Source organism: Tetrao urogallus (genome assembly GCF_951394365.1).
Source record: "Tetrao urogallus genome assembly, chromosome: 15".
Classification (NCBI taxonomy): Eukaryota; Metazoa; Chordata; class Aves; order Galliformes; family Phasianidae; genus Tetrao; species Tetrao urogallus.
Genome location: NC_136828.1, coordinates 824,550 through 885,497, shown reverse-complemented (window position 1 = coordinate 885,497; position 60,948 = coordinate 824,550). Strand labels below are relative to the sequence as shown.

The window sequence follows — 60,948 nt, the reverse complement described above, 5'->3', positions numbered from 1 at the left end:
CTGACAACGTGGTTAAATTTGCTTGTGGTTAAACCAAGTGGCAAAAATACTTGATACAAGCCATATGATCTCAAGCTACATTATAATAAGACTAAAAAAAATACTCTCTACAAGCTAATTAAGGAGTGGATTAAAACACAAACCTCTGCAGTTGTGACAAAAGCTGGCTCTTCTGCGTTTACAAATTTCTAACAATAAACTTGTTACTCATAGCTGTGCTTTAGAGCGTATATATAGAAGATGATAAAGGTGAAGGCATGCTTGAATTTAACATCATAAGATGGTTACTTGCAACGCCAGGGGGGCCTGAACAGCCACAGTTCACCTGCCATTCTGAAGGTCAGATTGTTAAGCCGCAGATTTCTGCACTATAGCTTAGAATCATAGAATCAGTACAATTGCAAAAGCCCTCTAAGATCACCAAGTCCAACCACCAGCCCATCACACTGCGCCCATTGACAACACCCCTCAGTGCCACATCTCCACACCTCTTGCACACCTCTGGGGACGGTGACACCACCACCTGGGTGGCAGTGCCATTACCTCACCTCTTACTGAGAAGAAATTTTTCCTAATATCCAACCTGAACCTCCCCTGGCACAACTCAAAGCCATTACCTCTCATCCTATCGCTATTACCTGGGAGCAGAGGCTGACCCCTGCCTCCCCACAGCCTCCTTCCAGGGAGTTGTTGAGAGCAATAAGGTCCCCTGAGTTCCTTTTCTCCAGATGGAACCATCCCATTTCCTCAGCCTCGTGCTCCAGAACCCTCACAGCTCCATGTCCCTCTCTGGACACGCTGCAGGGCCTTGCTGTCTTGTCTTGCAGTGAGGAGCCCAGAGCTGAGCACAGCACTGCGGCCACTCCAGAACTGAGTGCAGTGGGACGATCACCTGCTTGTGACAATTTTCCTTGAATGAACAGGAATAAAACAGCTTTTCCTACAGTGAGACCCAGGAAATTTTTCTAAGAGGGTATCCTTTCCACACATCATTTACCAACAGCTGCTGGGGGAAAAATCTGCACGGTACTTGTGCTAAGATTTGGAAATTGTTTTAGCTAGCCATTAACAAGAAATCACCGCTTATATGCTGCAGTCACTGGAAAGCAGGCCAACACAGCAAATGAAATTAAACCCCTCTTAAATTTTGTACATCACTGAGTAATGCTTCCTTCATTCTGGAGACGCTGAGAACTTCACACGAATTAAATTGGAAGCCCTGAAAGTGATAAACGTTTCCTACAGATTCCACATCTGTCAGTTTATGCATTTCATTTTCAACACTAAGGAAAAAGAATGGGCTGATTAAAGCTGTTAATTGCTAAGAAGAGTGCACCAGCCAGTGCCTCATCAACTCAACTCAACTCAACCCAACCCAACTCAACCCAACCCAACTCAACCCAACTCAACCCAACCCAACTCAACCCAACCCAACCTCTCTCTCTGTCCTCTCTCCAACTACAAACGCTGCTCTCCCTGGCGGGCAGTGACTACAACGCCGCACGCAAAGCAACACCCCGCCGGCCAATGATATTCGAGAGCATGCCCAAGGCCTCCAACGATAGCGCTCTCAATTGGTTACCTTTCAGCCAATCGACAGCCAGATCTTGGGAATCGTCCCGCCCCCAGACGGACGCCGGCTGCCACCTCTTCCTGTGCGTAAAGTTGTCGTCACCCGCCCCGCGCCGCGCTTTCATTGGTCGGAGTCCAGGCTGAGTCCCCGCCCCCCGCCTCGCTCCCGCGTGCCGTCAACCAATGCGACGGTTTGTTTGGGGTCGCGGGAGGGGCGTGCCGCGGCGCGCCTAGCGGGGCTCGCGCGCCGCGCCCCGCCCCCTCGGCCCGGCGCAGGCTGACGAGGAAGCGGAGCCGCGGCGGCCCGGACCCATCGCGGCCCGCGTAAGGGCCGAGCCTGGGCGCCAGGGAGCCGCGGCTCCGGCCGGCGGCGCCGCGGTTGCGGGGGAACCGGGGACGAGAGGTCGGCTGTCCGGTCGGGAAGCGCTGCCGCTCCCGCCGGCAGCGTCGGGAGGGCCGCTGGAGGCCGCGGGGGTCGCGGGGCGCGCCGGCCTCCCCCCGAGCTGGCAGCTGCGAGGTGCGGCCTGGGGGTGCCTGGGGCCGGGGGAGCCGGAGCGGCCGCCGCAGGGAGAGCTGGAGCGCGGAGGCTGCGCGGCGGCGTTGATGCGGCAGGTAACGCTGCGGGCCGGGCGGGCGGGGACCCCGGGTCTCTCCTGTCCCCGGGGCCGAATGCTCGAGCACCGGCGACCGTGCGGGGAGAGCGGCCGGGCTGCGGGGCGGTGCGGTGCGGGGCCCGTGATGGCAGGACGGGAGTGTTCCGGGTGGAGAGAGAAAGGGAAAGTGGCGTTGGGCGAGAAGGGAGGGGATGCAGCGGGGTGAGCCCGGCCGGAGGGCTGGCGGGAGCGGGGAGACGGCCGGGGATGGCTGCTTTGCCTCGAGGACTCGCTAAAGGGAGGGGAACTCTCCTGCCCTGGTGCTGGGGTGCAGCGCCCAGTCTGTGGCCGTGGAGCTGAGGGTGGGGTCAGATCCTGCCCTGCTGAAGAGGACGTCTGAGCACGGGCTGTCAGAGTTGTAAGATTTCTGTTATTCTAACAACTGAAAGCATCGTGGTTTAGTCGTCTGGAGAAGTCTTTGTGTGGGTAATCAGGGCTTCGTCAGGGTTTGGTGTGAAATTTCAGTATGGAAGTTTTAACGTGGGTTTAGATTTGTGGTTCACACCAGCATATGGTACCTACTGTGAAGAATGGAACATTGCCCAGCATCCTTCTGGGCTGCTGGGCGCAGTGCTTCGGCTGGGAGATGTTAGAGGAAAAAGCTTCGCTTCAGTCACAGGAGCACGTGCCACGACCTGCAGGCACACACACTCCCATGTCACAGGCAGGTGATGCACCTGGTGCACTTTAAAGCGCGTTTTTATGATGTTGGCCCAATGCGCAGTAATGCCACTGCTCCATGGGTGACGTTTTGAGTTTCCTTCTCTTGTGAGCATCTCTTTGCCCATGCTTGAAGTTGGCTCTGAAGTTGGCTCTGCTGCTGCCATGGGGAGCCACAATGCGGGCGTTGTTCTCCCGCTGCTGCTGGACGGCCTTCCTTCCAGGTGGACTTCAGGAGGTGCCCACCACGCTCTCTCCAAAACCTTGGGTTTCAGTAGGCAGTGGGTCTGTGAGCGCCTTTGGGCGCCCACATCGGGTGCTGTGCTCCAGGTACAGCTTGCAGTGCAGCGGGCACGTTTTGAGGTGGAGGCTCACCCGGGTGCCCCTCGAAGCCCCATCCCCGGGCAGATAACCGCGCGCAGCTCCCTGAGGCCGCGGTTCCCGAGCGCGGCGTGGAGGCGGCGGGGCTCCGTGGCGGCCCCGGGGCGCATTGATGCGGGGGTCCCTCCGCCGCCGCCGGGCATCGCGGGCAGACGCGGACGAGGCGGACCCGGGCCCGGCCCGGCCGTCGCTGACGGGAGAACCGCGGCCGGGCGATGCTCCCCGCAGAGGCGGTGGGACCGGCCGTGCCCGGAGCCCCCCGGGTGGAGCGCGGCCCCGGGGAGGTGCGGGGTGGGGGCGGAGGGGAGCTGGAAATCTTGGTCGCCGCGGCCAGTCCCAGCCCCAGCCGCACACACACACAGGGAGGAGGAGAAGCCGCCGCCGCCGCATCGAGGAGCATGGAGCCCCCCCCCGCGGCGGGCCGGGCCGGCTCGGCCCCACGGTGAGGAGGGCGAGGAGCCCCCCCGGAGCTCCCGGAGCCGTCGGGGGGGTGGGATGGGGCCGAGCCCCGGGCCGGCCCGACCGCTCTGCCCCGCTCCGCCGGGCCCGGCGCTGCCTCCCTCGCCGCCTGCCGAGCGCTTCCAGCGCCCGAGTTCGCCTCGGCGATTTCTCCTCTGAAGGCGGCCCGGAGCCCTCCGGGGGGTGCCGGGGGGATCGCCGGGGGAGCCCCGCCGCCTTTTGGGCCGGTTTCGGGGGGTTCCCGCGGAACTCTCCCCTCCCGCCCTCGGCACAGGTTGTTGGGTCGGGACAGCAAACGAAAGGGGATTTAGTAACAAACAACGGCGGCCATGTTGAGAGGAATTTCTGCAGCTAAACTTCTCCCCTCTCAGCCCAGGGGTTTCTGCCCCTCTCTGGGGGGCTCCCCGGCCTGACTTTATGTCTCTCTCCTTTCTTTTTCTCCTCCCCAACAGGATGACAGTGAAACTGGGCGAGAGCGGCGGGGAGGAAGGGGTGAAAAAGCTGGGCAAGAGAGCAGGAGGAGATGAGGAATCCCTGGAAGAAGAAGGGGCAGGAGGAGGAGGAGAGGCAGCTCCAGGCAGCAGCGGCACAAAGAAAGAAGAGAAGATCATCAACAGCAACACTACCAGCAGCCCCCCGCCGAACCCCAGCTTAGCCCAGGCCCCGGCTGTCCTCCAGCCCTCCCACAGCCAGGACCAGCATCATTTTCTCAGGTCCAGTGTCAGACCTCAGAGCAAGAGGCTGAAGAAGGATTCCCAGGCATCCTCTTCAGTTGGGAGCAGTGCTGCTGTAAAAGGCAAAGGTACTGTATTTTGGCACCCCCCAGAACCCGCAGGGGGGTGGGGTGTGGATGGGCCACCTGTGTGTATGGGGGTTGTCATTCTCTTCCTGCAGATGCCATCTTTTGTTTGGTTTTGGGGAAGGAGCTGTGGGGCCTGTTTCTCACAGCAGCTGAAATCTTCTTTGTGTCCCAAGGCTTCAACTTCTCTGCTGCCCACTGTCCTGTTCCCAAAAAAGGGGGGTGGGGGAGTGGGGGTGGGCTGGGTTTGTATGTGGAAGAGGAAAATTCCATTATTGGAGCAGTCCTTCCATTCCTTCTTGTGTTTCATCACTTGAGTTTTAGGAAATTTCTGTATTTTTCATTAGGAAATTAGACTCTAACAAGCTGTGTAATCAGATGGCTGCGCCCTGAACTCTGTCACTGAATAATAAGAAATTCAGTGGGTGATAGTTTAATAAATGGGGGGAAAAGTAAACCCTGATATGCTGCTGATTTTCCCCAATGATTTCTGTGACTATTTTAACCATGGAACTATTTCGGAAGCGTCTTTGAGGCACACGTTTTGAACTGTTTGTTTCCAAAGGTTTGTGAGTCGCCCTCGCTGTATTCTCTAGAGCAGCTGGGGGCAGTTCCATACAATTTGAGGGTGGGTTTTTGTTGTTTGGTTTGTTTGTTTGTTGTTGTTGTTTTTCTCTTTTAAGGTTTCATCGCACACATCTGTGTACATGCACATACGTGCCTGCATGCATACGTACACACATATATAGGCTTTCCTGCCTCAGCACTGAGGATGAGAGTGTGACTTTTAGTCAGAGCTGTTTGTTTCTGAAGTAGCTGGGAGGCAGCGAGGCCATGTGAGTCTTTGGTGCTATTGTGTGTGCTCGGCTCTCCCCGGCCAACACCTGGCGCTGTAACTGTGCGGTGCTTGACATTAATCTTGGGTACCTTGTCCGAAAGTACTCAAATATTAATTTCTGATACATTTTGAGAGGAAAATAACACTTGCAGGTTTCTTTAAGACTAGAAATAGCCGAGTTTTATTCTTGTCCGCTGAAACAAAATCAAACTGCAGCTCAAATGCATATTGGGCATTACCTCACTTTTTCAGTCCGCTGCAGTGCTATGTGCATGCTGGGCAATAGGTGAGCATTAAGAATTGCTATAGTTTTGTGTTATGGGCGGAAAGCAGCCCTTTGCACATGGTGGTGTTTTAGTTATTGCCATATAATGAAAAAACCCTGAGCTCAGTTGTCAGGTCAGTCGGTTTATATGATTGGCTGAGGGATTCTTAGTAAGTCTGCTTTAAGACATTGAACTTTTTTAAGTGAAGGTCTTCTTGTGTGTGCTGTTGGAAGATAGAGCAGAAAGGGCTGCGTAATTTTTTCTCCCAGCTGCATTAAACCAAATAAACAAACAGATGGAATACCCAGGAGTGCTTAGCTACAGACAATTATTTCAAGGGTTGTAAGTGATATTAAATGGGAGGAGATGTTTATTTGTGGAGTGTATTGTCCATCATGGACAAGTGCATTGTATGCATTTGAAATTACTTCTTCGCTCTGAAAGTGAATGCACACATGCACAAAGATGACATAATTTGTTCATGTGTATATTTACATTTGTACATAAATACTCAATTTATGATTTTAGAGGAGCAGAGTAATTCTTCCTGGGTTAAAACGCAGCTAAGAATGAACTTGAGTTTATTTTGCAGTTCAAATTCCAAAAGAGCCATCATAAAACTATATACAAAATAGGCCATCTTATTTCAGTAGATGGTCATAGACTGGTAATTGCTGTGCTTGACTACACTGTCAGGTTTGGGGAGACTTTCTTAAATTGTTGGGAGTGACGGTCATTGGTAGAATGACAACTGTAGTTTCCCTTCTTGAATTGTAAAACCAGCCATGTCTTTGCCTGGCTTGGATGTGAATGTCTGAAAGCTGATTTCCGTCACATGGGAAGGATTGTAACTGCCAGCTGTTGGAGAACAGACCTGTGCAGTGGGGTCCTCTCTACGTAGGTTGCTCCAAAAGTAATGCCTCCTAATAATTTCAAATGGAAACTGAAATAGATCCAAAGAACAGAGTGGCACTGTTTGATAGAGCATGTTCTCAGCTAACAAAAAACCAAACACCATTTTTCAGCATCGTTACCTCTGTTGGTGGTGCACTTTTGCCAGTGATGAGCAAGAGCTGCATGTCATGCTCATGCAGATTGCAGCCCCACTGTCCCCACTGCTGAAATGCGCCACCCTCCTCCTCTCTGTGCTCACATCCATTGTTTAGTTTCCATTGGTGTTCAGCAGGTGTTGATGAATGTCAGTGGGTGCCGTTTTTCCACGTGGAGGAATTCAGTGACACACCTTTGCTCCGTGTGCACTTTCGTGTCAGGTGCCCTTTTGTCAAGCTGCCCCTCTGCTGCCATCTGTCACACAGCAACAAAAGGTAATGGGGTATTGGTGGGAAGGTTCAGCCTCTGCTGCCATCCCCCCAAAAGAGGTGGCTGACATTGTGGGCCAATGCAGTGAGGAAGGAGGCATTACTTTCGGAGCAGTCCTCATGCTTTGAGTTCTTCACATGCAGAGCTCCATACTGAGATGCTTTCCAGGTTTGTCTGAGTTCTCTCTAATCCAGTGTTATCAGAATTTATAGGGCTGTGCACTCCTGATGAAGTGTCTCTCTAAGCTGACTTTAGTAGAGAACCAGTTGAACATTGAAAATTTCCAGTAAAGTTGAGACTTAAATCCCTTCACTTGCTATCCTGTCAACTTTCTCTTCCCCTCAAAGTATAAAAAAGGTAAAAAGCTTGAATCTTTTGTATCAGCCCTAGAAATTTGAGTGTTTTATGATTTCCTTGTCACAAGCAGCATGATAAGTGCAAAGGTAACACTGACCTTGGTCAGAAGGGCTGTTCAGACCACGCTTAGATTTGGTCCACTGAAACCAGGATCTTGTTTCTGCTGTGATCTTTTAATAACAGTATGTAATTCTTCAGGTTATATCAAAGTGGTCCTGCTTTCAGAATCTGTGTATTCTGAAGTGAAATCTCTTTTGAGTGCTATTATTGGCAGTGGGGGTCCCATCCCTGGAGGGACACTGGGCAGCCTCATCTGGGGGGGCAGGCTGCCCATGGTAGGGGTGGGACTGGGGGGGATGTGAGGTGCCTTCCAACATAACCGTCCTTTGATTAAGGAGTGTGATTGTTAAAATTAATTTCTTTCAAACGGTCGTTACCCAGCAGGCATTAGTTTGTTCTAGTTGTGTCTTTAAAAGCCGTTTCAAAGTGGCAGTATTTTCAGTTTGTCACATCCCTTTTTTTTTTTTTTTTTTTTTTTTTGCTCTTCTGTTTTTAGAGTACTTTATTGGAGCAAAGAAGTTGCTGTTGAAGTCAGCTTCAGTGTACATAACTCTGGAGGACTTCATGCACTCAGCATCTGCTGGTGTTTTGACTTTACTGTATTCCTATGGTTCTGGGAGGGTTTATAAGAACTCACAAATCCTTCCAAGTAAAACGCATGAAAATACTAATTTCCAGATGACTGCGATAGAACAATTAGCTGCAGATTATTTTATTTGAATTTTTTATTCTGATTTACCCGTTCTGTGTGTACTGTGTTGTAGTTTTATTTCGGGGGGGGGGGGGGGGGAGGGAGAGAAAAAAGCATGAAATTATTGTAATAGAGGGAAAATGTTTGAAAACGTGAGCTTGCATAGGTCACACCATTTTGGTTGCTGAAAGGTTTATTAAATTCACTGCATGAGAATCTAAATATGTGTAATTTGGGGGAAATGATTGTTACTCTATTTTCGAATATTGGCTATCTTAATTATTTCAAGTTCCATGGCTCAGACAGAGCGCTCCTTTTGGAGTACGGATGCTTGGAGGTCAGTCTTGAAGTAACTTGCAGCAAACCAGAGAAGGAACCCAAGGGAATGGTGGAGGCAGTTGATTGAGAGTTTGGAGATACAGAAGTTGATTGAGGAAGAGGAAGAAGAGGAAGCAGCCGTTACAAGGTTGCTGAAGAAGAGGGATTTCTGAGTTTTCTTCTTCAGTGCAAACAATCTGCGCCGTTGTTGAGCATCAGTTTTAGAGTGGGTTTGGGGACTTCTTTCTGTGAAGCAGTAAGTGGTGGAAATACACACGTGAGTGTTGTCACCATGTTACCAAAAGTAATTGTAGAATCTTGCCATTGTGTGCTGTAGCTCTGCTGTGAGCTAACATAGGGTGTTCTCATTTCTGTGGTTATCATCTGTTTTGTGAATGCAGAATGCAGGCAGGAGGAAGCACTAACGAAACGTAGTGGTGATGAGCTGAAGCTTGAAGATATCTGTTGTGCTGCTACTCCAGATTTATTCATAAAATGTATAATAAGCAGTTTTCTTTAAAAAGTAAAAACCACAAACAGCCTCTGCTGAAAACATGAATAGAATTGAAACATTCCATCTTTTTGCACTGTGTAAACCTCACTGGAAAGCATTCCGTAGTTTGCTTCAGCCAACCAAAGTTGCTTGTTCTGTAGTGTGTGAATTAAATTAGTTAGTATGTCCTCCTGTGAAGAGGCTGAATGTACCAGGATAACTGATACATGTACTTAACAACATGATTTTACTGTATCTTCCCAAATGTGTGTGCTACACGTGTTCTAGCCTTTGAGTGAAATACTGTTCCTCTATCATTTCTCTAGGGAATGAATGGCTCTTTAAAAACTATTTGTACAGCCCCTTGTTCTAATGTTCTTAATTCTGTCCATCTCATTTACCACTGATACCCCTCCTTCCATCCCACCCTGACATATCCATTTAAGGTGGCTGAGGACCAGAGCTCCATGGTATCTCATCTCAGACCACAACAGGAGGATTTTGTTTCATGTGCCCTATACTGTAGGTACTGAGCTTTGAAAGGTGCCTGCAAGGTACAGGTGCAGATGGAACCCTGCACCAGGCTCTGTGCCCAGTATACATGCTTACAATGTGTTATTCTATTTAAGGATTTTTTTTTCTAGTGGAACAGCAAGAGAATGATTTACTTGAGGCAGGGCAGTGACGAGATTTACTTATTTAAAGAAAATGTTTTTGTTTTTGTTTTTTTAACAATGATGCTTGGTTAGCTCAGATACTGCTGCAACTGATAGCTTAAATGTGTACTGTCCATACAAAAGCAAGCACTGGTATAATTTTGTGTGTGCTCACATGTTGGTTTACATGCGTTTAGCTAAATCAGAGAATCATAGCATGGCCTGGGTTGAAAAGAACCACAGTGTTCATCCAGTTCCAACCCCCTGCTGTGTGCAGGTCGCCAACCAGCAGCCCAGGCTGCCCAGAGCCACATCCAGCCTGGCCTCGAATGCCTGCAGGGATGGGGCATCCACTTTGACCCTACATCTGGGTTTTGCAAATCTAAATAGTAAGAGATGGAAGAAGCTGTGCTGTTTGATTTCTGTAGGGCATTCATGTGCTGTATTATAAAGCTTTGGATGTTAATTCATAATGAGTGTAACATGGTATGAATGTATGCCATGGCTTTAACTGTCCTAGGCCTTCTTAGAAGTCTCTGCTGTTTACTACAGAGACATGCAGTGTAGAAGCTCACTTTCCAGTTAAAATGTTAGTCCTCAGTTTGAAGCACTGACTTGACAGGAGTATGTCAGTCTCTCCCTCTCTTGCCTGTGTTCTAAGCTGCAGTTCTTGGAGAGAAGAGCAAATTGGATCCAGCTGCAGGTACGTTGTGTCTTTCCACAGAGCAAGTGGCTTCACTTAAATTCCTGTGTTGTACACTACCAATGCAGTCACTTGATGTATGATGTCTTATTTACCTTTGGAAAGACATGTGGCTAAAACTGGGACTTGTATACCTTGTGATCAGGAAGAAAGTTTGGATTTTTGTTTTTTTCCAGTAATTAAAAGTGAGGAGTAAATGCATTTTGAGGTGAGCTCTGTCATGAGAATAGCAGAACGAGTTCGGAAGTGTTCTGCAAAGTTTAAGACTATTTGCATTTTATGCAACTCTGTTGGCTGCAAGTGTTTTGATGCACATTTCTGAGGACTGCCAAGGCTGCAGGTGTGTGAGAATAAAACAGTCAAGCATTTTCTGCGGTGGCTTTCTTAGTAGCACTCCTTACCAAGAAGTGCTTTTGAACTTTGCTGTAGTTCAGCCTCGTTACTGGCTTGTATAGAATCCAAAGCAAGGATAAAATGCTTTGAAAGAATCTTGCTGATGTGTTACAAGTCAGTGTTTGCATCCCATGCCTTGCAGAGGGAGTCAGCGTTTTGCACTCTGGATTTGGTTGCGGCGTGCAAGAGTCATAGAATCACAGAATCACTCAGGTTGGAAAGGACCTGAAAGATCATTGAGTCCAAAATAACATCACCGGGTCTGTGAACTTAGCATCTCCCTCCTGAAGGTATTTCCTGGTAGCTGTTCCACCTGCAGCTGACTGGTGACTCCTGCAGAAGTTCACACTTTGCAGCTAACCCTAAAGAAGGCCAGTAAGAGAGCCAGCCTCCATGTTGAGACACGTGAGTGTAGTGGGGCTTGACTCTGCCAAGTTCCAAAATCCCTAGGAGAAGGTGTGAATCAGCAGGCAGGTAGGAGCTGCTGGTAGAAAATGGAAGAGTAGACACTAAGATGCTGCCAGGAGCTGAAAAGGAGGAACTTGTGGCTACAGTCAGGACAAGACACTGGTACTGCCTGCAACTCGTGATATGTGCAGTGTTCCACTGAGTGTCATTTTCATGTTAGATCTCAAGCTGCACTCTTTAAATCCCTTTGTATTTTTTTTGCAAGTATTCTAGTTTTCCATAGGACTGTGAAGATGTCTTCATCTACAGAAAAAGGTATCTGAAATTCTAAGGAAGGACACTGAATTACCAAACAAGTGTCTGAAGCACTGATTCTCTCATCTGTGGTCTTTCTGGAGGTTATAGTTCAGGTACCAAGTATGGAATCTCCGTGTCTCTGTGAATTGTTGTTGAAAGCTGAATGATCTCTTGCAGTGAGGGGCCCAGAGCTGAGCACAGCACTGCGGCCTCCCCAGGGCTGAGTGCAGTGGGGCGATCACCTCCTTCCTGCTGGCTGCACTGTTGCTGACACAACCAGGATGCCGTTGGCCTTTTCGGCCACCTGGGCACGCTGCTGGCTCACGTTCAGCTGAGCGTTGACCAACACCCCCAGGTCCATTTCCTGCACGCAGCCTTCCAGCTGCTCTGCCCCACGCCTGTGGTGTTGTCTGGGCTTGTTGTGGCCGAAGTGCAGGACCCGGCACTTGTCTGGTTGAACCTCATCCCACTGTCCTCAGCCCAGCAATCAGCCCGTCCAAGTTGTTCTGTGGGACTTTCCTACCCTCAGGCAGATCAGTGCTTCCCCCATTTTGGTGTCATTTGCAAACTTACTGAGGGTGCAGCCAATGCCCTCATCCAGATCATTAATAAAGACATTAAACATATTAAAGACATGCTAATTATGATACAACAGTTTCACCTTTACAGAGTAAATAAGTGATTCTGGCTCTTAAAACTGCTGTTTATCTTCTCAGCCATGTATTACAGTACGTCACATTTTTCCAATGGTTTCACATTTTTGAAGGCTTTACAGTATCAGAATTAAATTGCTCAATTGTCAGTTATTTTATGAGACACAGAAGGGGGCTTTAGGACATGGAGAAGCTTTTCATTTGCTTGGGGTTCTTTGGTTGATTTTTTTTTTTTTTTTTTTTTTTTTTCTTTTTTTTTTTAGGTGAATTTTCTCATTCTCTTTCATGCTTTCCCTTATGTGCTTCCCTGTGGTGACAGCAATTGTCTTCAAAATGATCAAATGGTTCCTGGAAATGAAAGAAAAATTAACTTTAAAATGACCAATTTATTTTGAGATAAACCATGTAAGGAACGGTGACTGGACAAGTGGAAACAGTAATACATTCTTTTTTGATAGTAGGAAGAGGACGTTTAATGTTGGAAGATTATTTCTTATAGGGTAGACTGGTGCTCTGATCTGTGTGGCCAAATCTTAAATGCTGCATCTTAGCAAAATGGGGGAAAGTGTGTTTTGGGAGTATAGCCTATTGAGAATGGTTGGATTCTCTTGGAAACGAAAAGAGTGTTCTTTTGGGGAAATCTCTCTGTTTTCTGGGTTCTCATAACCTGTTAGAACATCACAAATGCTTGGTTTGGCTTCTGTTGTGGATGAATAATGCATTTAAACTTGGTTGACAATGTTTTTAATGATATCTTCAAAAGAACTTTGTTTCAGGGGTGATTTAAAAGATAAGAAGGGTTTTCCTTCTCAGTTAGGGTTGGGGGAGTGTGATCTACTGCATTATACGCAGTATAATGCTTCCTCCCCAATTTCTTCAGTCCTTTTAATCTTTCTGCTACTTGCAAAGCTGGTGATTCCTCATAGTTGCATCAGGGGCTTTATCACCCTCATCCCACGATTGCTGATCTCTGCTTTTTGGTGTTCCCCTGCCCGCAGATCGTGTCCTTTGGGGTGCCAACCACTGAGAAAGGTACAGTCAAGTTTGCACTGCTGTACCCTCTTACAGTTGTTGCACCAGAATCTGGGGAGGGAGGAAGTGCTGGGACTTGTTGTCACTGGGATAGCTTGGATTATTGTTTTATTTTCGCAGGTAGGCTAAATTCCTCACTTATCCATGAATCCCCGGTGGGTTTAATATTCACATGTGTTGCTTTGGGGTTTTTTGCAGGGGCAGATAATGGAGGGAGTGCATCTGGTGGCACATCAGGAATACCTCCCAGCAATCCGAGCGGGAATTCCAAGTCAGCAGCAAGGAACCTGGGCTCCTCAGCTGGAGAGAAGGAGGAAGGGAAGAAGGTCCGGCGGCAGTGGGAGTCGTGGAGCACGGAGGACAAAAACACGTTCTTTGAGGGACTGTATGAGGTGCGTGGAGAGGAAAATAACCAGGTTACGTGGTTTCATTGGGTATGTGAGTGTTGCTGAACAAGCTTGATTGAAGTGGCTTTTGCAGGAGCACCCCCCGTATGCTTATATTACTTTTTTGGTGCACGTGTGCCCATGCAGTTGGCTATACAACAGTTGTGAATCAAAGGCACCTTTCCAAAGTCAAGCTTTTTTCCTTTTTTCCTTTTTTTTTTTTTTTTTTTTTTTCTTTTTAAATACTATACTAAATATGTGAGTTACTCTTAATAATATTTTCAATTATGATTCTCTTTCAACTGAGGAAAAAACAATGTTGCCATCTCAACTTTTGGAAGCAACGCATGCTAATATTAGCAAATAAGAAATTGTTTTATTTTAAAGTGTTGCAGAATACTGTATTTAGTCCTCTGATGATAAAAGAGTAAAACCATTTTGGTGGTAGGGTTGAGAGACAAGGAAAGTTAGATCACCTAACTTCTTGTCTCACATATTGAATGCAATATATTCCTGTTTTTTTGTTGGTTTTTTTTTTTTCCCCAAAGTTATTTTAGGAATACTGATTTAAGAGCCTTTATGGCTATAAAAATATGTGCTGAAGGTGAAAACTGAAGGAATGGTCACAGGTTTGTTTTTTTAAAGTGTTAGTTATGATTCGTAAGCTTTGTCAACACAACAAACGTGAACAGTTTCCTTCAAGTCCTTCTGACACTGAGAGGAATTGTTAATTTGGTTCCCTGCTTCCATTCTTTTAATGCTATTAATATTTAAGAGATTTTCCTATTTTGTAGTTGTATTAAAATCAACTCCAACATTTTCTGAATTCTGGGAAATGAGGAGTTCAGTGGTAATTTATGTTCTTAAAGGATTTTATAGGGATTGGATGGTTTTTAAGGGACACTTAAGAATCTTAGTTTTATTTTTCCCTGGCAATAAGCTTCTCCCGTAAAAGCATTTCTTCTGTAGGTACCACCAACTTTCCCTTCATTGCTTGAAACTCAGATGTAGCACTAATAACTCAAATGTGAAATTCCCTGTAAGTAGAAGTTGTTAAACAAAGCATTAGTCCCAGGTTAGAAGTATACTGAGGAGTGAAGAGATGGGAAAGTAGTGAAGGAGGTAAGGAGAGCTGAGTGACAAAGTCAGTGTTTTCAGTTCTGCCACTCAGTGCATTTTAGTAAAGTTGTCCTTTGAAAAAGTTGCTAGTAATGTACATTTTATTTTGAAACAACCCAATCAAAAGGTGACATCCATAGTTGGCATCCATAATGCATTTTACATATAGGAAAGGAAAATACTGTCATTCTTTTGCTGTTGAATTTTGACATTGAAACCTAACTTCCCAGAAATAACCCCCAAATCCTTCGGCTTGTTTCAGTTGTCTTACAAAAAGAGATTTTGACTGTTTGGATTTATTTGATTTGTTCTTCAGCATGGGAAGGACTTTGAAGCTATCCAGAACAACATTGCCCTGAAGTACAAGAAGAAAGGCAAGCCAGCAAGCATGGTGAAGAACAAGGAGCAGGTCCGCCATTTCTACTACCGCACCTGGCACAAGATCTCAAAGTACATTGACTTTGATAATGGTTAGTATGCAGGGAAGTGGGCTTAGTGCAGAACTCCCAGGCTTGTCCGTATGGGAGTCCAACCTTTTGGAGTCATCACGGAGGGTAGAAATGATGGAAATGAGAAAACAAGTACTGAATAGGATCTGTTGTGAATACTTTGTATGATTGGGAGCGTAACCACAGGGAGGTTCATCGTCTTTGCAAAACACTTCTCAAAAAGTTCTGTTCTTTATCATCGCCTATCAGTCACACCATAGTAACAGCTGATCCTGGTGCTAGTGCTGGGGAAAAGGCAGGTTTGAGGAAGTTTCTCTTTCTGTTCTCAGGAACACACCCTAGAGAACATGTGCCTAAATGATAGCTGGTCAGGCATGACTTCATCAAGCAAACTGACTCTTGCACTTCTTTGCACTTCTCGGTGGAAGGTAGAAATAAATAAGTAGTCTGAAACAGATGTGAGTGATGAAATGGTTATTTACACTTTAAATAAGCCTGAAACCGTGTCATTAATTCTTTAGTCAGGAGTTCCTGTGTTCTGTTTCCTACTTAACATTCTGTCTTTCCTTCCCCAGCATTCTAAATGGAAACAAAATTGGGAAGTTGTATGAACTGCTAGGGGTGTTTTGTAGCAATATGCGGTCATTGATTTTTGTCAGTTGCTTACTCTCCAGTAATGGGCAGTGAGTATTCAGGTCAATTTGTGGATAGCCTGCTTTGACAAGTGGTTAAAGGAATCTACTGCAGAGTGAATAGATTGTACTAACGTGCAGTTCTGTTGGCTATTTTAAGGGATTATGAAGATTGTTAGCTTTTGTTTGAGTAAAGATTTCCAGGGCCTTCCTGTCATTTTAGTCTTGTATTCTGAGTTGCGTAGATTGTGATAGTGTCATCATTGTTCAAAGTTTTGGTCTTTAAAATAATTATTTTTAACTTCAGCAAGTCTGGATAGCAAATTCATCTTTACAATTTGTGGCCATAACCTCTCACATTAAAAATGACTCAGTGAGAAATGGCTGGGACTTTAAGTGCTAATAAAAATAAATAAGAAGCTGAATAAATGTAAAGATAGTGTACAAAACAGTCTCTTTATGAACTTAATCTCAGGAAGAAGCAAAATTAGGTTATCTTAAAAAGGGCTTACACAACTAAAGCACTTCCCATAAGGTGTATTTTTGTTTGTTTTCCACATCAAGACAAGACACTGACATGAACCAAGCCATTAGTATACAGTAGTGCTGTATGGAAAACATAAGCAAACAGAGTTGTCTTGGTGGGACTTCATCTGTTTCTTGGATAATGTTAAGACTTGGGCCTGAACCTATAAGGTACAAATCCCATTGGCTGTAGTAATTTAAGAATTAGTGCTGTGCCTTTTTTACCTTTAATAATGGTCAAAATATATGTCTGAATTCTGAGGTTAAGCAACCTTGCAAGTCCAAGAGCACCAAATTCTTGAAAAGAATAAATGCTTTCTTCTGATTTACACATCACAACACTTTGAGTGCTGTTATATTCACATCTGTTAGAAATAATAATGTTTCTCTGTGTGTTAATAAGAAGGGGGGGGTTGAAAAAGTTCCTTCAGCTGAACGAGTGAACTCTTTAGATAAAATATAAAGTCTAGAATTTGCCTTAAATCTCCAATTTGTTTTCCTGTGGAGTATGCATCTTCTGGAGAACTCAGGCCAACTTCTTAAAGAGTTGTATGCAGTTTCTGGGGAGCACGTGGATAATTTCTTCAGAAATTGTAAGCAGTGTCATGATAGTAAGGTTGATGCCACAGGATTAGCTCTGTTTTATATATTGGACAATTGGATGCTTGTTTAAATCCTGCAGAAGCTGCTTAGTCTTACCTTCTGTGAGGTGTTTGTCTCATTGCTAAAAATGTGCATCGTTCATCTTTTCACAGAACTGAAATGAGTATCTGCATTTTGGATGATGTCATCTCACTTGTACCTTCTCTATTTTTTCTTCAGTGTTTTCTCAAGGGCTGAAAAAATCATCCCTGGAGCTTTATGGCCTGATCTGCTATGGAGAGTTGAGGAAAAAGATTGGGGGATGTGAGTATGAATTGTTTCAGATGACTGGAAATTATTTTTATACGGTAGAATCAAAAGAATCTGCCCTTGAAGTTAGGCATGTCTGGTACAGTTTTACTTTTGTCTTATTGAAGAGTTTGTGTTCATTGTATTCTATTGCAGTCAATTGCACAAGTCCCCTTTTTCTTTGTCGTATTTCTTTAGCTTTTACTGTATGTGAGATGCAGCTCATGTGACACCCACAGATGACAGGTCAAAGTATTTGCAGTTTGGATTATCTGTCTGTTTTGTTACACCTGAGCAGTGTTTGTACTCCAGAGTGTTTCTGCTTACACTGTCAAAGTTTGGGCTGGCACCTTTCTCCAGGTCAGTCTCTTTTCAGTAATAATGAACACTGAAGATGGAAAAGGCATTATGGATTATTAGAAACATTAGCTTTCCTGGCTAGTCAGAATGCATTGGGACCCTCATGTTAGTCCCACAGGCTGATTGTGCCCAAAAGGGCAAGTGGCAAGTGTAGATGATGAGCACGTGCCTTACCTGTGCTCCCCAGTCTGCTGGAAATGGATGGGTTGCATTAGCAGGGTGCGTGGTCTTGATGGCTTCCAGAGCAGAGTGACTAACGTGGAGGATGGGGAAAATAACAAGTGTTGTATTCTCCAGCCCACCTACGTGTATCTTTTCATTCGTTCCCAAGTTTTTTGTGCAGTTAGTTGGTGCTGGATCCAAGTACTGCACGTTTTGTTTGCAAAAGGAGGGAAATAATCAAAATTCTATCCTTTGTAAACTCAAATTTTTTTGAGTTTTTTCAGAGAGCTGAAAAAAAAAAAGGAAGTTGTGGCCATGTACAAATCCCAAATCCAGCAGTTATTTTTGCAGGTTTTTTTGTTAGATTATCCCCTCACCTGGGATTTTAGTGAACTCTGTCATCACTTAGGATGTTTGGAACGTTCTTACTTTGTTCTGTGAAGACATTTTGAACTGTTCTGTGACAAAGAAGGTGCAGAGGCAAGGTACAGATGGCATTGCCAGTGGAAACGTGTATTGGTGTTTCTTTCCTTTATCCACATCTTTTCTTAAAAGCAGCCCCTCCTTGGCTCCAAATGGGAATGAGGGTTTGCACAGTCACCATGGCAATGCATGCATACTCTGTGCTTCTGCCTTTTTATGATTTTGGTACTTGGTTAAATATTTTACCTTCCAATTTGCCCGCAATGAAGTCTCTTCCCTGACATCAAATGGACTTGAGCAGACAAGCTCCTATACCCAGCTTAAAGAAGTCTGCTCTGCAGGTGGTGAAGGTTGTTTTTCTCTTTGTTTTGCAATTCCTTACCCAGTCCTGTCTGCCCAGAAATTGAGAAAACTTTTGTAGAGCCACTTAGAAACAAAAGCACATCAGGACTTTTTTCATCATTGCTAAGGGGAGGTTAATTGTACAGTAAGTAGATTTGGGCATAACTATTCAGAGAATACAAACCAAGTTATCATAATGTCGTCTTTAAAACGTTCAGTGTAGTGCATGGAAGAAAGGTGTGATTTACACATGCATTTTGTTATTTTGACTTCTCTCTCCACTCCTTGCGAAGGCTCTGCTCTTCCATCACGCTGTGCTGCCTTAGCAACAGAGATGGAGCTGGCAGATGAGGGAGCTTTCTTTTCAATACTGCAGTGTCAGATTAATGCACAACAACCCAGGATGTGTAGCACCTAATCTGGGGTCATATAATTGTTAAGGTGTAATTTTCACTGCGAGGACTATGCGATGCTTGTGCTCTATGGGAATAGAATGTTTTCTAAAAATTAAGCCTATTTATGCACCTTAGTCCTTCATAAGAAGAAAATGTAATAGTTTTGAAAACCAAACAGCAGAGAAATAAAGGTCAGGACTGCATCACTTAGAATTCTAATTTACTGTTTTGTCCTTTTTCACATGAAGGTCTGGATGACAAGAATGCAGCCAAACTTAATGAGCTTATTCAGGCTGGGTAAGTAAAAACTTACTCCTGAAACTCTCAAAATGGATTGTTGGATTGGTCATCCAGACTCTGAGACCACTTTTACTTTTTCAGGGCCAGAATTTCACATTTGACACTTAGTTTCTTTTGTATATGTTTTTTATCATGAGGGACTGTGGTCATTATACTGAATGCCTTCCCAGTTGCAGTTGCTCAGCAGCCATCAGCTTGTCCTAATCATGTCTTCAGAAGAGACTGGTAAACAGTTTCATTCTTTCTCACACAAGTTGCTTTTTATTCTTGGCGTTTGTGCTTTTACACTATGTTATTGTAGCTAATTACTGATGAACTAAGCTGTACTGTAAAATAGAGGGGAAAAAAAAAAGGAAGGCTTGTCATAGTGAGCAGCTGCTGACTTCAGCTTACATAAGGGTGATACTTGGTGCTGCGTTTTTCACTGGTTGTAAGTTCAGTCCCCATGTGAGTGCCTTACAGTCTCTTCTCCTGAAAGCTGCAGTCCATGCAGCCTGCTGATGTGCTGTAGCTCATGGATATGATTGCTGATGAGATCACTGGTTCATTCTTTTGTTTACCAAATTTCAAATTAAAGCAGAAGCTTCCATTTGGGTTTTGTACAAATCTTACTATTTTTTTTCTTCCATAAATGAAAGGATTTTTAAAACAGATTGCTTAATCCACTTTATGTATCAGTCAGAATGGTCTGGGCTTCCTTTTTCCTCCTGCACCTCTTAGTCTGCTTGGTGGGAAACCTTGTAGATCTTACAGGAGCAAAATGTGCTCATGTTTTCCTCCTCATTAGCACCTGCACATCTGCACTAAGTGAGTTAATCCCCTGCCCATGCAGGACAGCTCCACAAAAAAACACAATGCATGCATCCCATTAGGCAAAACGTTCTCATTCCATCTTGCTCAGAGGTGTTAAAATTCTGTGATCTCTCTATTTGTAAGCGGGTCTCTTTTTTTTTCCAGTTCCTAACATCTTTCTTTCAAGTCTGGTACTCCTCCTTCCTTTCCTTTGAGTGCAGAACACTTGTCACTATGTTGAAAGTCTTGACTGAAAGTAATTAGCAGTTAAGAATGACAAATGTGAACATGCATGATTGCAGTAATCTTCTCCTGAAGCAGGTAAAGGTGAGCAGGGGTTGTTTGGTAGGGGTCAAAGGAAGCTAGGGCTGTGAGGAGCTGTCTCTGGCAGTTTGCATGTTTTGTCTGTCAGACATCGTCTCTGACTTTGTGTAATAATTGCTTGGTGTAAGAAAAACAAATGTCTCTGAGATGCTTGTAGCAAAACCATATTGAAACTCTTCCTAGTTGAGCTTGTAAACCCAGCTTACATATAAAAATAGTGCTTGAAAATATAATTAAGTTATTTAATGTAAAGGCAGAATCTTTGTGTTAAACGTCCCTGTTTGATTATTGAAGCTAACAGCATCCAGTGCTGGACTTCTGTTACTTGTCTTTAGAACTTCATGGATCTGTAAGGGCAGCTGGCGCATAGCTTTTGGTTCAGCTGCAGTTGGCTGAGTCAGTGATATGTCAGAAGATGGATCCTAGTTACAAGTCCAAGGGGAGCAGGAGAATTACTCTGTCAGCTTTTGTAACTGATCCGAGTAGCTTGGCACACTCATGCCCACACTGGCACACATGGGCTGCTTACACAGGTTTCAGAGTCGCCAAGCAGGACACCTGTGAAACAAAACTCAGAAAGTACAGGGAATCCAAATGGCTGTTTGCCCAGTCTTTTCTTGCTAGTTCTTTGTTACAGCAATGTTCCCTTGGCTTCTGATGGCTTAGTGCAGGTTCAGGAGATCTGCCCTTCCAGCCCTGGCCTATTCTGAGCCTGCAGAGGTTCGCAGTGTGCTGTGTGAAACTTCCACACTGCTCACCTCTTCCACTGCGTCTCTGCCTCCTGCTGCCCCTTTGTGACTTTCCCTTTTGGCTGCACTGACAAGTGCTCATCTTGTGAGATGTTACCTTCCTTAAATCCAGATCCTGCTCTAAGAACATTCTCCATGATTTCTTTCCTACAAAGGCTTGTGTGTAACTTGCTGCTTCTGTGCTCGGTGGTCCTTATTGTTTGAGGTGTAAATACTGCCATCAGTACCTTTCTATCAGTGCCTGCCTGCCTTTTTAAGCCTCTAAAAAGACAACAGAGCTGACTGGATGAAGGTAGCTCTGCTGCTCAGGAAGCAGAAAGTAGTCTTGTTTTTAAGGATCTTTATAGCTACTCCTGTGGTATTGGAGCTTATAATGTAGAAGTGACTGTTCAGATTCCTGCACAAGTGGTTTGGCCTCGTTTCTGCAATGGTTGTGTTTATATTATGGAGTGGAAGACTTCTTAAGAGCTTCAGGTTTTTTGGTTTGTTTTTATAGTGAAAACTAGGAATATAAAGAAGAGACGAAAGCACAACCAATTGTCTTTTCCAAACAAGCTTTATCTGAGAATACTATGCAACCAAGTAACATGATTTTGGTCTGTGTATCTTAACAACCCTTCCCTTAGTGCATGTAACAGGACACAGTGCGTTGTGGGTGTCTGGAAGGGGAGTGTTACAAGAGTAGCATTTCTATAACGAAAAGTAAGGTGATGAAAAATATAAAAAAAAAAAAAAACCAAAAAAAAAAAAAACAAAACAAAAAAACCTGACTGCCTTTTTGAATCTGCATTGCAAACTCCTAAATCTCTTAGTTCCTGTAGAGATGACTGGTCTGATTGTACCACAGCTGTGTACCTAAGTCTCAAGTTAATGGTGCCTGTAAATACTTCTCTTCCAATATATCCAGGGCTACGACTGTTCGCTACAAAGGCAGAAACCTTCGTATCAAAGCTCCAATGTGCAGGGCTTTGAAGAAGCTCTGTGATCCAGATGGTAAGAGATGCTGAGATGTGAAAGAGTTTTAACAGAGAGTTGGAAGAACATGAGAGTAGAGCTGTTTTAATGTATGTGTTACTGGCAGGGGAATTTGTGTTGCTTTCCATTTGTATTGGGCACAGATATGTTCCTGTTCTCTTATTATAACCCTGTTTGTTTGTAGAATTTGCTAACTTTAAGATCCATCTGAGTATGGCACTCATTTTTTTTACAGAGATTACAGAAATTACAGAGGAGATATTTATACCATAGTAGATGGCTACAGCTTTGCCAGTTTTTCTTTCATTATATTTGAAGATTAGTTGTCCTACTATATCAGTGAAAAAACAGGAGTGAATTTTTACCATCAAGCATTTCAGATTTTTTTTTTTACATTCTTTATTTCAACCCTTCTCCCACCCCCAATAAGTAATATCAGTGGAGTTTAAAGATCTGAAATACTGTACTTGTTCAGAGCTTCTAGCTGCCTGACATTGACACTGCAGTGTCCAAGGCACAACATCAACATTTTGGAACGGGAGGTAATCTAAGGGAGCAGGGAGCACCACTGGTAAAGCTGAGTTGCTTAAGTTGTCTGTAGGTGGTGCTGATACCTGTGATGCTTTTTTCTTATGTAAATGAGCATAAAGCATTCTGCTTGAGCTTTCTTGCTTTGATCCATTCCCTCTGTGCTTCATCTCCCTTCAGGCATTAGTGATGAAGAGGACCAGAAGCCAGTACGTCTTCCTCTCAAGGTCCCCGTGGAGTTGCAGCCACGAAATAATCATGCATGGGCTCGAGTGCAGAGCCTTGCCCAGAATCCACGGCTCAGGTAACAAAGACTTGATTTTGTTCATGGCTCAGGACAGAATAGAGAAGTGTATGGGCAGTATTCTATTCTGTGGTACATAACTGATAATGCAGTTTGCCTAAACATACTTATTCTGAAGCCTTTGTCCAACCAGGGTACATGGTTCTCATGGAAAGTTTGATTTACTTTTATTCTTCACACGTTTTAATTTGGGTAATGATAAGAGATGCTGAAGTTGGAGATAGATTTGTTTGGTGCCATTTACATCCAGTTGTCAGGGTAGAGACAAATGGACTGGGGACAGGCAGCATTACTTCTATTAAAATTTGTACTGGACATGCTGTGAGACAGAGGCATAGGGGAGGGAAGTAAAACAACAGCCAGAGGCACCTGCATGAGGAGTCTGAATGTGTCAAATGCAACACAGTGGTAGCAGGAATGGAAATATTTAGCTTGACTTGCTTCCAACCAAATCTGCCTGCTTTTGTTGCTCAGTGCTGTCAGTGGCTGTCCATCTGAGTCCTTACAGCTAGTCTTAAAGTTGTGGCTGATGGGCCTCTGAGATGCTGATAGCTCCTTGTGAAGCATTTCTTCATAATGACTGAATGTCATGTGAAGAGAACAAAGATGTGTAGTGCAAGATTTACTTTTAAAATGCTTTGAGAGCAAAAAGAGTAAAATAAATAAATAAATAAAATTTTGTCCCCATTTTTCTTCCCATGTTTCATGTCGTAGCACTGTGCCTTGTTTGAACTACTCTGGTTTAGCCAAATTTTGCCATCTTCTCTGATGTTTTGTTGTTTTTCTGTTTCTGTCTGGTAGAGTAGTATCTTGAACGATGGCAGGCAGATTTATCGCATAGGTTTTTAGGTCTTTCACAGCTGCAAGTTAATTATGTATTAATGTTGCAATTTCTGGCCAGCTGTTCTTGTATTGTTCAGGAATGGTGGCTGTGTTCTGTGTGCTATGTTACAGAACACCAGTTTGTTCCCATAATTCCCATGCTAGCATGGGGCTCTGATTGGAATTTCTGTTGATGTTTTTTTTCACTACTTGTTTGCTTCATCTTGCACACAGGATGATTGTGGAGTTACATCGGAAGGTTTCCAGCCTTATTGAATTCCTGAAGCAGAAGTGGGCTCTCCATGAAGTGCGTATTGTATCCTTTTCTTCCTTTGTTCTGTATGCCTTGGCTTGGGACCAATTCCCTTCTTAAAAGTTCATCTAAGAAATGTAAGTCTGCTTAATAAATGTACCAGCCCATGCTTGGTGAAGATAGAGGTAGTATCTCAGCATCACTAATGTGAAGGTGCCTTTTGTGGGAAATCCTGTAGCATTTCATTCACTTCTACCTCCACTCTTCTATAGTACAATCCCCAGAAAAGCTAGTTAGCAATAAGTCCCCATAAACTTAGTTTGTGCTTGGAGCAGATCTTCAGTATAGTTTTTATCAACACAGGACTAACTTCTGATCGTAGAGCTTTCATATCTATGCTGAATAGAGAACATACACCCCTGATAAGCTGCTAATTTTGTTCATTTGCAAAATAGGCCATCAGGTGCTTGTTTTGAAGGGACAGATAGTGGTTATAATCTTTAACACATCTTTTCTAGCGTAAAACACTAGAGGAACGGCAGCTTCAAGACTCCAGAGATTCAGAAACAAGAGGCAGCCTCTCAGAGGAGAAGGTGATGCTCCATCTCTTTCCAGGAGAGAACTGTACACTCACCCCACTGCCTGGGGTCGCCCGAGTGGTCCACTCCAAGGCTTTCTGCACGGTGCATTGGCAGGAAACTGGCAAATGCAAACAGAACACAAAAGACTCTCACTTACTACCACCTGCACAAATTCTGGGCATACAGAGTGGTCAGGGGACAGCTAGGGGACAACTGAAATACCCGCGGGGAACAGAAGGCAAGAGTGTTGGAAGGGCTGAGAGCACTACAGAATCGAGCAGAACCTCTCAGCCCACAGCTGAAGTTTCTGCAAGCACTGAAGATGGCTCTGCAGATTCTGGTCTGGTGGAGGGAGCAGCCTCAAACCCAGGCATCACTAACTCTCTCAGCAAGCCGCCTTCTGGACTTCAAGATCAAGAAGGGAATCATGAAAAGCTGAGCTCAGCAGCCTTCGGTGTGGAAGGCAGGGAGGCCTTGGCTGGTGACCAAGCAACTGTAGTAGCATCGTGCAGCACAGCTTGTGCTTGCAGTAAGATCCCTGATGTGGAAGAGCTCTCTCTGCTCGATCCGTTCCCACGGTACATGAAGTCCTGTCAGGATCTGATTGTCCCAGAGAAATGTTCTTGCACAGACAAACCACATGGGAAGGATTCTGCTCCAGCAGCTGGTGATACTTCTCCTGTGGCTTTTCCGAGTGGGAGGAGCGCAGAGACATCTGACTCCTATCCTCAGCTACTGAGAGGTGGTGTGGCTTCACCCAGCAGTGGCACAGCCAGATGTGAAGCTCAGGCTAGCCAGAGCCAGCAGCTCGATGCATGTACCAAGGAGATAACAGATGCGGTAATGGAGGATTCTCAAGAGAAGCTGAGCTCCTCGTTTCCACCTCCACCTCAGGGACAATCTAACACGAAGTCTCTCAAGGATGACCCAAGCCGGCTCTCTCAACAAGTTAGAGAAGAAGGATGGAGCCTGCGAACTTCTGAGAGCCTTACGCTGGCTGAAGTCTACCTCATGATGGGCAAACCGAACAAGCTGCAGCTGGAATATGACTGGCTGGCTGTCTTGGAGCCAGAAACCCAGGATGCCAGGGAGCAAACATCTGAATCAAGTGCTGTTCCTACATGTACTACCTTTCACAAGCAGAAACTCCTAAATTGCCTTTTAAAACTCATCTCTACTGAAGTCAATCCCAAACCAGTAAGTAGCACTTCTTTACCCTTCAGAAGCTACACTCTTATTTGAACTGGGAAATAATTCCTGTTCCTGTTATGTTCCAGCTAAATCAATAACCAGCTCTCCTAAGATTGTAGAGATTCCTGTGTTTAAAAAAAAAAATAAATAATAATAATAATAAAAATGTCCAAACAGGTTGCTGCAGGGTGGACTTGGCCTCACTGTGCTCCATTTGCTTTTTACAATACCGTTTGGTTTCTGGCTTGTCATGAGTCTCAGCAGTATTGCAGTGAACTCAGGAGATCAGTCATGAGCACAGTTAGGTGCCTTCTCTCCAGTTAAAATTCCAAACAAAAACTACAATCCTAAATTTCTAATGTTAATGTAGCTCAAATCATGCCAAGTGGAAAAACAATCCATTTCCTTGAAACTGGCTAGCTACAGTGATTTTTTTTTTTTTTTTTTTTTTGTAGAACTTCTGAGGCTCTAGGATGATGTTTAACATATCTAGAAAAACAATTTCTTGTTAGGTAGACAAGTGGGAATGAACTTGCTTTCCTTGTTGTGTGCTGTAACCAATGTTTAAGATCTGCCACTGTGATAACTTGGCTGCTGTTTCTTCCTACTGTAATTAATTGAAGCTTAATAAAACATGCTTTTCAAGATCAAAAAAAGCCAAATTCAGCAGATCTGACTGAATTCCTGCGATGAAGATGTGATGAGCTGAAGATACCATTTGCATCATATTCCAGCATAGGATGCAAATGAATCTCTCTTCCCTGACACCTGTAGTCTTTGATCTGTGTTGTTTGGTGCAGGTTTAGTAACAGCACAGCACCTCCTTTTGTTTCCGATTTCACAGTCTTACGTTTTAAGACTTTCTAAATGTAGAACCATCTTTGTTCAGCTACAGCTCCTCACTTAGATTTTATTCTAACTCTCAAGACTTCTGGTGCACCGTCAGGCAGATGTGTGACAGTGGCACAGATCTCTTTTGGCATCTCCTGCAGGTGGCACACGTGACAGGCAGGGAAGATGTTTAACAACTGCAAATGGAAGGAAGGTTATCTCACTAAACTTGAGGGAGAAGGCAAGGGAAAAAAAAGGATGTGAGGCTGTTATTATTTACAAATGCTTTCTTTTTGGCATTCTTTGTGTTAAACAGGGCAAGCTAATACACCTGAAAAGCAGTGTACCTTCTAATACATTCCAATAAAAAGTAACATAAACTTTTTCTTTATTTTTCCTAATACCACTTTATCTTTTTCTGAAACATGAAATGTAAAAGCTTCTTGTGGCAGTGAATGTCACTGAATGACATATGCATTCAGGAGTCAAGGTGATACTTGCTGCTGTCTGAAGGTGCCAGATCCTGCGGTTTGCTCGGGATTACCAGAATGCTTGATTGTTCCATGGTTCATTTTTCTAAATGAAGATTACGAGCATAAAGCAAACTGTATCAAATTGGGTTGCAGTCAAGCATGGGTGTTAATTTTATGCCTGTGAAAGGGTACATTTTCTAGAAAACCATGCAAGAAACAAGGAAATCAGTTGGATAGACCTGGAAAATCAGTAATGTGCCCTGCCATGTGCTTCTGTTTTTACTGCCATGTAACAGTACGGAGTAGGAGAAGGAATGGGAAAAATTTCAAAACTACTTGTCTGTATTTGATGAACATTGACAGCAAAGTATTTTTGTCCAGGTCTGCTTCCAAGGTTCTACTTCCAGGTTCTACTTCTTCATCTCATGGTGATTAGAGCTTATGAAAATTTCTCCTGAATTAAAAGCAGCCCCTCTTTTGTTACTATGTCAAATATTTGTTATTACCTCTACTTTTAAATGCATATGGGAAGAATTTCAGCCTTCCACCACGTGCTCACAGAGGCACTGGTTAGAATATTACAGGTATTCTAGTACATCAGGTTTGGTTTGTTGTGTTTTTTTTAGTGTTTCCTAAGTAGAACGAGTTTAACAATGTGTTTGCTCCAACAGTGGCCGATATTCTTTTAACGTACTTGTGTTTTCAGACCCCTGAGATGAGCTCTGTTGCCACGTCACCTATCAAGCCTACTCAGGAGGAGCAGTCACTGACTCCTCCAGGGAAGGTGGTTACCATCAGCACCAGAAGTCCAGGCTGCACTCGAAATCAGTCTGCCCTTCGCAACAACAAGACGTTTTCTCCTGCTGCTGCTTCCAGCTCCTCAGGTGAGTATTCATAGGAATCTGTTTCAAGGAATCAGACTATGAATGCCTCATACCATGGTGGACATGTTCCACTCTGCAGTGACTCTGGCAGGGCGAGTGTTACTGCTGTTACAAACTTTATTGTGTAGGAGCATGGTATATTTGCTTAGGGGTTGTCCTAAGTTCAGTTCTTTGAATCTTGCAAAGCAGTCTGTCAACAGCACACCTCTCAATCCAGAAAATGTCTCAGCAGTCAGAAGAAGATGCTGGTGTTTGCTAGGAGAAGGGATGAGAGGAGGTAGGGGATCTTCAGAGAGTGAAGGCTTCCAGAGCTGGGAAGTGAACACGTGGCATAAAGGCTGTTGGTAAAGTCGTGGCTGAAAAATGCGTGTCGTTCTCCTGTGCAGTACCTATCAAAGACAGTCTGAGTGACTTCAGCTAATCTGTTTGGCTTGAACACAGGTGCATGAAGTGCTGAATACAGCATTCTGCCTAGTTTGTTTATCTCCTCAACAACTCTGCTTGAGCTGTTATATTCAGCATCTGCCTCAGATGTTGGCATTCCAGTACATCATACTGATAGCCAAGCATGTCCTCACTCATGCTCTATTGGTAGATAAACTTAATCCCACTTATCAGCCCTGATATCATCCTGAGGGTGTTTTGAATCTAAAATAATGATGGATTAGGACCTTTAGAACACAATAATTATCAAGCTTCTTTGTATCTTCATATGCGATTATGTGGCTGCAGTAATCTAGCTATCAGAAAGCAAGCTGCTTTTGGTGATGAGTCTTTTGGGTTTGTTCCCATACAGGAGTAGGTCCTGAATCAGTCTAGCTGCAAACTGTTTTTTTGTTTTTGTTGTCTTTATTTTCCTAAAGATAAATTGATTTGCTCTTCGTACTAGAAAATAAAGAAGGTAGCTCGTGTCCTTTGCAGAAGATCTGAAAGTACTGATAGACAGCTTCACAAAAGGCACACAGGTAGCTGGGGGGAAAATAACAGGCGTTAAAAAGAATCATGCTAAGAGATTTAGGGAAGAGTGAAGCAACAACTGTGGTGCAACATAACCTGTAATATCTACAATATCGCTACATAATTGAGGCGCACCCCTTGACAGATTTCAAAGGAAATATGTTGTGTGTGAACAATTCCTAGTCAATCAGGAGACACAAATATATTGGGTGTTCAGCATTTAATTGTTTTTTAGGTGTTTTGGCACACTGTAATTTCCGCTGTCCCATTGGAAAAAAGCAGTGGTGCAGAATGGCAGGATGGGGTGGCAGTTCTGCTTTTTAAACAAGAGAATAATAATTCCTCCCATTTGTTATGAAGTTTCTTCTTCAGAACTCCTCCTGAGCAGTGCTGTAGTTAGCCATCACTGTGTTAGGACAGCTCAGCCCTGTGCTGAACTGTTCTCCTGCCCAGGGAGGCAGCAGGCTTTGGTGGGAGTCATTGAGGCAGATGAGTTTTGCTTCCCTGCTGATACCTGTAGCCCAGCAGGAGGCTGAGAGCCCTGCCAAGCAAGGATGCCATACTGAGTGTAAAAAAAGCCATTTTTGTCTATTGTAATGAAGCAGTGTTGTATGTACAGCATATAAGAGAGGTACACTTAGTTGTCTAAGATTGATGCACAACAATACTGTTGTTCATTTTGACTGAATGCCTGCAGAATTGGCACAGAGCTGTGAAATAATACAACATTTTGAAATTAATTTTTTTTAAATGTAAACAGAGAAGTTTTGTTCAGACCAGATATCATTATTCCAATGTGCTGCACATATTACTAAGATGATCCATCTTTTGGAAGGTATTTTTGGTAAATGATCCCTGCTTTTTGTTTGCTCTCTCACTAGAATCATTTTACTGAGGTTGCACTTTGAACTACCACACTGGGGAGGGGTGCCCAAGTAAAACCTAGTTATTGTAGAATGAATCTGTATTTGTATTATCATAGCCTACAAAAGGAGTGGATCAGGTGGATATAGAGCTTATGTAGTGGAAGGACTGACCCTCAGGTGTGTGGGTTGCACTGAATGTAATGCCTTCTATTTATCTTCCATGGAAACTACAGCAGGTACAAAGAACACAATAATAGTATTTGATAGAGCAAATTCTCAGCTACAAAACACTATTTTTCAATATAGACATCACCATTAGTTACGCATTTTTGCCAGCAGTGAAGAAGAGCTGCGTGCTGCGCTTGTATGAATCTGTACCAGTGGAGGTGCCCCACTGTGTTGTTGCCACTGCTGAAATGCATCACCCACTGATTCACTGTGCCAGCACTCACTGTTTGTGCTCCATAAACATTCAGCAGGTGTCAGTGAATGTCAGTGGTGCCATTTTTCCACATGGAGGAATTCAGTTCCAGCCTTTTGCTTCATCTGCTCTTCCATGTCAGATGCTGCTCTGTCAAAGTGCCCCTTGGCTGCCATCTGACACACAGCAACAAAACGCAGCAGAGTGTTGGTGGGAAGGTCCACCTCTGCTGCCATCCCACCAACATCCACCTCTGATACAGTGGGTGAAGGCAATGCAATAGAATCATAGGATCATAGAATCACAGAATGCCCTGGGTTGCAAAGGCCCACAGTGCTCATCCAGTTCCAACCCCCTGCTGTGTGCAGGTCTCCAACCAGCAGCCCAGGCTGCCCAGAGCCACATCCAGCCTGGCCTTGAATGCCTGCAGGGCTGGGGCATCCACAGCCTCCTTGGGCAACCTGTGCCAGTGCCTCACCACCCTCTGGGGGAAAAACTTCTTCCTAATATCAAACCTAAACCTCCCCTGTCTCATTTTAAAACCATTCCCCCTTGTCCTATCACCATCCACCCTTGTGAACAGTCTTTCCCCTTCTTGTTTATGTGCATCCTTCAAGTATTGGAAGGCCACAAACAGTGGCAGGGCCAGGATCCATAAGTCTAAGCTCTCTGTAACCTTCAGTTACCAGATGGTTATTTTTGTCTTCATTTAAATTGCACTGAAATCTTCCAGGTTTGAGAAACCTCCCCAGACCTCTGCTGGTGGCTGGACCTTCGAGTTCTGGAAGTGCTGATGCTGATGGTGGACTCTTTGCTGTTCCTACAACTCTGCCCCCCAATAGCCGCCACGGGAAGCTGTTCTTGCCTAGCAAGGAAGCAGAGCTGACCTTTCGTCAGCACTTAGACACAATCAGTGTAAGTGAGATCAGTGTGTGAAGACGTGCCGTTCTGTGCCTGAGCAGCTTGTTGGATTATAGGCTTTTTGTTTCATCAGGAGGCATGGGCGTCCCTACAGAGCAGCGCTTCTAGTAGTGCTGAAGCTGCATCAGCTGAGTTTAATCACATTTTGGTTATTTTTGAGGTTGATGTCACTTCTTCAGAGCTGAATGCCACCATCATGCTTCGTGATGAACCTGGTTCGCTCTCTAATTAAATTGCTCCAAAGAAATCTTTTGGCCAGGTTGATCACAACTGGCTAAACGTACAATGAATTTTAATACAACTTCATTTGGTGTATTTAATTGAAATATTCATGCGGTCTCAATAACAGCTTCTTGCCAAGCTGTGGTAGATAAGTAGTGAAATGACTTTCTGTGAGGTGAAAGCTTTGTCCCTGTAAAACAAGAAGAAAAATAATGCACTGCTAGTGAGAAACTTCTAGCAGTGTTTCAGTTGTTCAGTTGTTGTAGCAGAAGGTTGGAGATATGAATATAAGTGTTAATTTTTGAGTTAAGGAAATGGGATTTTCTTGCTCCATTTTCTTTTACTGGACTGTGTGTTTAAGGAGCTTTCAATTAAAGCATAAATAGGTGGGGATAGAACATCAGAATCAAATGAGATGCGTGTAACTTAATGGCAGTTTGGGAAAGACTGTTAGTATGGAGCAAAGCAACATTTTAATAAATAGTTGCAGTTTTATTGAAAAAGAGTTTATGGATGTAGTTTATTGTGTGCATGCTTAAAATACTTCCTAATGCGTTCCCTGTTCTTCCCTAGATGCAGTCAGACTTCTTCTTGCCAAAGCCAAGGAAGCTGAGGAACCGGCACTTGCGAAAGCCGTTAGTAGTACAGGTGAGAATAATGTGTGAAGTGGGACCACAGGTTGTTGTAGGGTCTTGTGGCAGGTGGAGAACATACAAAAATAAAAACAAAATAGTGGACACTCGTCTGGGGAAAGGGAAGTTATCAAGTATCAATATACCCTTTGGTCTCTACGGCTCTAGGAGACCTAGAAGATGCATGCAGTTGGTTTGTGGTAGTGAGACACTCTCTGCATTTCCATTGGTTTTTTAAGCCTGACAAATGATGCAGTTCCCTCTTCAATTCATTCTTGTTTAATTGTGATGGGAGATCGGTTTGTCCAGATCCAATCCTTAAGCTCAAGATACTGTAGCATCTTGGAAAAATTAAAAATGATTGCATGAATAATCAGAGTGGAGTTCAGTTCTAATTCACATTTGTCTGAGAGTTGTCCACATGGAGTTTTCTTATCGTAGCTTACAGAGGACACGCAATTTGTATCTGTATAACATTCTGCTTCTTACTCTAGAAGGTGTCATGAACTTCTGTGCCCTGGAAGACCATTTTACACTCAACTTGTAATATAATGTGTTTTGATTTATTGTTGTTCCTGTCACACAGAGAACACTGCTCCCCAGGCCATCTGGAAATCCGTCCCAGCACGTGTGTTCCTTTTCTATCCTATCCAACTCGTCCATTACAGGTGAGTTTCAAGTACATTCTTTCACTTCTTTGCTGTTAGGAGGTGTCTCATTAAGCTGCAGAAAGGAATCACTTTTGAGAAGAGGAAAATATCTTTTCAAAACCGTAGTTATTAATTGATTGAATCACTTCCCACAAGAACATGCAGCTGTTCAGCGAACCATGACTATGACTGGAAAAAACAACACTTTTCTCCCCGTTTCCCAGCAGTGAAATTAGGGGAGAGCAAGCAGTACCTTTTCACAAGGAGACAAAACTGGAATAAATTACTAAGATAATTTTTTTTCTATGGGATGTAATTGTTAGTCTGGGTCTTATAAGAAACTTTTCCTGGTACCTGGGGTGCTCTTTGAGTTTCATGCAGTGTAAACAAAATGCTGCCCTTGTTGGTGGAGCAGTATACTTACTTGTTCCTTCTTGTCGATGTGCTTCTCTTGAGTACAGTGGTAATACAGGTGGTCTCAGATCTCAGCTTCAATCACAAAATCAACGTCAGAGCTTAGAGGTTATCTTCACTCAAAACGACGAGAGCAGCTTCAGTTACACAGCAGCACCTGCTGTTGCATTTCTGTGATAAGGCGCTGGTTAGCTTGTGTTGGTCTTTAGGTCTGTTTCTGTGTCTGCTGTTTGCATTCATGGAAGCTAGCTGCTGCTTGGAATGAGTATTTTTTTTCTTCCACTGAACTGTTGTGCCCTGCTTTGAAGATGTCAGATCTCATTTGCTTGATTGGTATTTAATCTTTCACTTAGGGAGAGGTTCATTTCGGCCAATCCAGTCCTCACTGACTAAAGCTGCTGTCTCGCGTCCCATTGTGCCCAAAGTTCTTCCAACGCAGGCTACCAACCATCTGTCCAGTAAGTCATTTGTTAAGCAGTGAAAATTAAGGTCTGTCGCGATCTGTGTGATGTTACACTGTTGGTTTCTTCTTCCTGGGTAAGAATGGTTAGTGCCTTTTGACGTCAAGGAAAACGTGGGATGTTGTAAATGGCATCTTACGTGCAGACTTCGTGGCTGGAGAAAGGGAGAGGTCACTGGAAAATTCCAGACTGGGTTTTTTTTGCAGTGTCTAACTTGCTAGAAAGGGGTTTAGAATTGGTGAACAATTGGGTGATGGGTTGTTTGATTGTTTTTTGCAAGACCACTTTACAAAAAGAAAGAAAGAGGTGGTGACATCTGCTGTAAGTTTCGTTCAGTCGTGTACGAGCACGGCACTGGGAGCTCTGCAAAAAAGAAGAAAAAGCCAGCATAGCCCCAGCAGCAACCACCTGGTAACAAAAGATGGTCCTATAACTAGAGTGCCTAGTGACATAATGCAGTGAGTTCCTCTTAGAGGCTTAGAGAACTCTCTGTGATGGGAAGACATTCAGGTGTATACATGGATTTTCAAAGATCTGGATGATGTTGTTCATGCAGTAACCTAAGTTTATATACTGAGACTAAATCGCTGCTGGGGGCAAGGTAACAAAGTAAAACTATTGTTTCTGTGCCTCCTCTGTTAAACCATAGGAAATTTCTAGGAAATGCATAACCAACTATGTAATAATTTTCAGGACAAAAAAAAAAAAAGAGAACTAAACTGTTTTGATATACCTGACAACATACAGGAGCAGAGCAAAAAATTGTAAATGTTCAGCTGAAATGAACATTATATACATCATGAAGGAAAAATGGATAGAGATGATCAGATAGTAACCATTCTTTTTGCATGAATCAAGTTTTCATTTACTGGCCAATGTTTAAAAAACTAATTTATTTATTTTTAGGAGTGACACTACAAGGTAATTGCGTGAAGGAAAGACCTGAAACATGTCTTTTTTGTGTGTTTTTTTTTTTTTGTTCTGTTTGTTTCACCAAAGGTGCTATTGACTTGGCAGCTAAAAGTGCTGGTATTATCCCTGGTAGCCCTGTGCCTGTCCTGGATGCAGATGGTTTGTCAGGTGTATCTCCACTGTCACCAGACAGAGTGACCACAGTGGTAACAGGGCAGGAGTCGACGACTGCACATCAGAATGGAAGCTCCATCACCACTGTGGAGGTCAGAGTCTCTTGAGTTTGCCCTTCCATTGTGTGAAAAGCTGTAGTAATGATGAGTCTCCAGTGACCTTTGTCTTGTAGCTTGCTATTAGACGTGACTTACCACGGCAAACCTAGGCTGTGCTGTGTGGCACGTGTTCAGGGGCTGAAGGATCAAATCACCATTGCATTGAATGGATTTCCATCCCATAGAGTAGCCTTCATCTGTGACGCTGTGCAAGTTGTCCATCCAGAACTCTGGACATAAAAAGAAACAGTAGCTTTTCAAGAGACAGTGACTCAGAAAAGAAATATGGGGACAAAACATGGATTTCTGTGATGCAATTGGAATGAAAACAGATTTCTCATTGCTGGTTTCCTTTGCTGAGATCCTTGGTGCATGTCAGTCCTTGTCGTGTTCTTGGGGAGCTGATGGACCATTTTGAAAGACAGAGTATGTAGAAAGAACATGCATAAATGGTGATACACACTTCTCTCATCTCCCTAGCTATATTTCCATCATCTTATGTGAAAGTGTGACCTATGTGATTCCTGCTATTCCTTTTAGGGCTCAGGCTCTGGGTGTCGAGTTCCATTTATCAGCCTACCAACACGTCACGAGCAGGAGACAGTTCCTGATGGTTTTCAGGTAGAGTATGTGTTAAAAGAACAGCGGTATGAAAGGAGTAATGTTTTAAAAACACCGCTGCTCCTACTAGCTAGATACCCTTATTCTCAGATAGTTGCATTCCATCATTAGTGTTTGGTAGAGTTGAAAATCTAGCATCTAAAGAAATTCAGAAACAATGTTTAAATTTAATTGGAGGCCATTCTCTAAAAATGCAAAACAAATGTGACAGGCTCTAACTTCTGAAGGATATACGAGTCTGACTTGTTTATGATTGCTCAGCAATAAACTACATGTGTATTTTAGACTCCACAAAGAAAGATTTCAGCAGTCCTTTGCTGAAAGAGGAATACTTGTTTCAGTACATTGCTGAGGGAGGAATATTAAGCCTAAAAACATGATTGTTGTGTCAGCATCCACTTCAGAAAATCACATTTCTTGATGCTGGATGCAATAAGATGTAGTTACTTAGAAGGTAGGTGCTGCCATACTTGCTGGCTAAGAGTGTTGTCATCTTGTCCCCACCTTCCTTCTCCAGTGGGTCTATGACGTCCATGACCTGTGACAGGTACAGGCAGAAAAATAAAGATAAAAATTAATTGAAGAGTATAAAGGAAAGGAAGCACATTTGTCAGGGTGTAGAATCATAGAAGGGCTTAGGTGGGAAAGGACCTCAAAGCCCATTTAGCTCCAGCCATTGACCACGACGCTTTGACTGCCACCGTGCAACCAATTTGTTATCCACCAAATAGCACACCCTTCAGATCCATCTCACTTTAGAGATAAGGATGTCATGTGAGACCATGTCAAAGGCCTTGCACAAGTGCAGGTAGACGACAGCAGTTGCCTTTGCTTTGCCCACTGGTGCTGTCACCCCATCACAGAAAGCCGCCACATTGGTCAGGCATGATCTGCCCTTCGTGAAGCTGTGCCAGCTCTCTTGGGTCACCTCCTTATCTCTCATGTGCCTTAACATAGCAGGAGAATCAGCTCCCTGCTCCCAGGCACAGATGTAAGGCTCATTAGCCTGTCATTTCTCAAGTCTTCCTTTCTCCCTTTCTTGAAAACGGGAGTGATGTTTTTCAGTCTTCACCTGACAGCCATGACTTCTCAGATAGCATGGAGAGCAGCTCGGCAACCACATCAGGCAGTTTAACCAGAACTCTGAGATGCTTGTCATCTGGTCCCACAGACTTGTGCACATTCAGTCTCATGAGGCAGTTTCAGACTTCCTCTGCTCTTAGTCTGGGAGGGATTTTGCTCCCCCAGGCCTCACCTTGAGACTGCAGGATGTGAGTGGTATGGGAAGCCTGACTGCCAGTGAAGAAAGACTGAGGCAGAGAACTCACTGAGTACCTCAGCCCTCTCCATAACTGCTGAAACCAGTTTTCCCTTGTTATTTATCAGAAGGGGTGCACTCTCCTCTGTCTTTCTGGTCAATATAATGTAAAACTCCTTGTAGTTTTTGATATCCCTTGTTCAGTTCCATCTGTGCCTCGTTCCAGTCCTGTGTCTGCATGTCCAGACAGCATCTCTTTATTCTTCCCAGGCCACCCATCCCTGCTTCCACTGCCTGTAACTTTCCATCTTTTTCCTCAGTTTGATCAGCACGTCCTTGTTCAGCCATGCCAGCTTCCTACCTCTTCTACTTCAGACTTCTATTTATATTTATATATTTTATTTTTTAAATATATGTTTTTAATATATATATATTTATGCTGGGGATATGAACCTACTAAGGGTATATCTGTGGTGAATGAGGTCTTAGGTTCTGGTTCCTTTTCTCAGAATCACTCTGTATATTACAGAATCACGAAATGGTTGAGGTTGGAAGGGACCTCTGGAGGTCCCATTGTCCAGATTCCCCCTGCTCTGCTTGGGCCATTTAGAGCAGGATGCCCAGAACCACGTCCAGGTGACTTTTGATGATCTCTAAGGATGAGTATCTCAGCGGCCTTTCTGAAAAGCCAGTGCCAGTGCTCAGTCATCATTCATAGTAAAGGAGTGCTTTCTGATATTCAGATGAAGTCTCTGTGCTTCAGTTTATGCCCTTTGCCTCTTGTCCTGTCACTGAGCAGCACTGAAGAGTGCATGATTCTGACCTCTTTGCACCCTCCCTTCAGGCATTTATGTATGTTAATATTATTCCCCCTGAGCCTTCTCTTCTCTGAGCTGGAGTCCCAGCTCTCTCCTTTCCATGTAGGAGAGATCATAGGAAGATTATAGAATCATAGAATGATTTGGCTTGGAAGGGACCTGTAAGATCATCCAGTTCCAATCCCCCATAGTCAGGGATGCCTCCCTGTAGCCCAGGTTGCTCACAGCCCCATCTGGCCTGGCTTTGAGTGTTTCTAGAGAGGGGGCATCACAACCTTGCTGGGCAACCTGTTTCAGCATTTCACCACCTTCACCTTCAGAATTTCTTTCTCATATCTAGTCTAAATTTACCCTCTTCCAGTTTAAAACCATTTCCCCTTGTCCGGTTGCTGCATGCCCTTATGGAAGTCCCTCCCTGGCTTTCCTGTAGGGGAAGGATGTTTATAAGATGCTCCACTTCTTTCTCTGGACTCTCTTCCATATGTTTGTGTCTCAGTTTTTAATGAGGAGTCCAAAAGTAGATGCAGCACTTGAGGTGCGACCTCACCAGCGCTGAAGGGAAGGAACTCCTTCCTTGATGTGCTGTCAGTGCTTTTCCTAATGCAGCCCAGAATACCATTAGCCTTCTTTGTGGTGAGGGCATATTGCTGCCTCATGCTCAGCTTGGTTTCTACCAGAAAACCACGTCCTTCTCTGGACAGCTGCTTTCCTGCTGGTGAGCCCTTAGCATATATTGGTGCATGGGTTTGTTCCTGCCCAGGTGCAGGACTTGGCACTTCCCGCAAGACTCTATTAATGGTATGCAATTACCTGGGAACACGAGTATGTAACTGGTAATACCAGTTGGGTTTTCAAAACATTACTCATTTTCTGATGTACATCAGAAAAAAACACAAACAGTTGTGCTAAGGGGCACTAGAACCAAGATTGCTTACAAAAGAAGATTTCGTTTTGGCAAGTCTGGCTGTAAGGAGATAGGCTTTTAAAATCTTCATAATCGTTAGGCAGCTACAGGGCTTTTTTTTTGTCTGTACAAAGGCAAATGTAATACTTAATTCTTAAAAACTATCCTGCAGGTCCTAGAAAATAATTCTATTATTATAGTTCAATGCTTATTTCTGTTTTGTAGATGTATTAAATGTTCTTTGGAATGTTACCGACCAATATTCTTTCTGATGACTTGGTAGGTTATGGGCTGAGAAACATTTGCTTGTGCTTGCAGATATCTTTTTTTATATAAAGAACGTGAGTTGTACTTATGAGTGGATATCCAAGATATGGAAACAGTCTTCTCTAGCTAAGTGAGAAGAATATTTTGAGGCATTTTTGATCATTAAAAGAAGTATTAAGAATATATTAGGTTATTGTTCTATCTTTTAAACTCCATCATTTTATTCTGTTGTTTAGAAGCTAAGTTGTTTTTTTTACAGAGATGTATGTAGGACTGCCATAAATTCATGAACACTGCACTCTGCTTCTTGTAACAGGGCACGTCAGTCCTTTCCCTGTCAGAGCTGACCAAGACTCCCCTCCAAAATGGTCTTTCCACTCCTCCACTTCCTTCACTAGAGGCTTCCAGTACCCGGCTCTCTCCTCCCAATGTTTCTGCTCTCCTGGATATTTCTCTGCCTGGACCACCTGAAGATGTACTTTCTCAAGGAGAACCTGCCACTCAAATCAGTGATTCTATCATTGAAATAGCTATAAGCTCTGGTCAATACAGTAAGTCTGAGTTTAGCTAAGGTCGTCTTGTTAGTGTTAAAAACAATAATTAAAAAAAATCCTTGTCATCTTGCACATCAGCAGAAATTTTTGGGAAGCTGTTTTTGAACTTTTCAAAGATGTGTTTTGAAAACCCGTTGCGTGGCTGACCTGTCTTTTCTGATGTATGTAGGTGGTTTCTTGTTGTTTTTCATGTAAATTGCTGTGGTGTTCTCTGACTTCACCACATTGACTGAACCACTGACTCTTCACGTTGGCTTACAGGTGAAGGGGTTTCTCTTTCTCCTGCAAAGCTGAATGGCAGTGACAGCTCCAAAAGTCTTCCGTCCCCATCCAGTAGTCCTCAGCAGAACTGGATTGCCTCTCCCAGCCACGACCCTCAGTGGTACCCCAATGACTCCACAGACTCGTCTCTCAGCAGCTTATTTTGTGAGTATTGGTATATGAGGAAATGCATGTGTACAAAAAGAAAGAAAGAGAAAAAACAAAAAACAGAAGAAACCTCTGTTTATTGGAAGTGATCCTTTGGAAGATAGTTAAGTAGGACACTTGTGGAATTTTTCCCTTACTGTTTTGTTTTTTTGTTGTTGTTGGGGTTTTTTTTTGTTGTTCTTTTTGCCTTGGATGCATTTTCTTTCCCTTTGCAAATCTGTTCCTAAAACAATCCTGTTGCTAAATTGAAGCCCATACCTTTGGGTGAATAATTCATTGGTACTTCTTTGGAGTCTGCTTGGGGCCTGACTCATCAGCTGGTTGAGACATTTGGATGTTCTGCCAAAATGAAAAGGTGCCCTTGGCTCTGCTGCTGGAAAATAGGCTTTGCTGTGTGCTTGGTGAGCCTAGCTTCAGAGATGAGATCACTGAGTTTATTTATTGGGGGAAGGTGGTTTTTTTGTTTGTTTGCTCGCCCTGGGGTTTTTTTTTGGTTGTTTTTTTTTTTTTTTTTTTTTTTTAGTTAAACTTAATGAGCCTGCACTTTGCTGATGGTGTTCATACTGGCAACATATAATTATAGGAGATAGAGGAGACAGTCATCCTTCGTTTGTAGTTCCCTTGTCTTTGTCCTCGTTGTGGCAAACTTTTCTGTGCAGTGTCTTACTGATGTGCCTGTTCTTTTTAGCAAGTTTCATATCCCCTGAGAAGGGACGGAAGATGTTGCCAACTCCTGTTGGGACTGCCAGTGGCACCTCCTTGCTGGGACCTAGCCTTCTGGATGGGAACTCACGGGACTCTTTTGTATCGCGCTCTCTGGCAGACGTAGCAGAGGTATGTAATCAAATCGCTTCCAGCTGGTTTGGCTTCCTTTTTTAGCACACTGTTACTGCATTTTGTCCATCATATCTTCCTGAGGCACTTAAGACAAAGATGCTGTAATATCTGTTCTGTAGCTTAAGAAAATAAGTTTACAGTCTTCAGTGAATGATGCGAAATGGTCTCAGGTGAGAGCTGTTGGTGGAACTGCTTTGGATAACTTTGACACAGGCTCTTTTTGCTGGAAGAGCTCATATTTGCCTTGTTGGGTATAGCTTTGTTTTGACAGAGGGAGTTTTAATCCTCCCTTTAATTCTTCTGTTTTGTGTGTCCTACTTTATAGAACAGGAGTTGAAAAGACAAAGGATTAGAGAAGGATTAAATATTGGTGCACCTATGTTACAATTGGAGGACTGGTAGAAAAAACAAATAAGCCCAGAAAGAAGAAGTGTGAAATGGCTAATGCTAAGTTACCAAAAATGTAGTTATCCTCTCTATTGGTAGAATTATATTTGGTTTGAGGAGGTAGAGGTAGACTCTGACTACAGAAACTATAAAGGAAAGCTTTATCACCCTGAGGATAAATAGGCAGTGGAACAGGTCACCCAGAGAGGTTGTGCAATGTCTGCCTTGAGAACTTCTCAGGACTAACGAGGGTAAAACCCCAGATAAGGTGATCTGTCCTCCTAGGTGACCCTGCTTTGTGCGGTCTGTTGACATTTCTTCAGGTCCTTTCCAATCTTAATTAACCTATGATTTACAGTCACTGATTTGGTGTAACAACATGTACAGAGTAACTTCATGAGTGCTTGTCCCAAGGGAAGGAAAATGTCATTCCTCTATTGGATTTGGATAAAGAAATTGTATATAAACTTTGTAACCAGAAGCTGCAGGAAGCTAATGCTGGTCCAGTGTTTCTTTGAGCATCATAGTCTATGCACAGCTCCATTTCCTGGTGTAAATGCAAAGATTCTGCAAACTGAGAATCTGTACAGTATGCACGTTGGTTAGCATGCATGCCTTTAGTTTCTTTGTGGTTTTGAAGTGACAGTGCAGCCCTTGATCTTACAAACTGCTTTCAGAGGAAAATGGGTTAAGTCAAAATTTTAGGCACGCCAAAGCTGCTGCAGTGTTTTGTTGCTGTTGTGGCAGATGCAGGTTTGTATGGGAGTCTTTAGAGGAAGCAGGTGTCATTAAAAATAGCTTTAATGATGAGAGGATTCTGTAAGGCCTATTATTAAGTGTCCTGCAGAATCAAGTTTTATTTACAAAAAATGCAGGTATTAAATAGAATGCAATATATATATATTATGCATATATTATGCATATTATATGCAATATATATATATACAGCTTTTGCACAACACCTTTAGTGGTACAGCTTCATGCTGAATTAAGGATGTGCAGGTAAGGCTCGTTCAGAGCCTTTTTCTTTTTTTGAGAGGCTTACATTTAACCACACTTAAGAGCTATTCTCTAACTCAGAAGAAGTGAGACGAAGAGCATCTTTCATGTGAGGGGAGGCTGAGAATGAAAGACAAGAAACAGTGGGCAAAAACTGAAACGCATGAAAGACCATGTAAACATTAGAAAACTTCTTTGCTATGGGTAGTCGGAAACTGGAACGGGTTGCTTGGAGAGGTAACAGAGTCTCCACCTATGGAGATACTCAGAACCTGACTGGATGGCAGCCTGTTCTTGTTGACCTGGTTTGAGCAGGGGAGTTGGACAAGGTGGTCACAGGTCCTCCCTTGCCCTTCTATTCTGTGAAATTTCCACTGACATGTAACTCTTCTGTCATGTCTCTTACAGGTGGTGGATTCCCAGTTGGCTTGCATGATGAATGAAAACAGCATTGATTACATATCTCGTTTTAATGACCTTGCCCAGGAACTGTCCATACCTGAGCCAACCCGCAGGGAAATTCTGTTTGATGGAGGAGGTGGTGGTCCCCCTATTGGGGATCTCTCGCAGTGAGTGTTTGAGACCAGCAGGCTGGTGTAGACTGTTCAGCTTAAGTTGGAGCTTGCAGTGCTGGATCATGGCAAGAGCAGATTGCAGACGCTCAGTTGTCCCTGTCTTGGTGCACTTCTTTCTGAAAAAGAAGCGTTGTCTTCAAAGGTCTGAAGAACTGCTTGCAGGTCCTGGAATGTGCAATATACTGGGAACAAGAAAATGTGGAATGATATTACAGGAAATAGTGTGTCCCCTGCATCAGTGGTATTAAGATGGCAGGTTTGTGAGACAGTCCTGGACTTGTACTTTGGAATGGCCGAGGCAAGAAGCTCAAGCAGGAAAGGGCATTGCCAGAAGCTCCCCTACATGAATTGTTTTTGCATAGTACTCAAAATAACCATGATTTGGATTCCACACTGGAGCTGTGGAGAATGAAGTGGGTGGGTAGGTATAAAAAAACGTTTTGTGTCTTGACATGTCCTGGTTGGCACTCTGTGTGTGAATGCAGGCAAACTGAAATGTGTTGCACTCTCTTCAAAGATGCTGCAACTCTCTGATGCTTCATAGACCTTTATGTTTCTCTGCCTGTCTTTCTCTGACCATTCCAGCAGGGGCCCGTGCCTGCTTTCTTGTTTTGTAGGGGAGCTCTGCTTTACCCTTCTCCCAGATTGCATGGATCCCTGGGGAGTTTACTCTAGTTTTAAAGCCCTTCACACATCTCAGTCATCCTTCTGACTGCACTCACGTTCTTCACCTTTGAGATTGTTCACCATGTTCACAGTTCACCCCAGGGGTTGGAAAGTGCTTTTCCACTTTCCGTGAGGAGCAGTCGCTTTTCATGTCAGGAAACACTGCAAAAGAGTTTATCACTACGAAAGCTTTGTCATTAGTTTTGGCTGTGCTGGAAACCTGTATATATTGCTATCTTTCTCAAAAAAAAAAAAAAAAAAAAAAAAAAAAAAAAAAAAAGCAAGCGCCGAGAATTTTCCCAGGAGAGGAAATAGGAAAGAGTAATGTAATCTATAGATGAAAAATATTTTAATGCTCGAGCTGTTGAAATCTGTCTTGTGTCTTGAAGAGAAAAGGTGTCAGATCCTGTCTTAATCCCTTAGCTGCTCCTTGTTCTATGAATTCCAGGTGCTCTGCAGTACCTCAGGGCATCATTTTTCTTTACTGTTGCTCCCAGGCACTGATGGATCTGGAACTCCCACTGCTAAATCCCTATGCATTTACTGATAGTCTTTCAATATCTGAAAGACCCAGATCCTGATTCCAGCTGGTTGAAAGGAATCTAAAGTTATTTTTTTTGCAGTTGGTTTTTACTTCAATTCTACCTTTATAACTCAGGAGACTTTTCCTATTTCCTTTCCTGCCAGTTTAGAGAGAGAGTACCTTTCTGTGCCCCTTTGTTTAGCACTTGTCTGTTCTCCAGTCCTCTGGCTGTTTTAAGTCTCTCTGAAATTTTCTGAGGGGACAGTCCTATATAAACCTCAACTTTATATTGTTACTAAATAAACAAAACTTCCCCATTTCTTAGGCATTTATCAGGGGTTCACTTTCCCAACTTGCACTATACTCGGTGGATGGAATTCTGCCTGCCTGCCTTTAGATGCTTTTACAAGGCATTTGACTGAGACTTTCTGCTTGTAACCTTGCTCATGATGCACTGGTGGCATTTGCTGTTTTCCCATTTTACCCTGCTCGCACAGATTTTGGTTTACTGCTCCATAGTTTGCCTTATGCTCTTATCGTTTAGGGAAAACGTGACGAGTTTTGAGGCACCTTTTGTGCAGCCCAGAGCAACTTTACTGATGTCAGTCAAAAAGTCATGAGATTTATATGACATTCCAAGACACCACATAAGATTGCTACATTCTCTGGCATAGGAACTACGCACCTGTGTAAAAACCATGTTAGCATCAGCAGTTGTTCCCAGCAGGGAGTCAGGCCTGTATTAGTAGCAGGAAGATGGTCGTGACTAGAAAAACTGAGAATTTCATACTTGTGAGCTAGCTTTCTGTGCTGGGTCGTGTAGGACGTTCCTTGCTCTTTATTTCTGTCATTATCCTTAGGGAGTGTTGTTTGAGAATGGTGATGCGATTATCAGGAAATTGCATAAATTTGGCATTTGAAATCTCAAACGAAGAATGAGTGCTGAGGATTGTGATTCTGAGCATTCATCCTTGTTATGAAGAGAATATCTATGAATCTTGAGTCACTCCCTCCAAAATGTGTGAAGTTTTGCTGAAAGTCGAGCTATACTTTGATTCAGTCTTACCGAAGTGTCTCTATTTGGCTTTGGCTTCATATGTTAGTAGTGCTGGTTATCATACATGCTGTACCTCCAAAAACCCTTCAGCCTTGCAGGACAGAAGCAGAGGGCTCCTCTTGTAGCTGGGACTGGATTACAGGACGTGCAGGAGATGTGATGTATTCCAAGCAAGTACTGTAACAAAAAACTGAACTTCAGCATTGTGAAAGACCAGCTTGGTGGTCTGTAACATATGTAGATAGCTTGACAGACATTGCATCTTCTCAACCCGTGCCACTGGTTAGGTGGATACCGTGCTAATTCTGACTCTTAGATTGCCTAGAAGTGGTGCCAGTGTCGCTGCACCACAAGGCAGAGCGTTTCATCAAGGTCTGTGAAGAGTTTCTGCCTCCTGATGCAGGGAGCTGTCAGGCTGTCCCTTCTCAGCCCATTCAGTTGCCATAGAGGAAAAAGAATGAATGTTAACACAGTGGCTATTGCTAATGGTGCTCTGAGATCAGAACATCTTAACATGCTGGACCCTTGCAAGTAGACTTGGATCACTGAGTAATAACAGAGTGGAAATGACAGAAGTCAGTTCAGCGCCAACACTTCTATGGTTAGAAATGTGTTTAGCATCAGCCTCAAAATTCTGATGACAAAACGGAGTTTGGCATCCTTTCTTTCACCAGAATCTCGGCTTGGTCCTGTCTTTTTGGACTGAAGTTCCTAAAGACTCCTGCCTTCCATATTTGTCTTCTGACTTCAGAAGTGCAGTGCTCTGCAAACAGCATTTTAATAACTAAGCCCTTTCAGGACAATAAAGCTTTATCAGGGAAAAACTTGGCAGTAACTTAAGTAATAGTGGTAATTTTGAATTGATGCAGAACTCGTTACCTTACCATATGAAGAGTCACTTAGACACACTTCTGACTTATTTCTGTTTTCTCTGTGGATGTGCTTTACATACCAACGGTCTTCAATTTGTGCCTAAGGGAAAAGCTGGTGGGTGGATGTGGATGTACGTGTGTGTGTGCACATACATACTGCTAAAAGCCAAAACTTTTGTTTCAGTTTTAATTTTTGCAGCTTCCCTGACAGAAGTAAGAGGATTTGTGTTTGTAACAATGCCAGCTTATCTTAAGCAAACATTCAAGCAAGCTGTGCTGACGTTTGGGTAGGATTGTTCAAGTGAAACATAACTTTGCTAGCTTAATAGCTGCCTGCTGCACTTGGGACAGTTGAAGAGGACAAACGGACGCTAAGAACCTCCAGTTCTGGTATTAATTGCTGTAAGGCTTTAGTTTTTTACTAGTTCTACTTGTAAACCTCTGCTAGGTTTGCCCCATGCTGGTTTAGTGACTGTATGTACAACGCAGAAGCACTGAGTGGCTCAGCCAAGTATTTGCTGTCGTAACAGCCTGGTGAAAAGCAGTTCTGCACCCAGAGAATCGGCTGCTGTGTGCTGACAGAGCTCCTTCTTCTGGGTGCTGCACCCCGCTTAGCCATGCAGTTAGTTTAGCCTTTATCACTAAATCTACTAAGCATAGGAATACTAATTGTTTTTAGTATGGCTTTGTTAGGCCTTCCTTGACACCCCTGTTTATATTTCTAAATTAAGTAGCCTGGATCAAATCTGAACTTACAAACCATCTCATGTACTGACTCAGATCCCGGAGTGGAGATTAAGTTGCATTTTGGTTTTTACTCTCAAACTTCGGATGCATTTATAAAGGAAAGTACTGCACTTTTTTTTTTTTTTTTTTTTTTTTTTTAACTTTTTCAAACCTTTGAATCTCTTAATTTCAAAACAATTTGTAAATGTTAACTAAGTGAAACCTTGGCAAGCACTACGGCGATAAGTTATCATTAATTATTGAGACATGATAACTGCTTTAGAGCTTATGGTTCTGGCAGCAAAATTTAATGCTGTTTCTTTTAATAATAGTTAAGCCATATCATCTAAGGTTTCTGGCTTGTTTGAGATGTGAATTTGTTTTATAGATTATAAATATACCTATATAGTGTATGTATAAAGCAGAATGCTTGTCCTTACTGATTATTTTTTTGTACCATATTGTAAATTATATTATTTATTCTTTACCAATTTTGGAAAAAGGTGTTTTGGTTATTTAATATAATATACAAAAGCTGTTAAACTTCCTCTGTTTAAATTTCCAATTCAACTTGTAAAGCTGTTTTTATTCTTGTGCATAAATACATACTAATACTTGGTCTAACTCATGTCCAGTGTGTTCATTGCAGTTCATGGCCTATCAGATTTCTTATTTAATCTGTTTTCAATGTGAATAATTACCATTCATATCTCCCAGAATTCCCTGGATTGTCATGATGGGGAACGTTCTGATTAGGGGCTGTAGTACTTTCCATATTGTTAACATCAGAAATGAGTCAAACCAGAGCTTTCTCTGTCCTGACTCCCTGTGCAGGACACTGGTCACCACTAACAAGGATTGAGGGGGAGAGTCTATTTTGATTCTTCCCCCACCCAAACACACCCCATACATCTTCACTAACGACAGATGAGCAGGAGCTGGAGCATGGAGGTGTGCTGTTGTATTTATATACGTAACTCTGGAGGAAACCCGCCACCAGGCAGTGAAGGGATCACCAGCAGCTGTGCAGCTTCAGCAGAGCTCTTGGAGGCTGCTGGAGGCTCGCCCTGCTTCCAGCAACCGGAGGACTCCTGAAGTTCCTTTCAGCCTGAATTAGCCTATGCTACTTTACCTATTTGTGATTCCTTTTGCATACACGTTTCAGCCAATCGGAAAGCACGAGGGTAGTCCTGTGGAAAGAAATGAGGCACATCTTGGGGAGCACGATGCCCCCCGCCTCATCCCATGCTTCCTCTCCCTCTCTGAGGTGAGGATTCAGCTCCCATCCATGTGCTGGGAAGGCACAGCCCTGTGTGAGCTTTGCTCAGCTGCTCCTTCCTGCTGCCAGCTAAGAAAAATCTTCAGCTCTTCCCGATAACTTTGGGAAAGCGACCTTGGTGTGCTGATGGACAGTCAGCTGAGTGTGAGCCAGCACTGTGCCCAGGTGGCCAAGAAGGCCAATGGCATCCTGGCTTGGATCAGGAATGATGCGGTGAGCAGGACCAGGGCAGTCATCCTGCCCTGTACTCAGCACTGGCGAGGCCTCACCTCGGGTACTGTGTTCAGTTTTGGGCATCTCAGTACAGAAAGGACACGGAGGTGCTGGAGCAGGTCCAAAGAAGGGCAACAAGGCTGTGAAGGGCTTGGAGAATATGGCCTGTGAGGAGAGACTGAAGGAACTGGGGCTGTTTGGTCTGGGGAAGAGGAGGCTGAGGGGAGACCTTGCTGCTCTCTTCCAATACCTGAAAGGTGGTAACAGCAGAGCAGGGTTGGTCTCTTCTCACTGGTGACAGGATGAGGGGAAATGGCCTCAAGTTTCACCGGGGAGGTTTAGGCTGGATATCAGGAAAAACTTTACAGGGTGGTTAGCACAGGCTGCCAGGGACGTGTTTAAAATCCATTTGGATGTGGTGCTCAGGGACGTGATTTAGGGGTGCGTTGTGAGAGTTAGGGCGTATGGTCGGGTTGCGGTTGGACTCGATGATCTTTAAGGTCTTTCCCAACCTGAGCAACTCCGCGGTTCCGATTCACCCACACAAAACCCCCGGCGCCGTTCGGCCCCCACCGCCCCTTCAAATCTCCTCCCCCGCTCGCCCCGCCCTTCCTCTTCGCTCCGTTGTTCCCTGATTGACACGCGGAGCTGCCAATGGGAGCCGGCCGGGCCCAGCGCCGGCGCGTGCCGCGTTCAAGCTTCCCTCCAGCTGCGAGGCGCTCTGGGTGGGCGGGACCCCGGGAGGGGCGGGCCGGCTCCGATAGGCGGCTCGCCTTGATGGACAGCTGCGATCACCAACCAAGGGGTGGGGCGGGGCGCTACCTGCTCCCCAGGCGGCCGAGGAGGAGCGCCGCGCGGCTCGCGCTCTCGCATCATGTTCCAGGGCCCCGAGGCCGAGGCGGCCAAGCCCAGCTCCAGGTGAGGCGGCTGGGGGCCGTCGGGCGCCGCGGGGTGGTGCGGGCTCCTCGGTTCCGGGGCTCGGCGCGGGTCGGAGGCGCGCGGGGGGCTTCGGCCGGGGCGCGGCGCCGAGGGGCGGAGGCCAGGGGGGGTCCGGCCGCGTTCCGGGGGCTCCCGGGGCTCCGGCTCCGCGTCGGGGGAAGCGGCTGCGGGTTCGTTGTTCCCTCGCGGAGCTGCAACGCGCCGCGGCTGCGGGCTGGGCGCTGCTCCCTGCTCCCCGGCCCGCCTTTGTCCCGCGTGGCGGGTAGCCGGGCTCCGCCCTGAGCGGCCGCGGGGCTCTGAACGGAGCTTTGTCTGTGGGTAAATCAGATCCTCCTGCGCTGCTCGCTGCGTGGCGCTTCCAGGTCGAGGATCCTTGCGGTCGGTTCGTAGAATCGTCGGAAATGATCCTCAAAGCCCTCCGGTCCCGCTCCCCTGCTATGAACAGGGACGCCTGCAGCTCCGCCGGTGCTCAGAGCCCCGCAGGCTGACCTCGGGTGTTTGCAGGGATGGAGCAGCGCCCGCTGCCTCTCTGGGCGCCCCGTGCCACTGCTTCACTGCCCGTGTTGTAACAAACTTCTTCCTTGTGTCTTATCTTCCTTCTCTTAGTTTGAAATCGTTTCCCCTCGTCCTGGCACAGCAGTCCCTGCCGAAGGGTCTGTCCCTTCTTTCTTACAGTCTCCCTTTAGATATTGAAGGCTGCTCTCAGCGCTCCTTGCAGCCTTCTCCATGCTGCACAGCCCCAGCTCTCAGCCTGTCCCATATGGGACGAGGTGTTCGATCCTTTCTGTTGCTTTTCACTCCTTTTGTCATTTTTGTGATTCTCATCTGGTGTGTGAGCAGCTTCCAAACTGCTGTGCTGAAGATATTGAATGCTGTCCTAACTGTTAGCCTTGCTAACACAACAGCGCGCTGCACGTTCTGCCCTCCTCCCCACCAGCATCACTGCAGCGTGCTGCAGGGCTTCCGGAGCAATAGCATGAGTGCTCTGAAGCCTGCTGTTTGTTTGTAGGACAGGTGAGCTGTTCAGTGAGCAAGGAGCCTGCAGTGACCCACGAGCAGAAGCTGACCAGCAGCTTTCTGATCTTTGCTTCATAGCTCGTTGTTCCACACCTTGGTGTTTGCCTTCTGCTCGTTGGCATAGAGGTAGTCTCTGGTGTGGAATGCAGCTCTTCTCTTTTACCTTCTTTAATAGAACTGTCTGAGAACCAGTAGGGCTTCAGTGTTCAACTTCCAGATGTATGTAACTGTAGGTGTGTGATTTATATAAATATATGGGTGGGTAGGCAGAGACTTGAGGTAATGGATAAGCCCTGGAGCTCCTTCCATAGCTTGTCTGAAAGGCTTACTTGGGAAAGAATGTTCAAATTCAGTGTTTGAACGTAGAAAAAAAGCCTACAAGACCTGATTAAAATTCTTCAAGCCTGCTAGGAGAGAACAAAGCAATTAGTAGAGGCTTTTATACATACAGGGTAGGTTCGTAGTTTGGCTGCTTGAGATGAATTGACAGACTTCCAGTTAACTGGGGGTGCTTAATTTCCATCTGCTTAAAGTGCTTCTCTCTTCCTTTCAGCCTCTGTGGTAGCATACTCAGATTAGTACAGCTAGAGCTCGGATAAGAGTAAATGCATAAAAACAGCTGAAGTGATTGGAAGTCAGAAATCGCCCCAATTCTGTGAGGGTAGCAGCAGGCTTACTGCTTTAAGCAGAGCCCCTTCTCAAACTTGTCTTGTTTGTTCTGGTTCCTTTTGTCCATTCCATCTCCCAAATTTAAGTACTGAAAGTGCTTCTTACATTTTCTAGACTGTTGTGAATGATGGAACGTGTAACTTGCTCCTGTGATGTATGCTTTAATAGCAATTTTAGGTCTTCTGAAGTATATGGAAGGCCTGTAGTGTAGTTAGATCCATAGCGTGTTGAACACTAAACTGTACATCAGCTTCTGCTCGGGTCCTGTCTGCACAGCTTTTACTTGCTTCCTTAAACTCAAGAGGTTTGTGGAAGCCAGCCAGCTAAGGGCTGGAGTGCTGGAATTGGCCAGTAAAGGCAAGATCCTTCTGAGGTTGCTTCTGACTTTATAAACTACTCCCAGACCAAAATGGGAACTGCTGTCTCCCTCCTCACAAAGAGAGCAGAACTGCTTTCTGCATCCTGATGTGCTGACAGAGCCCATTTCCTGATGGGGCAGCCTGATATCTCAGCTTCTGTGGGATTAAATCTTAATAAAAGATGTTGGCTGAGAGGAGCCCCTTCTTACAGCTGATGTCTGACCTGCACTGGCTGGTCTCTGCTGCAGATGGTGGAGTGTTGTGCTGTATTGCATTGTTAATTCACTGACATTTGAATTCTCTTCATCTAGAGGGGTGGTGTTAAAGATCCTGTAATTTATTATGCTCTCTTTGTATAAAAGGAAAGGTTTGTTAGGCTCCAGGTCAGGTGTTGGATTAGAAGAGGTGTAATTGAGCTGCTAGTTTTGCTCAGCTACTAAGATTGCAGGTAATTGATTGAATAGATACAAGTGTGAAAGTGGTTTTCAATGCCTGCGTTGGCGTTGCATTGCTTTTTCTGTGGATTTTCCAATCAATTCCACTTGCACTGCTCCCAGGTAATGGTTCCGTTCTCCTTCAGGACAGGACAAAGTGTTCAACAGGGCATTGTAAGTAGCTGTAGGTTTATTTAATGGCAAGCATGACTTCTGGTGGATTTCAGTAAGTCAGTCAATTTCTAATATAATCTTCAATTTTAATAGGGTCTATTTGCTATACCTGTAGTGTAGATCTTTGATCTCAATGGTTTTGCATCAACAACTGAAAATTTATCTTCTTGCATCTTCCTTTCTGTTGTCAACTCTGCAGCACTTCATGTCACACCTGATGGCTGAAACTAGAACATTTTCAGCAGTGATGCCTGACTCTGTTTGTCTAACTTTTACTTGTAAAAATTTGTTTGAACCGCATGAGATGCAAAGTCAATAAATGAAGCTCAGCAGAAAGTCCAGTGCTGTAATTAAGGGCTTATTTTCGAGAGAAGATTTCTGACCCTGGTTTGTGTCTTCATCCCATTTGTGTCTGGCAGCACAGCAGTTTGCTCTGGTGCTACTGCTGGGACCATCTCAGGTACCGGCCGAGGAGGTGGGCAGTGCTTATGTGAAACCTGAGAATATTTTATCGGGACATCTGCTGAAAAGTAGATATTTCGTGGACTTGGATTTGTCTGAAGTAAATTCAAATCAGTGTAATTAATGGTGGCATGCAAGGGAGAATGTGGAGGAGGGCATCAAATACGTTTCCAAACAGGCATTCATCTCTTGTTTCCCTCCTCCCGTGCTGCAGGGTACTGAAGCCCCCTGGAGGAGGGTCCAGTAATCTCTTCGGAAGTGCAGAAGAAGTTTCTTCTTCCAGCAAGCCGCACCGAATGGCTTCCAATATCTTTGGAGCATCAGAAGAACCACAGAATCTTCCGAAAAGAACAAACCCTCCAGGTAAGGGCAGCCACTCCCACAGCATGGCTGGGCTCTGAATTGCAGAGCAGAGCTGGGTTTGTGCTGTGGAGTGCTGTTGTCTGATGTCATGTTTTCACATCATGAGTGAGCCTGAGCTCTAGATCTATTCTCATGCATGAAGGTATGAATATTTCAGTGACTTACATATTCATAGGCTTTTTAGCACATCAAGGCTAATTCTTTCTGAGTTGAGGCCTAGGAAGTGATGAAAGGAAGCTGATTCTATTCTAGAGCTCTGTTGTCAGCTAGCTGCCATGAGTACAGCTGGGAATCTGAGATCTCTATTGAATCCTTGTAACAAAGGATTTCAAACAGTATCTTCAGGTAAGAGAAAATCAGTCTCTAGCTAGTAAGATTCCAGAAGTCTTTGAATTGTTACTTTTTTTTAATAGCTTGGTAAAACTAAATCATGTGGAAAAAAAACCAAAACCAACTGTTTTTCAGGGGGAAAAGAAAGTGGTATTTTTGAGGATTCTGGTACTGCTCAGCCTCGTCCACGTATGAATCCACCTGGTGGGAAGACAAGTGATATCTTTGGCTCTCCAGTCTCTACCAACGTTGTGCGAGCACACCCAAACAAGCCTAAGGTACTGGTTTGGCTCTCACTGGAGCAAGGAGCTGGCAGCTCAGTCACCCTGGTGTCTGCTCAGCCATACAGCAGTGCCTGTTGTTCTTGAGGTGACAAACCTAAATGATGCATGGGGTAACTTCAGATTAGACACTTAGTCCTGAAATCTCTTTTAATAGTTTATCTGTGGTGTGTTGGTTCTCAGGGTGCTTCCAGTTTGTGATACAACTGTTAATTGCTGTTAATAACTGCGTTAAGAAAAAAGTGCTTCTGAATCGTTTGGTTTTAGGTGAGGTTTGGCTGGAGCTCTCATGGCACACAGCTGAGAGATCTTTTAAGAAGGGTAGGAGATTTTTCTCTTTATTCTGCAGTTTGGCAGAGGTGATGTTGACACCCGCTCTGGCAAACCAGTGAGTATCAGTGAGCTGCAGTGACCTTGCTGTCCCAAATACACGCGTCTGCATTCAGTGTGAAAGAACTCCAACAGGAGATTAAGCTTAAGTGACCAACACGAGAAAACTGCAGGTCAGCTTTGAGTGCCAGATCTGCCGTGGTTCTGTGAGGTCAGACAAATGTATGTCTTGGTACATCAGTTATTGTTTGTCACTCTGAAAACTGCAATATGGAACAGTTGGAGAGGCTTGTGCTTGCAACCGAATCTGGTTTTGAAAAATTAATAAAAAAAAAAAAAAAAAGGAAACTTTGCAAATTATATTCAGCTTTTGTGTTGAAATGCCCTGTGTTTGGGTTAACGACTGCTGCTTTCCTGTCAGCTGGCACTCTTGAAGGAGTGATTGCTGTGTTTCAGTGGTTCTGATATGTCAGGTACGTGCTGTGCAGCTGACACTCCTAATGATGGGAATGTATGAGCAGTCTCATTTTTCCTGGAACCTTAGGAAGGAAAGATTGCACCAATTTAATTTTCTCTACTTTCCCCGTTAAATTTGGAGGTGCTGGTTGTGGGCTCTTAGCTAACTTTTGATGGTGAGATCTCTAGTTTATTTGGGAGGCATTGGGTGACAAGGGAGGAAGAAAAGAAAGGCTGTGGAATCTAGGCTGTGCTGGGAGTAGTGCTGCCGGAGTAGGAAAGTGCTTTCTGTTCCTCTGTACCCTTTGTGGGGCTGCTCTATGACTCCTCTCAGCTTTTTTCAAATGTGACATTTTAATTCTCATGAATTCCTGTCTAAATGGAGGATGGACCTTTGGAAACTCCTATGAGTTTAGCTACAGCATTGATATGATGGGAAATACAGGAGATTGCAACTTGCAAGGATTGTAGCAAATGAGCTTTTGTGGGTGGGGATAAAAGGGAAACTTTTCTGAAGTATTGTTGTGTGTTTCTGATGATCAATTAATGTTATTGGGAAAGTGGTCTCAAAAGCCTTTAATTACTGTCCTGTTTGGGTCGCTGTTGATGCCTACCTGCATCAGGAGCTGCTGCTTATCGGTGCGAGTGCTGCAGGGCTGCTCGTGTTCTAGCTGCTCTGGGTTAAGAATTGACTTCTCTGAAGTGATATTAGGTATTTTCAGGTGTGGTGACTGGAATCATAGAATCATTTGAGTTGGAAGAGACCCTTAAAGGCCATCTATTCTAATGCTCCTGCAGTGAACAGGGGCAATTCTTGGCTTTTGGGCTGAGCTGTCTGTCAGCAGGTTTTAAGCATCTGAAGAGTTAATGTAATGTTTTCCCTTGTTTCAGTGAATTGTCTGAGATGTGCACCTGAATGTAATGTAGAAGTTAACTTTGAGAGTTTAATTCTAGTAGTGCTTTTGGGATTACACAGAGGTGGGGGGATGAAGGGCTGTGCGCAGTGTCTGCGGCTATCGGCTCTTACCACAATAAACAAGTGAACTTTGGTCAGAAACAAAGCAAAGCCTTCTGAAGCCTTCTGTTCTGTTTGAGGTACTGTTTGAGAACAGTGGTATACTGAGGTTGCTTTTGGTTTCATTGCAGGATCACATCGTCTTGAAGGAAGATGAAACACCAAAGAAGCCAGAAGGTCAGCAAGAGAAACTGTTGTTTTTGAGAATGTGTGCTGTGAGGGGTGGCTTCTTGTGCTTCCTCTTAACAACACAAGTCTAACACCAGAGGTTAGCGTAATATTGCAGAGGGGATTTCCTTCTCAGTCAGAAACTGAGTCATGACTTCAGGGAAATTGTCCTCTTCCTCTTATTGAGGAGAACAGCACATGCATGAGTCTTGATAGTGTGTGCAGTGTGAGTACCTACTTCGCTTGGTGCTGTATTGGTACTGTACATACAGATACATCTGCATATTTATAAAACACCCTAAAAGATTCTTTCTCCTTTGCCATCTCCTACAAGTGTGTAATCTAGGCATCCTCTAGCAGTGAACAACAAATAACTGACTGACAAAATGAGCTGTTGCTCTGCTAATTATAGTTAAGGAATGATGAGTGCGTGGTTTTCAAGCTTGATATGACAGAATTGCTTGGTATGTTGCATCTCTTAATTGCCTGAAAGTGCCAAAATAATTCTGAATTGCTTAGCCTACATATCTTTCCTAGAGAGACTGCTTAAGGAAGGAAACTACTACAAAGTGAAATTCTTTCCTGGAATCTGTTTCCTTCAGTAAAAATGAATAGGTATAAACCATGTCCTTGGTGTGCTGTGGGTGGGAGACATTGGGAAGAATTTTCTCAGGATGACACATACAAAAAGTGCTTCATTCACTACAGTGTGCAAGTTGGTCTGATCCTTTTTTTTCTTTTTATTCAGCTGCAGAAAATAACAAACCACAGCTGCAAGATGGTGGCGAGAAAAAAGATGTGGGCAAAGAGGAGCGATGCAAGGAGCCAGAACCCAAGATAGACAATCATGAGCCCAGATTAGGGCCGAGGCCACGCTCACACAACAAAGTTCTCAATCCCCCGGGTGGAAAATCTAGCATTGCATTCTATTAGGGTCATCTGTTCGCTTTCACTAACGGAGTCTGCACAGAAAGTCTGGTCTGTGGTTGCAAGGTCAGTTTTCAGGGTATTGTTTGTGGATAGATCCTTAGGCTGATGGATGAGGGTTGTGCTAAAGCGTGTGGAAAAGAAAACTGGTGATCTGGGGAGGGAGGGCTGAGGGAGGGAAGGGATGCCTTGTGGAAGACAGGAGTAAGGGACTGCCTAGGTGGGTGGTGGAGGGGAACATTAGTGTAACTTTGTGAAAGAGCAGTGCTACTTTGTGGAGAGTTCATTGGGCTGGGAGTGGCTCAGGACACACTTGTGGAACTAGGCTTCTCTGTATGGTCAACATGTAAGACGTTGTGAATGGGTATAGACCTGGAGGTCACATCTGGAATATTTTGAAGCAGAGCAGGTAGGCTGAGCTTTTTTCTTGGCAGTGGGAGACAGCTTCATAGTGTGAGTTGACTTGCAGTCACTTTAATGTAAATAGTTCCACTGGAACAACTAGTGCTGCCGTGTTCTTGAGAGACTTTAGTCTTTGGTTCTCTTTCCTTTCTTGCTTCACAGCATGTGATTGCTGATATGAGTGCAAAACATGCTGAAGGTCTCTTTTATACTCTCATAAATCACCGTATGTTAATAGATATCTTGATTTATTTTTTTTCCCCTCCCCAGAGCATTCTGGCCTTTCTTCTGCCTTCAGTAATCTGCTGATTACTATGAGTAGCTCTAGCTAAATGATAACACCAGTCCAGTGTACCATTTCATGTAGGTGCTTCTAGAAGTCTTTAAGTGAAAGTATCACGGTTGAGTGCTTGCACACTTTATGGAAAAGATGTGAGTGCAAGCAGTTGCTTCATAGCACTCTTTGAACAGAAACAACATGTGATCTGCAGTTACTGTAGAAAATATGCTGAGATGTCTAGCCAGCTGGCTTTGATAACCCAACCTGTATAGAAATGCCTTAGTTTCTGCATTGGTTTTTCACTTTTGTATGCTGTGGAAACCAGGACTGTTATGCTGTCTTCACCACAGTGCATTTTTCGTTTGCCTGTGCTGACTCTGTTAGTGAATCCTCTTGTCTTCCGTCAGCCTCGCGTTTGCCTTTGACTGCCTCGGATTTTTGTTGCTAAGGAAGAAAGCTATTTGAATTCTTCCCAAACCATGATTGTAGTTGTTTTGAGTCATACTGTAGACTATCCTAGTTGGAGAAGCAAAGACAATACAGCCCTTTTGTTTATGCTGGCTTTCTTAAGTCATGTTTGGAAAATGTGCATTTATTGAACAAGAGGATGGGGGGGGGGGTTGCTCCCACCGTTGTTTCTCTGAATGGGCTCCTGGTCATATTCAGAGCTTTTGTATTTGAATGTCAACGTTAAGTGCTTAGACAGTCCAATGTATTTAGTAGTGACTTTTTAAATTTGACATTTGAAAACAGGAGTTGTTCAGGTACACCAAAGAACAAGTGGCCTTATCTGCATATATCCACTGCTGTTCTAGCCCAGGTTCCCTGAAAATCGCTGCTGTTTAGAGGGAACTTTCTGGGTCAGGTGCTAAAAAACACTCTTGATTATGGTGCTTATTAGTCTGTTCTGTTTAAAGTCTGCTCTGCTTAGTTTGTCAGAAGTGGTGAATGACTGTTTGAAGACTTAGTTGCCTTTTCAGATTGTGAAAGTGAAATATATGGGGCAATGTGAAGGATCTAAATAATGTGGAAAGTAGGAGTTCCAAAGCTTCTGTGTCTTTCACGTGGATTTGGGGCTCTCTGTTGTTTGGCTCCCTTGAAGAACAGCACAAGGATTCTAACTTAAGCCTTATATTGCATTTATGCTACTTCCAAACATGTATTTCTTAGCAGCTTTTCTCAAGTCTATGCTGCTATGCCTCTGGCTGAGCTTCAGTCATTTCTGTTTCAACACCTTGGTCCATACCTGACAAGATTTTAAGAGGTTACTAAATTAAAAAAAAAAAAAAAAAAAAAAACCTCAACCAGAAGCTGCTTTCTGCATTGAAAGATCTGGTACAGTTGACGTTGTCTCTAATACTGAGCTTAGGTCTGTCATCTCTTAGTGCATTGGCTACAGTGCCTGTCTTTTAAACAGACTTCAGACTGGGCCTTTACACTGGTTAGTTTGTTTTCATGGTTTTTTTGTTTGCTGTCTAAACCGTGCCTCCAGTTCTTCAAGTGAACCTGTTGAGAGCCTTTCTCTGCCACAGAAATGATTTGAAATCAAATGATGAATCATGCACTTGTCAATAAACCTCTGTATTTTGCTACTTCACTGTGTGCTGTAGATGTGTGCTCTTATAAACTAATCGGTGGCCTCGCCGAATAACACTGAATTTTATCTGAAACTGGAAAAGTTGCACAAAGTTCTTGGGCCTTCAGTAGTGTAAAGCTTTGGAGATGTGACCCTGCCTGAGGTTGCTCATGAGAAAACATCTCTTACCCCTGGGGAGTTAGGGAATGCAATGAGGGTGGGCTAGTTAGGCTTATTTTTGGGGAGGGAGATAACATTTCATGTTCTCCACAATACAGGAATGCTGTTATGCTCTTCAGTGTTGGTCTGAATATTCAAATATTTTTAATATTTAAGTATTTGTAGTACAGTGTAATAACTTCCCCTAAGCAGAGGATTCTCTTTATGTGAAGAAGTTGTATTCCTACATTTTCCAGTGAGTGTAAAACTGCCCTCCTGTGCCATGTTATCTCTGCCAAGAGAATGGAGTGACCATAATTTCAGTTCAGGTGAGTTGGACGTGGTGGCTTCTCAGCTGAAGTGTCTGCTGATATTGTGCCTTAAATTTCAAGCTGTGATGCCCTGCAGAGCCTCTCACTCAGCACCTGTTACTAGTCTTTTCTCTATTCTGCACTGAGAAATTTGCCACTTACAGTTCAAAACTCTTCTCTCAAATATGCACAATGCTTTGGATAGGATCTTCGTGTGAGAACCTGTGAATGTCCTTGTTGCAATGCTTGTTGCACTGGTAACAAGAGATTGTCCCTGCAGACTACAGAACAGTTTCATTTCACAGCTCTGCACGTAACTTCATTCCTTTGCCCCTAAATTGAGGATTTGAAGCCCCCTTGGCATAGGTTGTTATCCAGGTTACTGGTCCAGTTGTGGAAGGAAAATGGAAATTTGTCTTATGTTGAATCAAGATCGGTGCAGTTTTTCTGCTGTTAAGACTGCTGACTGTTGTGCACTACATTTTAAACATCTTCTGATATTGTTCTCTTGCATCACTGCGTGGCCTTTGATAAGCAACACCCACGGTTTTCACTCTCGATGAAGAATATTGATGCACTGTCTGCCTGAAGGAAGTCGCGTTACTGCTTTTTCATTTGTCGCAGCTGCCTGGTGATCATGTGATGGAGAACTGCTTGATGCCTGCCTCTCAAAGCATCTCTGTAGTTCGGGAGTCAGCTGGTTTGTTCAAGTCCTCTGAATTGTCTGTTATTTAACTTGTGCTTCAAGCTCTGCTGACATCCTGTGTAGCATCGCTGTGGGGAAGATGAAGGTTTAGAATGCTGAGGCTAGGGGCTTTGCATTAATTTGTTTACTTATCTTGAAAGATAAAGAAGTGTCACAACCAGGATGTCGTGTGGGCTATAGAAAGCAGAAGGATACTGACTTATGGGAGCATAAACTATGAGACTATGACAATAACAAACCTTTCATGTGACTACTTTTTATCCATACAGAAAGTAATGATTTACTGCTGGCCAAAAACTGATGAACAGACCCCAACCAACAGGCAGTGGGCTATATGGATGTGTGGGTTCCTGCTCCCCTTCCTGAAAGTGTAGTTAATGAGCAGAAAGAATGGTTTTTAAATGCTGTGTTAAATTTACAGCCCTATTTCTTTTTTTACCTTGCTGCTGCGAATGAAGGTTATCCACTCGAATCTGACTTTCCCTTCTTTCAAGTTGCAATGCCTGTTGTCAACACAATCTCCTCTTCTTCAAGCAGCTTGAAATGCTGACTGTAATTGGCAAGAATGCTTTCATTCGCTTTACCCATCAGCCTGTCTCCAGCCTGCTTCTAATTCTGGACTCCTATCCTACCTCTTCCCTCATATGTATACATAGATTTTAAAAAGCAGCTTTTCATTATCCTTCCCATTATACTCCCTGATATATACTGTATGCCACTTAAGGCTTTGTGTTAAAGCATAACAGAAGCATAGAAATATCTATCAAAAGTGACCAGGAACGTAGTGTTGTGCCTGTCAGTTCATGAAGATGATGGCTTTGCTTCAGCTGCTGCTGCATGTAACTGTGTGCTCCACTGTGTTAAAGAGTTCAACGTGCTGGATTCTGGGAGTGTGCTGTGGAGTAGTGCTGGCAAAAAGAGCGAAAAACCTTCAGCGTGAGCTGCCTGAAGTCCCCTTTCTAGTTTTGCATAGTTTGTTGTGAAAGTTGCTATCCAGTGTGTTGTATGCAAATAAAGGTTCTGCCAAATAACATTATCCAAAAGAATTTGATTATACTATTTCCAGGGTTGCCCTGGGCTAGAGAGAGGGTAAGGAGTGGGGACTTTCAATTACCTGCATACATAAATGCAACACTACAGAAATTCAACAGATGCAAACAGAGTTGTTACTTTCCATTTATTACAGCATATTGACTCCTGCGAAAGCCACTCTCATTTTTGTGGCAGGCTTAATGAATGTAAAGAACCATTTAATTACTTTGGAAAAAGTTTATCAGAAGTGAGCTCTGACACTGCAGTGGCTGCTGTCAAACAAGCAGGAAGACAGGCAAAGCAAAGCTTTCTTGTCATCGTTGGAGTGATGGATGAAAGGAGCAGTTAAACACGAGTGACAGGAATCTGCTGATGTACTCACATGAGGAAGCACAGGTACTGTTGCTTGTTCTCTGCCTCCTTACTGTAGTTACATCAGCTTCAGCCTTTTAAGTCTGACCTGAAAGACATGAATGGCCTTTTGGAAACAGTTTGTGTGTAAGAGGCTCTAGTAGAGTCGTCCTACCCAAAGATGGGTCTGGGCTAACAGGCAGTAGGGCTGCTAGGAATTCCCTGTTGCTCCCACCCTTTATTTCTTTTTAAGATCATAATAGTTTTTAAGAGCATTTGCAGGGATCTTTGAGTGGTATCCATTAAAAACTAACCAGCAGAAGTTCTCATGTTACATGCTGCAATGCACAAATACATAGGAAAGCTTCTCAATGACACCTGGTAGGCAGTAAAACTTCCAGGGCTACATCTACATGAGAACCATTAACCAAGGGCAGGTTCTATGAAAAGAACAGCTCTTCCTCAAAGCAGGAGAGTAAAGTTGTAACCAGAAGATGATGGGATGACAAACAAGGGCTGGCAGGTTTATGAGCTTCCATAGTGAAACAAGTACAGGACTTTAGTGCACGTTCCAGCACTCATTACAGCCACACTGAGTTCAGCTGCAGCAGTGTATGGTGTAGAAACTGGGAGAGCTGATCACCTCCTGTTAATCAGCCTGATTTGACTGACAGTCATTGCTTTAAAGCCAGGTGTTGGTAAAATATGGCACACAAAATCAGCTCTTTTGAACACAAGGTTTCTTTTGTAGACAAACCTCCAGCATAAGAAAGTGCTGAATGTGGGTTTTTTCA

At 44.0% G+C, this 60,948-nt stretch overlaps 2 protein-coding genes across 2 annotated transcripts; both read left to right on the top strand.

Annotated features, from left to right (window-relative positions):
- Positions 1-3,664: 3,664 nt before the first annotated feature.
- Positions 3,665-42,075, top strand: CRAMP1 (cramped chromatin regulator homolog 1; the record flags this gene model as incomplete). The annotated part of the gene is made up of 21 exons (XM_079542690.1): positions 3,665-3,708; positions 4,178-4,527; positions 13,208-13,401; positions 14,831-14,984; positions 16,943-17,026; positions 18,942-18,990; positions 21,766-21,851; positions 22,542-22,665; positions 23,722-23,803; positions 24,259-25,518; positions 27,523-27,700; positions 30,678-30,859; positions 31,661-31,735; positions 32,306-32,387; positions 33,137-33,241; positions 34,244-34,422; positions 34,969-35,049; positions 38,613-38,847; positions 39,112-39,276; positions 39,968-40,113; positions 41,911-42,075. The coding sequence occupies 21 exons, from the start codon at positions 3,665-3,667 to the stop codon at positions 42,073-42,075; spliced, it is 4,020 nt and encodes a 1,339-aa protein (XP_079398816.1).
- Positions 42,076-48,287: 6,212 nt separating this feature from the next.
- Positions 48,288-55,343, top strand: JPT2 (Jupiter microtubule associated homolog 2; the record flags this gene model as incomplete). The annotated part of the gene is made up of 5 exons (XM_079542822.1): positions 48,288-48,331; positions 51,682-51,830; positions 52,296-52,438; positions 54,374-54,419; positions 55,159-55,343. 5 exons carry the CDS (start codon positions 48,288-48,290, stop codon positions 55,341-55,343), a joined length of 567 nt encoding a protein of 188 aa, XP_079398948.1.
- Between the last annotated feature and the right edge of the window lie 5,605 nt (positions 55,344-60,948).